Source organism: Ornithodoros turicata, chromosome 7 (assembly GCF_037126465.1).
Source record: "Ornithodoros turicata isolate Travis chromosome 7, ASM3712646v1, whole genome shotgun sequence".
Taxonomy (NCBI): Eukaryota; Metazoa; Arthropoda; class Arachnida; order Ixodida; family Argasidae; genus Ornithodoros; species Ornithodoros turicata.
The window spans coordinates 17780026-17842072 of NC_088207.1; the positions used below are offsets into that span (position 1 = coordinate 17780026).

The window sequence follows — 62047 nt, forward strand, 5'->3', positions numbered from 1 at the left end:
GACTTCCACCTACCCGGCCACCCCTATTGCACTCGACTTTCAGTACATTTTGCTGCTTGGGACACTTATGCTGTTCATAATTGTCACAAAAAAGGCGTACGCCTCCCATGACTTGAAAACCCGAGACGAGGTAGGGACGAAAACAGACATACACAAGCACGGTCTCAAACTCAGCTCGCCTCCCGTTTTTAACAAACCAGGGCAGGTAACGATATCATTCGAGATTATGGTTGCCTAGAAGCGTGCTATGCGGTGAAGTTCATTTCTAAGAGTGTGGTCGTACGGGCCCCTGGGCGCACGCTCCGGCTCTCCCCCCCCCCCCTCACTCGTAGGCCCTGCGTGACAGTACCCTACAGTGACCTGTGTGCAGACTCAACTGTAGTCCACCTTCGAACTCCACGGTCTAGTATAGTTTTCCCTAGGTGTGGTGACCTGAACCTGTTTGCATAACAGCACGAAACTCATTTTGGATAGTTTTGGAAGTGCTTCCTGCACTCGCAGCGAGCGAATAAGAATGGGCCATGCATGAGCAAAGCCACTGCCAAAACTATTCAGAGTGAGCCTGAGATTTCACTTTTGTGCAAACAGGCTTTGTTCACTAACAAGACTTCCTTTTTTTCTTTTTTTATCAGCTTCATATGTGTTAAATTGCTCGACCTTAGTAAGGTATTCATTTCGTGCACTCCTTATATGCCTGTGTATTCTGCGCTTTAATGTACATTCTGTGCTCTAGTTGCTAACTTCATGCATTGTATAGGCGCTGGGAACTTATATACACAAAACCTCTGCTGAAGCTTCACTGCTCTCGTACATATCAGGGCTATAAAGAGAATGCGGGTAATCTTATTTTAAACTAATACGTAAAGGTCGTGGTAAGTAAATTCGTACTTGTACAGCTCCGGTCAACCATAATAATAACACTGGGAAAAAAATTCGGTCTCATTTCCAAGCGCGACAACTGCTACCCTTGTGAAGCACTGGGAGAATGTTAAGTGAACAAAATCCTTGCGTTAAACTAACAGATCTTTTTTTTTTGTCAATTAAAGGAGTACAGAGAGCCATCCAAAAAAAATTCAGATTAAGACATCTGATGAAAGTGTGTGTGTCATTATACCGAATAGCGCGAAAGGTTTTGATGTGTGCAATTTGTTTCCCAGAAAAAAAAAACTCACATAAACATAGCTCGGCGCGTTCACCCTTAACTCGCCACTCCAGCTATAACGAGGATGAGGAGGTATGATGGTCGTCACCGATGACGGCATAAGGAGACTCGTTCTGGTTTGCTGGTCAGTGGGGGTCAGCGCATTGTCCATTTGCCGGAGAAAGGAGAAAGGCTTTATCAGAACCCCGAACAGCCGAGTAGCAGACGACAGCGGAGTAGCAGACAACATTTCCCTAGGCCAATCAGCGAGCGTTCTCCTTATAGCGTCAGCGCGAGGTTCCAGGAGGATCACACAGGCTGGTACTGCTCTTCACCACCGTTGCGCACGGTCGCTTTTTGCGGCGTATTTTGAATTCAATTTCTGCGATAATTAAGACTCTGTGGTGTAAATTACTTCGCATGGTGCATCTTACTGGCAAACTTCACAGTTTTATAGGAAGAAAACTGGGTGTTAAAAATGACTTACTACTTTAAGTCTTCCTCATGGCTCCAGGGGTTGCTGTAATCGCGCTCGGGAACGAGACCACATTTTTTTTTTTTTCAGTGTTATTATTAAGGTTGACCGGAGCTGTACCTGCGGCGTGTATACACCGCACTACCCGCGGGCGCAGTGCGGGCATACCCTTCATATTGCCCAATCCGTATAGCGACGCTGAATTTCTTTCCACAAGTACCAAGCCTGCGCGGGTATGTACACTCTTAAAAATGAACTTCACCACATAGCACGCTCCTATAGCCAACCATCATCCCGAATGGCAACGTTCTCACCCCTGATTTGTTGAAAACGGGAGGAGGAGCCTATTTTGTGTGCCATTATGCACGGCACAAAATAGGCTCCTCCTCGCGTTTTCAACAAATCTAGGGCGAGAACGTTGTCATTCGAGGTGATGGTTGGCTACACTCTTAGAAATGAATTTCACCGCATAGCACGCTCCAAGCGAACCATCATCTTGAATGATATCGTTATCTGCCTTGATTTGTTGAAAACGAGAGGCGCACGCCTTTTTTGTGACACTTATGCTGTTCATAATTGTCACAAAAAAAGGCGTACACCTCCCGTTTTCAACAATTCAGGGCAGAAACGATATCATTCGAGATTATCGTTGGCTTGGAGCGTGCTATGCGGTGAAGTTCATTTTTAAGAGTGTAGGAGCGTGCTATGTGGTGAAGTTCATTTTTAAGAGTGTAGGAGCGTGCTATGTGGTGAAGTTCATTTTTAAGAGTGTAGGTGTAGGCGATCTCCTGTGTAACAGTGAGTCCTATACATTCGTTTTTCTTGTAGCGGTGAAGGTGCCACATCCTCGTCGTCAAGGTCGTGCCTCCTGCGATCCCGCAAAGACAGCGAAGGCCGATCTCACCAAAGGATTCGCTTCCGAATGTCCGCGTCTCCGCGAAACACGTCCCCGCAGCACACGCGCCTATGGAGGCTCGAAGACAGACAGAAGACCACGTTACAGACGAACAGCGTTGCGTCCGATCACCTGGTCACGGCCTGCAAATCGGAGGTGCCTCCGTACATGTACGAACGCAACTTCGTTTCCTGCTACCAGTTCAGCCGGTATCCACCAGATGCACAAGGCGAAGAGCCTTCGGGCCAGCGCCTCAACGCGAGCTCCGAAGACAGCGTTGTCCTAGGAAACCGAGGGTTCATGACGGCGGATAGCTGCTGCAGACTTCTACGCGAGGAACTGTTGCACGAGCGGCGGTCTTCCCGATTCGCCACCTGGGTTCATACGGGGGCCCAGTCAAAAAGACGCGACGTACTTGGGAGAGACAATGCTGTGGACCCGGGCACCCGTGCTTTCTCCGAGTGGGATAATGAGTACCCTGAAGCTTCTGGACCAACAGACATAGGTTGTCAGTCTTCTTCCTCCCGTTCTTCCCCCGAGACGCAGAAGAATCACCGCGTGAATAAGCTTGGGTGGCCATCAGATTCCGTCCGCACAAAACGTAGCGCTTTTACGAAAGGGAACAGCGCTCAGCCCTCTGTCGAAACTGCACTACGCTACGCCACGGGCCACACGCGTGCTACGGCAGTGACGTCTACGGGTGATGTTACCGTAAGCAAGCACTCGACAGCATCCGAATGCCCAAACTTACAGGGTTGCCAGCAGTTAGTCGCCCACGGTGCCAGCCCGGAGGCTTCGGTCGAAGATGAGACCGCAGCTGAAGTCGGGGAGACGGCTTTCGCTGATAGCGCAACGTCGACCGTGATGGTCAAAGTGAAGTCGTCCAAGCCACAGGGGGACACATGCGAAGGTATAATACGCAAAGAACACGTTGTTCCTTCTGATAACCGATTTCTCTTGCACGTGCACTGAACGTAGGACTATACATTTAAGAATCATCGCCCCTATAAGACAGTACTATATGTTTAAACGTAAATGTTACTATGGGAGACTGTCCATTGCCGCGACTGTTTCAAAAGAATTCGTCCTTTCTGTAAAAAAAGAACGACGAGCTGTGCGTTTAGGGCACAACCGTAAACAAAACAAAATAAAAGCAAAATAGATTTTCAGCTGTATCGTTCGCTACAGCGGTTCACCTATGACGCAAACTACTTGAAACATGTGCTTATACGATGTGTACGTGTGTACAATGTGGAGTACGAGCCGTCAGTTGATTTTGACATTGGAGTTGTATTGGACAAACCATATGCAAATTTTATCCAGTGGAACGTCGTAGTTCTGCTACGAGAACGAGCGGCACGCGTTCACACCCGATCTCGATTTGCGCATGCTGCTTCACCTCGTTGAACGTCGAGATGACTGAGCCAACGCCTAAGATAATAGAGAGTTTTAGCTGACTGTGTTGACGTTCCGCTCCCGCTTACGATGATCCGCTCAGCGCGAGGGGAGCAGGGGTAAGAAAATTGGTTTTAGCAGGGCGGTCATCATGTTTTCCGTTTCGCACCGCTAACGGCGCACTCTGTCTTTGTGCACGGGAAGTAGTAGAACAAATGCGAGTGATTGCCTAAGCTTTTTCCAGTAAGAGCAAGGCGCTGTTTATTATTACAGTTTTCATTATATTTGAAAATAATTCCAAGACTGGTGCTTTCATAATAAACTGAATATTAAAAAAGGCCGGTCGGCTTTCGCATAGCCGAGATCCTCGTCGATCCGAAAACGCTTCCGGAGCCGCTGCTGAGACGCATCGCCCTCAGCAGCAGCAAAAGACGACGAGGGCAGCAGCAGGTGCTCATCACTGGTGGGAACCATCCTGATACCCGGTAGTGCGGACCGTCTCGCTCTGCTCAGAGAGCGCGGCAGCGGAGAGGAAGCCCCGCTCCGCTCACCCGTTAACGGCCAAATGTCGCGCGCATGCGCAGTTGTGTGCTCGCTCGCCGGCTGAGCGGAGCGGGAGCTCTGTAACGGTCAGCTAAAACTCTCTCTAATGAACCCCCCCCCCCTTTTTTTCCGCCCTCACTACGGCATATGATTCTGTGCCTACAAGTGGCTGCACATGCGGCACCTTTTCGTACGGGGGATCGGACTCGCTCGAAACGTTACCACAAGGGAACTGCCATCCGTTGGTCACGGAAGGCGTTGCCTTCCGTTGGCTGCTTCATTCCGCTAAACTTGACGTGCTTGTTTTCTAAATTCATCACTTACTATTGAAATTCGGCGTACTATGTGCGTATCTCATATTTATTTGTTAAACAAACAAATAAGCAGCGACTATTTTCCCACCACATCACTCGCTTGTGTGCTGTCGTTCGTTCGTTAGTTCGTCACTTTATTATCATGAAACTCGACAGACCAGAGCATGGAATGGCGGGTGGTTTCGTTTTTGCCATTTCCGGTTCCCGTTAGTTCGCAGAGCAGCATGAAGATAACGGTTAACTGCGTGCATTCATCATTGGACTACTGTTGTCTTCGGGAATACATGCCTACATTCGTTACGATTTATTGATTTTGCTCGCAAAGGGTTGGCAGTGCCGCAGACTGTCCCTCAGATAAAATATGATGCACGTTTGATATGACAACGTTTACCTTGTGATACCGATAGCACTACTCAATTCTGCACGCACCCAAAAGGCCAGTACGTACAAGTCCCGACAAACGTTTACGGAACACGCGAGCGGTGTATTTTCGCCCTGATGCGACGCCCTATAGCGGCATGCGGAAGCGGGCTTGTTCACTCGTTCCGGACATCATTCCCTTCATAGGCTCTTTGCGCAGTTTATTCCACGTGACTGCACAGGGTTAGTAACAAACGGAGCAGCTCCGCTGTAATTGGGGGGGAGAAATTCGTCCACGTAACACTGTTATGACCGACGGATGGCTGCGCCGGGGCAGTCACGCTCGAGGATAGGAGAATACCATTGACGGCGAGCCAAGTCCGTTCTGTATAGGGTCCTCATATATTAAAGGGACTATGAAATTTCCCGAACCCCCATACTTTTTTTCGATGGAAACTATTCTTCCCGCAGAGAAACTAATATACCACAAATTTTTCCGGACGAAATCGCTCCACTCTGCGAGGAGCGCGCGCTGGAAATGTCTCTTCCGCGTTCCTCCTCTCCCGCGCATATTTCCCTGCCGATGGTGTAACTGTCCGGACCGCACTTCGGTTCCCCGTTACGTCACCGGTGTTGCACAATGGCAAGTAATGCCGCGAGCTCGCGCTGTGTCTGCCGACACTGCCGATCGCGCGAAAGTTGCTGTCATGGAGATTTCCACTCCCGATGAACGCATACGCGGGATCCTACGGCGCATGCTCCTGGCGGGATTCCTCGGCTCGGCAACACGTCACGATGACGTGTTGCTGAGCCGGCCGTGGTCGCGTCAAGTTACTCGCTGCGTCTCCGCTCGGCAGCTCGTCACGGCGCGGCGCCAGTTGTCCTCCCTTCGCCGCTCCGTTTAAATTCGCTCCCGAGAAATCCGCTCGCGCGACGAAAGTAAAATTTCGGTTATAGACTCAGAAAAATGTCTTCTTTCGAACGAAACGAAGAAAAAAATCGTTTCATAGTCCCTTTAAGTCTGGTTCTCGTAGCTACGGCTGCCGCAGCACGTTCGTGATTGGCGGAGTCTTATAGACACAATAGTAAGGGTACGAATTTTCATACCCGCACTCATCTCTAGTAATCAGCAAGTATCGTCACCATTCCGTGGCTGGATTGGCCGCCGAAACAAAACTCACTGACGTCACGACAGCGAAAGCGCTGGCTATAAAATTAAACTACAAAGCACTCAAGAAAACACGTGACAACGTTTTCTTAGCTTCCGTTTCAATTCCAACTGTGACAGCTATTTTGGAAAATTAATGTCGAGTGTATTTTATTGTGCTTTTCATTGTAACGTAGGATGAGTTGCAAACAGGAGCAGTGTTACCATGGCAGACGCGGAATGTTTTTGTTCAAAGAACTGCAGATACACTCTTAAAAATGAACTTCACCGCATAGCACGCTCCTAGCCAACCATTATCTCGAATGATATCGTTATCTGCCCTGATTTGCTGAAAACGGGAGGCGTACGCCTTTTTTGTGACACTTATGCTGTTCATAATTGTCACAAAAAAGGCGTACGCCTCCGGTTTTCAGCAAATCAAGGAAGATAACGATATCATCCGAGATGATGGTTGGCTAGGAGCGTGCTATGCGGTGAAGTTCATTTTTAAGAGTGTACGTGACGAGGACAGGGGGCAGTACAGAGACAAGGAGTGCTTTGTGATTATGTTCTTGTCCCGTATCCGCACTACAACCTCTTTGGACAACAACAACAACAAACCGAACAGTTCGCGTTATAATGGGAATATTCCTGCTTTTCTGCGTTTTTCAACTATGCTGGCTGTGCCAAAAGGCAGACGAGTCTGATGCGTACCATTTTATTGAATGACAAGGTTCACCAATGGCAACGCGTCTGCGGCAACACTCTGACAGACATGCCGAAGTGACAGGAAAAGTACAGGAACTTTCGACTGACGGGGAGATGACACACATGAACGAGTCCCTTGCTGCTCTGTGCGTCATCGGCTCCAAGGTCCCCTGCACTACGACCGAGGACTCCGCGGCGCAGCCCACGGTTGACACTGCTCTGGCGTTAGCCACCCGTGAACGACCGCGTGGGCTCTTGTCCATGCCAAATGCCAGGATAGCCAGCGATCGCTACTCCGAGGTGCGGAGTCGGGTCATGGAGACACTACAGCTGGACCTGACGGACGCATTTATGTATAGTACACCCGTGGTAGATCGACTTCGTAGTGTGGACAGTCGACGTGACTACCTAAGCACAAAGTCAATGCGGCTACGCAGCGACGAGCAATGGCCAGACTTCCCCACGCTCTTAGGATACCTGTCCAGTGCATCGCGCTGTGTCCGCTTGTCTTACATGTCACAGAAGACAGTTCAAAATGAAGATGAAAACAAAGCGGAGGAAACGTCCAAATTTGGCGAGCCTTAGGTCATGCTTTGTCTCGCTGTCAATCTTTCACTCGAGAGGACGAGGTGTAGTGCTCTAGCTCCAAGTGCTCGCTCTAGTGCCCCAAGCTCTAGTGCGCCCCAAGCTCTAGTGTGCTTGCGAACTGCGGTAGAGTAGGGCCACAGAACACAATCGTCGAAATAAAGTTGTATCTGGCTTTCAAGAGCTAAGCATGTGTGTAATATATTGAGCGCGCTTACTTTAAATCCTAGTATAGCGGCAAGTAACGGCCAGTCAAAGGGAACATGGTTGAGAGGCGCCCCAAGGGAAAAACAACGGGAAGGGACAACGTCGGCGCAAAGTCGGCCCATGCAATGTACGGTGTCAGACTAAAGGGCGAAACACATGTACGACAAAATGCACGACCCGTCGTGCGACGAGTCGCACAGTTTCGTGTCACGAGTTGTCGCGTGCTGCATCAGCAGATACATGGGCGGCGACATCCTTACGACATGTCGCTCTGAACCGCCGTGTTGCTGGTGGTGCTAGAACAGCGCGGCCAGAGATACACTCGCTTACACTTTATTTAACATAACGAAATGTGCTCACAGTAAACGAGAACAATTCATTCCTTATTTCACGTGTCTTTCAAGGCGCAACACGACGAAATCAGCCACTGTTTGCATTCAGAACACACACTGTCCGCCATTTTTTCTCGGATCCATCGCATCTACCAGAGAGGCAGCATCATTGGCTGCTTCGCTCATGACGTCACTACATCCGCACGACGACCCGCCGACGGGAGCGGAGATATCTGAGCAGTTTTCTCGCGCTGCGACTTGTCGCAGAGCGCTGCTGCGACGACCTATTTCTCCAGAATCAGTCCCACTCCCAGGTTGCTTTGCGCTGCGACGCGTCGCACGACGGGTCGCACATTTCGTTGTACATGTGTCTCAGCCTTAAAAGTTGTCCACCCGACCTACGTAAAAGTGACCGGGCCAAGGTCGGGGATTGACATTGGCCTAACGCGGCCCAACTTAATATGCTGGAGGTTTTGCCAAACGTACATGCCAGACCTAAACGACACAGGGCCAAGGTAGGGCCAGCATGAAATCGAGATTGGTTGCAGCTCGGAGTCTCCCTGGCTTCACCCTATAGCCAGCAATCTATTTTTATTGATGGGCCGACCATGGGCCCCACAGCTATAGAGCAGTAGACCTGACGTTGGATGGACGTTATTCGTACTAAATTGTCTCGCGGCATAGGGTGACGATTTATCAGTATTTGTTGCTCGTATTTCCCACAACGGACAGTTTTAAAGCACATAAATTTCCCACAATGGACACGGCGTTTCAAAGTGGATAAAGTAGAGAGAGGGAGAATCATAAAAGCTCGCAATATGCCCGAGACCACTAGGACCAAACAGCTAACAAAGAAAAGCAATTGCATTTCTCGTATTGCCAACTCTCAAGACGGGACAAGCATAAGAATTTCTTTCCTGAGGAAGGCAGGGAAGGGTAACGGGTGTATTTTCGTTACCGTTTCCATTTTCGTTACTGCTATATTTTCGTTTCCGTTAACCGTTTCTGATACCAGCCTTTCAATTTCGTTTCCGTTACTGTTTCCGTTACTGTTTCCGGTAATGGAACGGCTGTTACAGAGCTGCGGGAGGACAGCCAGTCCGGCTGTGTCAGCACCCTGTTTTGCCCAAGTGCTGCTTTGGTGTCACGCGTACACACTACACAAGTAATTTTACGTCGTCGGGATGCACACATCTTGCAAGGTTTTTTTAAAAAAATTAGGAACATGTCTTCAGTCTTCAGTCACTCTGAGTTCAGCAACTCAAGATTGACGTAACCTTCATCCAATGTCGCATTCATAAGCGGGCGCTCTCAGTAGTAAATAATGCTGCCACGGCCACGGTGAAGTGGAAAAAAAAAGTAATATATAAATAACTAAAAGTCGTATGCTGTCATCCTCGTGCTATGGTGGAGTATAGTAAGGCGTTGATGTCATGGAGTTATGAGGAGCGGGACGAGGTAAGTGAGGGATGCACCCTCGAGATCCATTTTGCGCTTTGTTTCCATGCTCACGTGTAGTATTTAGAGCATTACAGGGAATGGAGTTATCAAAATACCGAAATAAAACGAAACGTCACGCAAATGACATCGCACAACAGGAAAAGCCATTACCCGAATTCAATACCGGACGATAATTTTCGTTTCCGTTTGTTTCCGGTAATGGAGGACCGTGGTATGCGTTTCCGTTATCGTTACCATATCCAATTTCGGTAATATACCGTTTCTGTTTCTGTTACCATTACCGTTAACCCTTCCCTGGAGGAAGGACAGATACAATACATAGGTAGGGCCTGACTTTTTCGGGTTTTATTTTTGGCCAAATTCGGGGGGTAAATATCGGGTGATATTTTTCATTTGAAAATTCGGGTGTATTCGGGTTAAATCCCGTTACGGCATATTCTGTCGTCAGGAATTCGGGTGCATTCGGGTGATTTTTTTTAAATAAAAATTTGTCGTAACATGGAACTAATGTTTAGCAATGTTAACAAACTTTATTTTAATGCACGCTTATCAGTGTGCCACGCGACCGGGATGTTTTCGGGTAGATTCGGGTTAAACCCGAATTTTAGATTTCGTTCGGGGGGTAAATATCGGGCGGATACGGGTTTAACCCTAAAAAGTCAGGCCCTATACATAGGTTGTCTCGCGAGCTTCCACAAATTCGATAGTCATCCATCAACCCATCAACGCTCTGCCCTCAAGGGTATCTTCACCTTTCTGGACACCATAGGACTTCGATCCTTATTGCGAAGGGGCTCATTATTTCATTCCCCGCATCACCACCAGCAATGGGGTAGAGTATCGCCCCTGGCGGTGAAACTCCTCATTCATCATCGCGTAATAAAGTTTTTTTTTTTTTTTTTTTCGCTGGTCCTGTTGGCGTGTGAGTCAAAATGAAGAGAAGGGTAGTCGACGCGTGCACAAACAACAATGAAATGAGGAATTGCTGGTCGTATTTGCTCACCGTGACGACAACGTCTCTGTCTCTTACTGCTTTTGGTTTGAGACAATCACTTGGCCACTCGAAAGTGCTACACTCTTAGAAATGAACTTCACCGCACAGCACGCTCCTAGCCAACCATCATTGCGAATGATATCGTTATCTGCCCTGATTGGTTGAAAACGGGAGGCGTACGCCTTTTCTGTGACAATTATGAACAGCATAAGTGTCACAAAAAAGGCGTACGCCTCCCGTTTTCAGCAAATCAGGCCAGATAACGATATCACTCGAGATCATGGTTGGCTAGGAGCGTGCTATGCGGTGAAGTTTATTTTTAAGAGTGTACACCATTCCGCGTTACCCTCTCCCCCAAGGAAACATACCGAAATTGGACCAAGCTTTGCAAGGGTATGGTTGCCCAACCTATAGCCGTGCTTTGCAAGCGCTTGGCCAACGAGCTCGTTCTTTGTATAGATCTGCCCCCATGCCGACGGCTTGCAAAACCTCGCTCTGCCTATATCACTATGCAACATTGCGCCAACGTTAGCTTGCCGAAAGAGTCGTTGGCCAACTGTCGATCATCCGACTTTTTGTCAAAGAGTCTTTTTTGTTTGTTTGTTTGTTTCGAGGACACTCTTAAAAATGAGGGGGGGGGGGGTGTCGAGGTAGCTTGCCGTTGTTGGCCGCACTCAAGTGGGCATCGTCACGACTATAGCAAAAAAAAAAAAAAAAAAACGAAAACAATGCAGGTGCTACGCTCTTAAAAATGAACTTCACCACATAGCACGCTCCTAGCCAACCACCATCCCGAATGACAACGTTCTCGCCCCTGATTTGTTGAAAACGGGAGGAGGAGCCTATTTTGTGCCGTGCATAATGGGAACAAAATAGGCTCCTCCTCCCGTTTTCAACAAATCAGGGGCGAGAACGTTGTCATTCGGGATGGTGGTTTGCTAGGAGTGTGCTATGTGGTGAAGTTCATTTTTAAGAGTGTAGCACCTGCATTGTTTTCGGGTTTGTTTGCATGCAAGGCCGACATGGGCACGCCTATATTATACAAAACTCTGAATAGCCGACGACAATAGACGACGTCGTTCGCCAACAACTGAGAGTGACATCATACTGACGTTGGTCCAAGGTGCAGTGGCCGACTATATTATACTGAACTTCCCATTTACCCTATATGGGACCAATGTGAGGCCAATATTGAGATGATACCTGGGCAATATGGGGTGTGCATTGGCAATACTGGAGCTCGATATCGGCTGACCGTATTAGGCCTTGCTTGTGCGGGGTTGTAATTGTAAAATTGCTCCAACATTGGGAATCCGAGGTAGCCTATATTTGTCCACAAGAAAAAAAGAAAAGAAAAGAAAGCGTAATTTTCCACCTTTTGGGGCAGAAGTGTGTTGTTACAGATTCTCTACCTTTTCGTGGTAGAAAAGAAGGGGTAGAAACATAGTTCTACCCGGACACTTTAACCTTGGGGTTGAACAGTTGTGTCCCTCTATCGGCAGGAAGTTGCACCCAATGGGCGCAAACGTTCCACTCGCAGGTGTCGAAGTATTCTACCTTTTTGGGTATGCAGTTTCTGCCAATGGGGAGGAAGACACGTTCACCCCCAGAAAGGGACCCACATTAGGGTGCTGCCTGGGGTATACCGCTAGTTCCGTAGTCCACCGAGAGCGTGGTGTGGTGACCTCCTTTCCTGGAGACGGACGCTGCGGGTGTTTACCGATACATGTTATTATGACATCTGCGAGAAATCATGACCTATGAATAAAGTGTGAACAACATTCACAAGTGACCTTGCCCCCCCTCTCGGTACGCCCTTGCCTGCGTCACCATGATCTTCCAAGACACAAGCCATGCATCCGCGTCTGAAGCCATTACGACGATGATGAAAATAAATGCCATGTTTCAAAAGCAGCACGTGTCTTTGAGAGCAGAGCTTTCTTTGTGCACGAAAAAGGTCTAGAACTCGCAGGGAAGCAGAGCTCGCAAGATGGCAAGAAAAACAGGCGAGATGGTGATGACGGACATAGTTAAAACTCAGAGACACATATAGGAGACGTCGTGTTGTGACCGTGTCGTGTGTCCCTCGGGAAGCGTTCAACCTTAGAAAGCTAAAAAAAGAAGAGAAATAAAATCCCATCACATAAAAACCCGAAATAAAATCACATATAAGTCCGGTGAAAGAGGCGGTGAGCAATTGTCCTTGTACTTCATACCAGTGAGTTATCCAGACCCCTACACCCCCCTAACACCCCCAAGTGTTTAGTGACACCCCCTAACCTTTTCACCTGTGTCCCCCCTACAGGGGGTGCCATTGCGATTTCAGCTTTAGACACATGTCGGTAATGATATGTCAAGCTGTAATGACGTAACTATATAATAATGACCCCCCCCCCCCATTTTTTCCAACACCCCTCCGTGCTTGTGATTCTGGATAAACCGCTGCTTCATATAGAGCGCGGTCCATTCGGGCAAGGGCGAAGAGGCCCTCCCCTATATAGAACCGATATTTCGAACAGAGTCTGTTCTTCTTCTGTGCATCGTCTTCATCATTGGCATGGTAGGGATGACCGGTGGCAATCTTAAGGCCGAAACTCATACGGCGGAATTATCGGAAGGCCGAAAATCAAAAGGCCGAAAAATCAAAACACCGAACAATCACAAGGCCGAAAATCAGAAGACCGAAAAATCAAAACACTGAACAATCAGAAGGCCGAAAATTCAGAAAACCGAACTATCAGAAGGCCGAAAAGTCAGAAAACCGAATTATCGAAAGGCCGAAATATAAGGAACCCAGGATACGAAAACTTTTATTCCAACTGCGATAAAAAATTATCTCTACAAATTAAGTAGGATAGACTTGCTGTGAATGAATACAGCAAATAAATTATTTCACCGAACTTCGCGTTAATAACGTACTTTCGATCACTTAGGGGAAAACAAAAAAAAAAAGGAAAAGTAGGCGTATGAACCACTGTGTTATTGTATGTGTTTATTTTACACAATGGCAATAAGTTAAAATGAAAAATTACGAGCTATGCGATGATACTTCCCATTCTAATCCCATTTTCAACAAAGGCTTCAACCTCGGTCATTCCTAAAACCACTTCCCTATCATCAGCTCTGACTCAAACCCGCGCCTAATTGTTCGGCCTTTCGATAAGTAGGGTGAGTAGTCGAGTGAATGACCTGGGACAACTGATGACTATTCTGGAAGAAGTCATATACTGTGCTCCTGTGTCAGGGGACAAGCGTGGTCATTATACAGTTCTTGAAATAGAACGGTACAGAAAGTTGCAGGCCAAGCAAAGGGGAAAAAAAAAAAAAATCCTACAGATCTTGTCATAGATATCCTATGTAGGGGTAAATTCACGATGGTCATTAACTGGGTTTAAGTTATTTCTGTATAGCAAACGATTCAGACGGTTGCTTGTTCAGATCACGTTCAGGTCACCAAATGTAGGGAAACACCATCTCCTCTACAATCCATTCAGTGGGTGATACAAGTCATTCACTGGTATTCACCCACGAGTCACTTTCTTTTTGTAGTAAACATGTTGTAATTTTTTTTTTCTCCAGCCAGTTTATTTCTGAGCACTAAATGCTACACACTTCAATTATTCGATTGCTGATACAAGAGCCAGGAAACGTTTTTATAATCTTATGACAAGAACAGTCCCATTCAGGGTCTTCTGTCGCTTTGGCCTTTCCATTTTCGGCCTTCTGATTTTCGGCCTTTTGACTTTCGGCCTTCTGACAGTTCGGCGTTATGATTTTCGGCCTCTTGGCTTTCGGCCTTATGATAGTTCGGCGTTATGATTTTTAGCCTTTTGGCATTCGGCCTTCTGATAGTTCGGCGTTATGGTTTTCGGCCTTCTGATAGGCTTCCCTCCAGTCCTACCACGGTCCTACCATGCCGTCATCCCTGGAAGCCTATCAGAAGGCCGTAGGGCATGGTAGGGATGGCATGGATGTTAAAGGATCATGCGAATTATGGGTCGACAGCCCCGGGGGAAGAAAAAGGTTCATTCAAGCTTCTACGACCGAGGTCAATGGGCCGCTTTGTTAGAGTGTAGAGGGGATCACGTGAATGAAGGCAACTTTGCACCAGACCGGTATACAAAAATGCGAAGTTCACAATGAAGTGGAGGAACAACGGGACGAAACGGGACGACAGGCAGGCATGGGCGAACATTCCGAAAGATAAGGAGGTTAGTGGTTACGTGGGGGGATTTTCAAAGCACACTCTTTTTTTTAGATATATATTTGCGACACGTAGGTGTGCCATGCAATAAAGAAAGTATAGTAGCCACGGAAAACATAACTGTGTCGATAGACGATGAAGGGGACAGAATATTAGGAGGAAAAGGGTCTGGGCGTATTTTAGAACACTTCAGTAAGTCTTAAACACTTCATAAATATCTATTTTGCCTCTTTAAAAATGCCTATTTTTGAGAGATCCGGAATGGTGAATCTGGGTGAAAACTTTTTCGGTCCTCCTCTGTACTGCTGTCTTCATGAGCTAAGATAAAGAGCCAAAACCTAGCCAAAAGCCGGATCCAGGACAATTGCTCACCGGACAGTTGCTCACCGGACAATTGCTCACCGGACAATTGCTCACCACAGAACCGCTGAAGCCGGACAATTGCTCACCGCCTCTTTCACCGCACTTATATGTAATTTTATTTTGCGGTTTTATGTGATGTGATTTTAGTTATCGTTTATGGTGCTCATATACTTGACTTTTTATTTGTTAGCTGAACTTGGGTGTACCTCGAAATAAAGTGATCGAAATCCCCATTTCAAAACAAACTACTGTGAATAAATGTTATCTGGCTATACAATGCACAGTTGCGCGCGGGAAACTGCCAACAGCGAACTTAGACTAACCTGGACATAGCGGTGCAAGCACTGAACTTGGACCAACATAATAATAAACTAACCACCGTACTGTTCAGTCGTCTCCGCCCTACTATGCATAACGGGAGCTAAAATGTGGCTTTCGTTCGCTAAACCGACTTGGACAGATATAGAAAATTCGTTAATTTTAGTGGTTAAATAATGATGTGATTTTAAGTCTTCCCCGTCTCGTGTGTTGGAAGATCCTGGTGACGCAGGCATGAGCGTATCGAGAGGGGGACAAGGTCACTTTGTAAAATTGCGCACTCTTTATTCATAGGTCATGATTATTTTCTCAGAGTCATCATAATATGAACCTGTGAACACCCGCACAGTCCGCAGCGTCCGTCTCCAGGTAAGGAGGTGACGTGGTTGCACGCTTTGCCCCCCTGGAAGCATTTTGCTGCCCCCCCCCCCCTTGGGAAATAATCCTCTAGGAACGCCCCATGGACGCAGGTCCTGACAAAGACGCTTCAGGTGTGCCTTCAAGTGGATGACCTCTCGCCTCCCCCTCTTCACTGGTGGATTCCTAGATCTATTTGAAGCAACTTACACAGCTAAAAAAGAAGTTCAGCTAACATAAAAAAGTCAAGCGCCAGAAACGCGAAATGAAATCCCAATATAAGTGTGGTGAAAGAGGCGGTGAGCAATTGTCCCGCCTCAGCAGTTTTTGGTGAGCGATTGTCCGGTGAGCAATTGTCCGCGCACCCCAAAAGCCAATGGGAACGAGCCCAGACAGTCCTAGCGTTTTCTTCCTTTTCTTTCTTTTTTTTTTGTTTTTTACTGAGTCACCACTGGCGTTTTCCTATTTTATTCTCGCCCGCCGGACGTCTGAGGGACATTTTAGGGACATTCCTGGGATCCCTGAGGTGACGCTTCTTGGCCCGCCCTGCTACAGTCCCGAGCCCTCATCCCGAATGACATCGTTCACTCCACCTATTCCTTGATAGCGGGATGCCTTAAAACCCGTTAAAAACCCCCGTACCGAGGAAACAAAAAGGACAAAGGAGGGAGGGTTTAACGGTTATAGGAAATATAATCAACCAACCTGTCCGCCCGCATTACCTTATTCAAATGTGTACCGCTGGCGCGTTCCAGAAATCAGAAGCGATTACGCTATCATCAGTGGCGTATGGCCAGGTCTCTAAGGTAGCAGGCCTCAATACGACCCCCCCCCCCCCGAAGACCGTGGGTGCGCCCACACACAGGTACCTGGGCATACAGCCAGATGAGAGATGAACATATAGAAAATAATTTGAACGTTTAATGATGCGACTACACATACACTCTTAAAAATGAACTTCACCACATAGCACGCTCCTAGCCAACCATCATCCCGAATGACAACGTTCTCACCCCTGATTTGTTGAAAACGGGAGGAGGAGCCTATTTTGTCCCATTATGCACGGCACAAAATAGGCTCCTCCTCGCGTTTTCAACAAATCTAGGGCGAGAACGTTGTCATTCGGGATGATGGTTGGCTAGGAGCGTGCTATGTGGTGAAGTTCATTTTTAAGAGTGTAGGGTGTCATGGCAGGTGAGGCTGCGTCACGAGATTCCGCCCACTCATCCGTGGAAGGCTCCTGCGATTGGCTACCAGCGTTTGCACGACGCCTCCGCTTCGCGATGTAGCGCCAGCTCTCTCTCTTCCCTCAGTCCCCACTTGGCGCGCCGCACTATATTCGTGCTCGCGGAGCGATTCTTGTGTGAGGGCGGGGCCAAGTGTATGACTTATGTTGTCACTGAGAGACTTACACAGTCGCCGGAAACTGCAAGAACTTTCGCCATCCTCACACTAGACCCCCCCCTCCCCCCAATTATAATTTATAGAATTTTTTGTACTCGGATTTGTACATCTGCGTGGGTAGACCCGGGGCACGTAGGGGTGTCTCACCCCTCCCCCCCCCGCCACACACCCACCCAAGCATCCCGTTTCCTACGCCACTGAGTACCATTATGTAAAGTGATTTCAACTTGTTACGTGGTGACGTTCTCCTTTTTTACGTGTAAATCTACACTCTTAGAAATGATCTTCACCGCATAGCACGCTCCTACCCAACCATCATCTCTAATGATATCGTTATCTGCCCTGATTTGTTGAAAACGGGAGGCGTACGCCTTTTTTGTGACAATTATGAACAGCGCAAGAGTCACAAAAAAAAAAAAAAAGGCGTACGCCTCCAGTTTTCAACAAATCAGGGGCAGATAACGTTATCATTCGAGATGATGGTTGGCTAGGAGCGTGCTATGCTGTGAAGTTCATTTTTAAGAGTGAAGAACTTCACTGCATAAGACATTCCTACCGAGCTGTCATTCAGTGGCACCGTTCTCTCCCGTAATTTGTTGAAAATGGGGTAAATCCGCCCATGTTGTGCACTGTGGACATTCATTAATCCTAAAAAAAAAAGGAGAAAAGAAAATAGGCGTACTCCTCCCGTTTTTAACTAATCGGGAGACAAAACGACATCACTCTGAAGGACGCTCTTATGTTGTGAAGTTCTATTATACAATGGCAGTGATTCTAATTTTCGGCGTTTTTACGGAATTTTGGCCTTTATCGGCAACTATTGCGCAGAATGATGTACCGTCATCATTATCCCGATTTGTAGAAAGTGCGAGAGGCGTACAGCTTTTTCGCGACAGTTAGCGGAACTGATAAAGTGTCACAAAATGTGTACGCCTCCCGCTTTTCAAGAAATCGGGTGCGAGAAGAACGTTATTCGGGATCGTGGTTTGGCTAGAAGCATGCTATGCAGTGAAGTTCTGTTTGAAGTGTGACGAATCGCCGCGCATCAGAACTATATAAGGACATTTCCTCGTGCAAAGCCGGGATTTCATTTTTTTTTGTTTTGTTTTTCCTTTTAGACGAGGAGAGGAGTGATCGTCGACACTTTTCCAGCACCCCTTCCCTCCAGAGCCGTCCTCCAAATGTCCTGCAACACCACCCCTCGTTAATAATAAATAAATAATAATAAAAAAAAGGAAACACGGGAAAAGCTATCAGATATCACCCGCTCCCCGACTTACTTACGGAATTCCACCCCCACCCCTCCAACACGAAAGTCCTGCAAAATCCCTGGCTATACCGATCATACCGATACTTTTCTAGATCACTGTAACACCGATATGACGGGGCGACGCAAGCGGCAACTGTTGAACAACTGTTCCAGACTCAGAACATCAATTCCCACCATATACCGATATGTTTGGATTTTTTTTTCCCCGGAAAATTTCGTGTTTGCAAAAAGACATTTGGCGGGTCTCTTTCGGCAGATGCTTCACCCCCAGCGCAGTTCAGTAATCATTACTACGTATGTCATACAGGACGATAGTTGCTTCCGAGGAAATGCCACAAAAATTTGAATCTAAAACTGACGTATGTGAAAGACAGTTTGAAAAGTTACGATGTGTTCTTGAAATCTGGTCTTTATGTTTTAGGAAACGGTACGCGAAATCTGTGATCGCTTGCTGAAACCCCGAGTTTAATAAATTTTCCCATTTCACAAGCCAAAAAAGAAACACAGAAAGAAAGCTCTCTTCCATTTTCCATATTATTTTCAGGAAAAGAAAAAAAATAGAAAGACAGCCTGCAGCATAGCTTAGCACTTCGTGGCGAAGTATTCGGCAACGAAAAAAAGAAAGAAAAGAAACCAACGTGCTGCACAACATGCAACATGCACGCGCACCGGTTGCGATCCACCTGTACCTGCAACACCTCCACACCACAACAATCGCGCCCCGACTGTCCGTGACTCACAAAGTACATACGAGATGTCACCAGCTGTCCAGCCACCAAGAAGGCGCAGACGCCAATGCCTCGCTGACTTCGACCGGAGTCATGCGCAAAAATAACGCAACATTTACATCGAGGCCCCTTTTCATGACAACTTCCCCCAAACTCATATCTTGCAACATTTTTTTTTTTTTAACCCGACGCCCAGAATTTAGCCTGCAAGTCTGCAGGAAACAACCGGGCAATGACACACGTAATCTCTCCGTGAATCTCTGAGCCACGATGATACACAGTACTTACAGGAGGATGACCTCCTTTGCAAAGGCGTCCTGAAACAGATAAAATAGTCATGATGCTTATAACTATTACAGCGGTACAGCGCATAAATATGGCGGCGAGAACGCCCTCCTCTCTTCCCCTTCGACAAACTGCCCGTCACCACCGTCACTCGGCGCGTGCGGCGGGGTTTCCTATGACGTCACCGCTCAAGGTTGTTTGTAAATCCGTGGTGTTTTTCGGGAGACGACGAGGGTTACCCTGTCGTTGGCTGCGTGTGTGTTGTGTATCTGTGCTATGGATTACCCCTTTCGTACGAACAATGTTATTTTTCCTGGTCTCGGCATCACTGGCGAAAGACGTGAACGGTCTGGATTACCCGCGAGCCCGTGTGAAGTGGGAATAAACGCGTCTGTTGACGATGCCACGTCGAGAAGGCCAGCCCACAAGTCGTAAGTAAGTACGAGCAGCGTTTACTACGACTAATTCGTTTCTCTATTTAAATCACGCTCTGCGCAGATTGATCGTGTTCTTCAATGTTGCAGTATTATGGTAGTGCATTGTTTTTAAAGTCTCGCTGCGTTTCCATGAGTCACGAGGTGCCAGTCGTTGGGAAATACCTTATTTACCATGCATGCCATTGGAGTCACTGGAAGGAGAAGGAAGTGGGAGAGGGCTTTGCTCCCCCTCCCCTTGTTCTTTTACCTTGAGACAGGAATTTGCCTAACACTGTGATATTTTTAAATGGCTCTTTGGAATTTGTGCAAGGGGTTGGCAATGAGAACTAGTGGTGTCTGGTTTCGTCACATCCAGCGATGACTTTTGTCGGAAAGAGCATAACGCGTGAGAACAAACAGTTGGTAAAGGTGTGCCGTTCGGCGAATCGTGTCAAAAGCTGCGGTCGGGAAAAATAATGGTCGGAATGCGTTCGCTGTTCGCCAGACGTGGTTATATAGCGATCGCGCCTGATTTCGATACGCGCTTCCTGTGCGCAGCTGTTTTTGTATTCCAACCGCGAGGGGGGTTTTATTTCACATATTGAGCCGTGTACCACTTCTGGCGTATGCAGCCGACGGCAAGCGATTCTTGAGCAATCGGTGGAGGCTTCCGATAGGAATGAAATTCTGTTCATCGTTTCGTTTTATGCGCTTAGTAGGACAAAAAGGAAAAGAAAAAAACTTACGCAATTCCGACGATTGCACCAGTAATACGCCAGAGCAGAGATCACGTTTTTTTTTGTTTGTTTGTTTACCGTGGCCGTTTCCAAAGTTTTGGCACAGCGATCTTCGTTCTCTGGCACTGCAATTTTTTTTTTTATTGGCTCATTCCCCCTTTTATTTGTGTGTTACCTGTACGTGATAAAAGCTAAATATAAATAAACACTGTCTTTCCCTGTTCTGTATCTATTTCTACTGCTTCATCAATCTTGTTCTAAGTTCAGTGTCCTCGATACCGCGACTGGCGCGAATTAAATTTGTGGACAGCCGGGTAGCCCAGGTTGTTCGGGTACAAACAGTGAACCCACAGATTTGAGGCAAAATTAATTGATTGGTTTCAGCAGTTTGCAAAACAGTCCTCTGTTGCAACTCGGATGCCGGCTGGTAATGCTTGTGTCACACAGAAGCAGCATGTGCATTTTTAAATAAATCCATATTGTAAACTATCGGAATTAACTAAATTAAAAACTCAACTATTAAAAAGTGCCGTTGCTCAGTTCGGTTGGTGTAGGCACCTGGCAAAGTGTTAAAATTTTCATAGAAATTATGTAGTATTTTCTAGCAGTCTTTTCTCTTTTTTTTTTTTTTACACAAACAAGCAAAAGTGTACATACATACAGCTTTGTACGGGCTGTGTTGTTTGTGATGAGATAATATGTCGGTCGGCACATTATATGCGGCAGCGAAAGAACGTGTGCGGTACGATTTCCATGCAGCCCAGCAATTCAGTTTCAATTCAGCTTATTAACACCCAAAAATCCCTGTAGAGGGCGTTCAACGCGTTCAAGTGCAAGCACTCAAGAACTGTATAAATCAATATGTTGCCTAACATATCTTTTATACGCAATTATTTTCCTGTTAGCTATATCTTACATTGATTATTACATTTGCATACACATTGATCGAGCAGTGGTCAGCTTTAGCAAAACCAGCAAGCAAAGCCACAGTAACCTTCAGGTTGATGAACCATGCATGCACGACTCTCAGTCTCCGGTCATTACTGGTGGCGCACTCTTGAAACAGAAGTTCACCGAACAGCATGCTCTTAGCCAACCATAATCCCGAATGACAACGTTCTGCCACCTGATTTGTTGAAAACGGGAGGCGTATGCTTTTTTTTTTTTGTGACACTTATGCAGTTACGTTAATTGTCACAGAAAGGCATACACCCCGTGCTTTCCACAAGTGAAGGGTGATCACAGCGTCACTCTGTACAGTACAGGGCCTCAAGAGTGTGTGTCATGTAATATAGAACATTGCCGTTCAGAAGAAGACCCACATTTAACAGTGCTTGACTCCTGACGCCTGCATACATTTGTGCGAAGTCCTCTTAAAGTAGCACAGAAGTCATTTTTAACACCCAGTTTTCTTCCTATAAAACTGTTAAGTAGGCCAGTAAGATGCACCATGCGAAGTAATTTACACCACAGAGTCATAATTATCGCAGAAATTGAATTTAAAATACGCCGCAAAAAGCGACCGTGCGCAACGGTGGTGAAGAGCAGTACCAGCCTGTGATCTGCCTGGAACCTCGCGCTGACGCTATAAGGAGAACGCTCGCTGATTGGCCTGGAGAAATGTTGTCTGCTACTCCGCTGTCGTCTGCTACTCCGCTGTTCGGGGTTCTGATAAAGCCTTTCTCCTTACTCGGTAATGCTTCGGCCGCTCCTTCTGTCCCCAATTCTCCGGGAAAACTGGCAAAACAGGTTTACGGCGGCAAAGGGACAAGGCGCTGACCCCCACTGACCGGCAAATCAGAACGAGTCTCCTTATGCCGTCATCGGTGACGTGCCATCATACCTCCTCATCCTCGTTATAGCTGGAGTGGCGAGTTGAGGGTGAAGGCGCGGAGCTACGTTTATGTGAGTTTTTTTCTGGGAAACAAATTACACAGATCAAAACCTTTCGCGCTATTCGGTATAATGACACACACACTTTCATCAGATGTCTTAATTTGAAATTTTTTTGGATGGCCCTCTGTACTCCTTTAAAAATTTGACCTGAACTCCCGTTCATGTGGGTTCCTTTACATGCATACGAACGTACGTAGTACTGTTTGACCTAGCTGCCAGTGTTCGCCAGTGTTGCAATCGCCTTCGAAGAAGCTGTCATCTCACAGTGGCAACAAAAAGTGTGGAGTCTGTGTAGAGGCGGTGAAAAGGAGTGACGTCACATTTTCCTCTACATGGCAGGTGATTGTTTCCAAACATCCCCCCGTGACGCATGTTCTACGTTGTATTTCACCTGCTGTCTGTTCTGCTGCCATGTCAGTATCTGGAAGGGGCTGCCAAGTTTTCCAGAGACAATTAACTGGAATATATGTCAGTGAAGTAGACTAGACAGTCAGGAGGTAGACAGCTCAACTGAGGGATCACGCGAGTTGCTAGGAAATGATTAAAGTTTCCTCATTAATTTACACAAAGCTTCAGAATTCTTGCGATGAAACGTATTCCTTCTGCTGTTCCACGTGCAGATTGACGCATATTTTCAGGAAGAAAACAATCATGAGGGAGACAGAAGGGTCATGATGTTGCTAGGCAGCACATTGTCTTTGAAATTTTGAGCAGTAACCTGACTCGGGACAGTAATGCATCCAGAAAGCGAAATCCAGCAGAAAGCCTAAAAACAAAACACTTAACAGGAGTGGAGAGGACAACACAAGCACAGCTGTCCAGCCATTTACCGAACAAGATTTTGCGAGACATTTATACGCACGTAAGAGGGTGATGTGACTGTCAGTTTGCAGATAGTCTGGACGTAAACGATAGCAACACAAATAGTATCAAATAGTGTCAGATGCTTCCTTATGGTGCTCACAGTCACCCTACCAAATACAGTCAACCCTCGATTTATGAACGTTTGATTTATGAATTCCCTCGTTTTATGAACACGAGCACGGGGAACCAAACTTTTTCCATTCATTTTTCCCTCGTTTTATGAACCTCGATATTCGAATAATGAACGGAATTTCTGGGAACCAACTAGGAGTTGCCCAGCGTTTTTGCCCTCAATTTACGAACGGATCGTTCCGATGTCAACAGAAACCTTCAAAGGGATAATTCCGTGGTCTTATGAATGACGCCTGGACGGACAAAACGTTTTCCAGGTATTGCACCCTCGGTTCTTAACCCCTCGAAATCCGAACAACAAATGGGTTTTCCGGGGTCGCACATGGTGCGACCAAGTGTTCCTGACCTCAGTTGATGAATAAGGTGGTCGCTGTCACCCGGAGATTAATAAACGGAGGTTAAAAATCCCGGAGGAAATCCGAGACCAGTCCAGTGCGAATGTGGTGACATCTCTTATTTCCAAGGCTGACAAGGCGGAAGACATGGTCCAAAGCAAAATTAAACAGTTTAGTATTGCATAATAAACAGAGTGTGAATGCGCTAACGTCTGTTCTTTGTGAGATTGATACAGCAGAAGGCATGGTCAAAAGCAAAATTACACAATATATGGCATTATAAACACAATCCCAACTCCGAAATACTGTTGCATTTGCTCGATAGTACTCAGTTAACTGAATTTTCGATTTATGAATCCCTCGATTTATGAACGATTTTTCGGGGAACCGAGGGTGTTCATAAATCGAGGGTTGACTGTATTTCAGCGTCCATGTCGTGTGTAGTAAATAAGCAAGCAGTCATCTGTAAATGTAATGTACAACGTCCAGTAAAAGCGCTCAATGATTCATATTTTGCTCAGCTTTGTCAACGCCACCTATATACAGAAGGCCTGCTTATTACCTCCTCTCCCTCCTTCGCCACGTGGACATATGTGAGTCAGAATTCGTCTGCTACCGCGATTCACCGTTCCGCGAATTCAAGAACCCGCAGATGATTGCAGCTCGCCTGGAACCTGCAGACCTAAATATTTCGACAAAAAGTGCCTTATGCCTTCCAGAAAATCAGTTTTGAGAAAGATCGAGACCGTTTTGCGCTTTATTTTCAAGTTTTTCCCATTTAGTACGCGGGGACGTTCAATCACAACTCGCAGACGACGGTGGTTCTCCTCCGTGGCCACGACCGCTGAAAGCACGTTCGTGATTGGCTACGACCGTTGAAAACACGATCCGGATTGGCCGACTCTTGATTGTTACGTCACGTCGACGAGTGCGCAGTCTTTCTGTATCCATCTGGTGTTGGCTTTGTGCACCGTTTTTCTCTTTGCTCATTATGCTCGAAAGGAGTTGCGGGTGCGCTGAGGAGTAAGCTTCCCTTCACCAACTGAGTCCCATTAAAATTTTGTTCTAGATCTACCGAACGGTCCACATACGAGAAGCTTTGTGCACAGTGCCAGTGTTTGGTGCCACCTAGTGGAGATAAACGGTGGCCCATAAAACAGTATAATTAATATAAAAATAATATACTATAACTATAACTATACTATAACTATAATAACTATAAAAATAATTTGCATGCATTCTATCGTTTTATGCACCTGAGGAGAAACATAGCAAAAAAAAACACATTCCACGATGGTCGAGAAACTGACTTCGGTGATCCTGTAACAGAATTTTTTAGCTGGAGCCTCTCTTTTTTTTTTTGCGTTGTCATGACATCACTGTTAGCAATTTCCAGTTTCTGTTCCGCCAAGCAATCGAGCTACTGATTCCAGATGCAACTTGCTGATTACATTTTACTGTGTCGTTAGGTTGCCCTCAGTTGCATCTGCCTCGATCACGTCTGCTTTGTGGCGTCTGCCAAGGAACCCGGAACAGAACCCGGGTGTGAATTTGCTGCTCATTTTTCTTGTTTATCTAAAAAAAGCTCTGATGTTCTTCTGGGTGTAATTTGCATCTCTGGCAAATTTTGCAAATTTGGCATCTGCACGTAACTCGCAGTCGAATACAACTGAAATCTCAAAGTCAGTTTACAGATCGAGGATCTGTAAACTGACTATGTATGTCCCTTTAACCCCAATGTCAATGTCCCTTTAACCCCCATGGCAAGCTTCCGTCCCTGATATTCTCTGCGTTTCTGCCACCTCTTGTTGAGCACACAACATTGGACACCGAGCAGCACATTACATCCTCACAGAGGAATGTGCCAATGTTAACCTGTGTTTTAACGTGTTGTGTTACCTCGTAAACGCGCAGCACGTTGAAGAGAAATGCCATGCTTACGCATAAAAAGGTGAGGGAGATGGGCACGTTGGAAAGTTCTCTTTTTGTGAAAAATGGTAAACCAGTGTCCAAGTACAGAAAATTTTCTGGACACACTGCCATTTCACATCTTCATATGTACCGTAATTTCACGCGTATTAGCCGCGGCTTATGCGCGATTTTTTTTTCTCACGGGCGCTCTGCGGCTTATCCACCGGTGCGGCTTATCTGATGACTGTTTTTTCCCGGTATTTTCCCCATACGCCGATTTTAACGAAAGGGCCGACAGTGTCTCTGGAACAGCACTGCCCTGCCGATGCACGAACAGTGCGTAACAGGGACGGGTCCACACTCGAGTAGATCGATCTTCCTGGTGCATCCCCCCAAGCAGCTTTAATGAATGTTGTGACAGTGATTCACGTCTTCTGGAAGATCACTGACCCCTCAATCCACGAAAAACGCCCAACAAGGGCACAATTCGATCTTGGTAGAACTCTAGAACTGACCTCCTCTGTTGTACACTATGCCGATCCCGGAGTATGGACCCCAGGGTTTATGTCCTTCTCTGTGGTCTCCTTTGTCGCACAAATCAGTCGTCTCGTATTACCCGCGGCTTATCTGCCAGAAAATTTTCAAAACGTCCCTAAAAACACGTCCTGCTGCTTATCTGCGGTGCGGCTTATACGTGTGAAATTACGGTAACTGCTTGCATTGCATATGGTCTCTTCGTGTTCCCAGTTAACGATTGTCGAGAGCTCCATCTTTTTTGAAAATCTTGACACACGTTGGCTGAGACACCATGTAGAAGAACGAGAGGCTTCACATTTGTACTCCTGTTACACAAGTGCTCTGAACCATGGTTGAGTTCAACTGTGGTTGACTCTCAGCCAAGCTCACAGACAGCGGTCGAGGAGAGATACTGTTGTGCATTGCTCTCACCAGTTCTAATCTGGCCTGAAACCATGCTGAGGGTTTATTCTGAGGCACGATGCTTCATCTTCTGTTGTTAGCTGGCAGTGAAGAAAAAGGAAAACCTCGTTGACCTCAGATTGCACTGCAAAAGATTCTTGCTACCTTGGATGGTGGCAAACGGCCAATCAGGAACTTGTCCCAGCTTAGCTGGGGAGATTGAGAAACAAAAAATGAAGAGGCGAGGAAGGAAGCCTTGAATAAGAAATGGAGCATGATACTTTTTCTCGTTTCTCTTTGGCAGCCTTGGCTTTGTCTGGATGTCTTTGATGATGGCGGGTTTCCTCTTTATTGCTTTCTACCTGCAGTATAACAGTGGCGTAACAACCGTGCCTCTGCTTTTGTGTGTTCCTTTGGTGCTTTATGGTTGGAGGTCTTTGCCACACCTTTTACTCTTTATTTTTATTTACATGTAGACAATAAATCTTTTTTTAGTTATTATGGTTTGCGTTACCTCTTCCAGCTTTACTCGGCTGTAGTAGGCATAGATCATTTTTAATGGTTAGAAGAAAAAAATATGTACAACTACCCTAAAGCTCGTAATGTTTGTGCATCCCTAATTTTAACGAATCGAGAATTCGGCAAAATTTAGGAGAACGCAAATATTTTGAGCAAGAGCTAACCCTTCAAAAGTTTCACCCAAAGTTTCAACCCAAAGAAATTTAGTTTCGTGTACAGTCGTGCAGGTTGCTAATATGCATTTGAACTACTTCGCAGCACAAGCGTGCACAATAATGCTTTTATCAAATGCTGTGTGGGCAATCTCAGGTGTACACGAAGTCAAGCCCGGAGTACCAGGTGTTATACTGGGTGTCATGCACAGGTTATGCAACAAAATTAAACGTGCTAAGGTACTTGCGCACAGTGATTGCAAGGTGCACTCTCACTTCAGTTTTTTTTTCTATTTTGTGCACTTTCTCTTTTGGCCGAAGAAACAAACACACACACGCACACACAAATCATACCTCTCACACTGCAACTTCGCAGTTAAACCAATATTTTCAAAGATAGCTAATGAGTTTTACCTAATTAATTGATTAGGCGCAACAAAAAAATACTGGCGACTAGGATACATGCTCATAACGCTCGGTTGATTCCATTCGTGCCGAGCGCTCTGTCTTTTCTAAATTAATCTATTCTAATCTCGCTAACTTAGCCCTAAGTATAAGAGAAATAAACAAATAAATCACGGTGCACGTTGATTGGGACACCCTGAGTAGTGGGATATCGTAAGCACAATTGTTTTATAACACAGCCTTTTTTGAACCTACCGCATATTTTCTGCGACATGCACGTGGACAGTGGCGTTGCATACATCTATGCTTTGCACTGATTTCATGTCAGTGCATTTGTAGCATCTCATGTCGTACACAAGCTTCTACCTCAGTGCCTACCGTTTACATTCGACGTGACAAGCCCGTACACATTCATTAGCACTCACATTATGCACTGCAGTCAACGTGAGACAGCATACACTAGCGACCCCCGTTTCTCCTTGCATGGAAGATTAGGGGAAGCTTGGTGCTGACCATCCGTTTTTTTATCAGGAAGGCGTCCGAGATAAAAGTGTAGAGAGTCATGTCGCACTGCACTTTGGCTAGCGAGAGGCCACACACCACATTTACTTTGTGATTATAATTTTTTGCTTGCGCGTGCGATGACGACACAGACTGTTTACGCCGCCATGGTAATTTGGAGTGCACTTGGACTCTCGTAAGCCGTTAGCAGAGATTAATGGACGCTTACCAGTGCCTCATGCGTTCCAAATGGAGAAGAGGCAATGTGTGCCGTTCTTCAAGAAGAGGTTCCCACTGAGGTGTTGAGATGTCTTGTGACAGTGTGCGTGCCATTGTGTAATCTGTGTGCTCGTCGTGGAACACGTTTGGTGGTCAACGTGTGAGGAAAAGCTGTGTCGCAATCATTGTTGATGAACTATAAGTCGCTGTAAGGAAAAGGTTGAGATGGAATTATTGGCATTCCTCCTCAAGGTCTAGTAAAGTATTAGATGTGAAAATGCGCAAAGTGTCACAGATTACTTGAAATTAAGTTGGTGAGGGTCAAGATACTCGGTGTCCAGCTCCACCTTCGAATTCATACTACTCTGCTTTAGCGCTGATGGCAGTTTCTTACGGAATTGCTCCGGTTCTTCCTTTTTCTTTTTTTAAGCCTCTGCCTTAAATTTCAAGATCTGCCAGTTGGTGGCCTCTGTTAAACTAATCCAGTGTACAGTGTGTGGCAGTTAGTCATTATGCACGTAATGAAAGCCCTGCACACTTATGATTCTGGAGCTCTGCATAGCTAGAAATAAAGGTCGGTGATGTGTAGAAGGGACCATAAAAGGTCAGACCAAGGAGTGTGAGAGTTACTTAAAGTGACTGTGCCCAATGCAACAATGGCAACGAACGTACTGGGATTTGCAACAGTGTCAGCGTTTTGTGGCAGCAGAAGTACTACAAAGCTCTAACTGTTGTTTTTGTGTTGCGCCACTCGGAGTTCTTTGAACTGTGTTTTTTTTTCTTCTTACTTTAGTTGCGATTTTTTTTACAAATGGTACTTTTTGTTTCACAGCAGTTGTTTGTTTTACAAATTTCAGTTTTACAATTTGCATCATGCATACTGCCCACACGTTTGAGTTTAAGAATTACGAAGAGTTTGTGGAACATTCAAGACCTACGAAATGTGTGATTCTTATAAGCGTCCCGCCGTGTAGGGAACAAATGCCGTCGACCCACCATTTATCCGGATCTTGCCATTCCAGGCGAAAACGTCCGGATAGTGCGGGACCCGGATAAAGGAAACTTAAGAGGGGATGGGTTATCGCTTGTCAAAAAAGCATGTGTTTGTTTTGAAGGACACAAGGAACTGTCCACCATCACTCGTGTAGAATGACTGGAGGCCATTCAGCTCCTGTAAACCACTATCTATGTCATTAACTGTGTATTCACACGAGCGACCTCCTAACGGAAGATTCTAGTGGAAGAAAAAGTGAAAACACTGCTCACAGAGACGAAGTTCCGTCCCGTGTTACGTTGAGCATTCACACGATGCGGAATATCGGGGAGTGGTGTACTACGCACTTAGCATACGACTCCGTCAACGTCTTTCCCGTCGTCTGCTACGGAATATCTTGTGTCTGCAACGCAGGATATTTCCCACGGGTAACAGTGTACGTGAACACTGGACGTTCTATGACTTTTTTGTAGCGTCTCCCGCTTCTGCGGCGAATGTCGCTCGCGTGAATACACGGTAACTTGAGAAACACTATTCTTTCGCTTAAAGAATGCTAAAGCCGTTTTCTGTACACTTTGTGCATCCTCAAGTGCCACATCACTGGATTCCCCACTTCTGGATCCGGAATCTTCATGTGTGTGCTTAATTTCTTCTTGCACACTGGAGAGTTGCTTGCCGTGGTAATTGGTAATCTTCAGTGCTTTCGCTGACAAAGAGCATGCATGGCTGAAGGCGTCATTGAAAGCTTTAGAATAGTCTTTCCTAACGGCGTCAAATGGCTGAACTGGTCAACGGGAAAGGGGAAATATTTCGAGAATGTTGCCCTCTCTTGATGAAATGTACACTGCCTCTGTCTCAATATCGGACACAGGTGTGGCACACTTTGTGCCACAAAAGCAAACAAAAAGACCCGCCAGGGGTCCCCTAATCCATCCATTCAACCATCCATATAAGTGAAGGCAGTTGTTGGGTATCTTCCTCCGCGGTTCCTGGAAATCCTTTTCTGGATCTGCAATCTGAAACCCGGATAAGTGAAGGCAAAGGCCCAGGTTTCTTGCCTGGATAGTGTGGGATCTGGATAAGTGAAGTCCGGATAAATGGGGGTCAGCTGTATTTTGTAAAGTGAGGGTGCAGGTGATGTCCTTGTGCTGCTTATGAAACATTGACATGCTAACGCCCTCCCTGTCGTTGGACTGTTTGACCCAAAATGTGACTGAGGTCTGGTTCGTAAGCAGTGTACCGTGCTTTACGGCAGTAAAAATGACATTTGATTCAAATTTAGTTGTATTTCAGTGAAGTGTACCTAAAAATAATTTCTCTACGCGCAGGCTGAAAGCGCTGTGGGCTACAACAGAGGCATCACGCGTTGTCCCGTCCTGGTGAACCAGAGATGAGCAGCCTGTCGGTGGACGGCAGACCTCTCAACATCCAGGACATGCCCTTTCGACCGCTCGAGGGCACGACTGATGTGGCAACCAGACCACCTCAACGATGCAATCCACTTCCCACCGTTTCGGAACCTTGCTTTGTCCAGCCTTTGTTACATCCGAGGGATTCTCGCCCCTCTCATGGGCCAGTCAATCATGTGGCCAAACGCAAGATCTCTGTCGTCCACGGCCCCCTCGTGCCCCCTCCCCCCAACGCTACACTGCACGGTGTGGCACCTTCGCGGATGAACCTCTCTGGGAAAGCGGAGCAGCTGCCCAGTATTACAAATGCAACACAGGGACTAGAAGCCTTCACGAGGAGGATAGGTACTGGGAGCAGTAGTGTCATCTGCTCAACAGAAGCCAAAGATGGAGAAAGGCACGATGAGCAAGACAGGCTCTCCTTCGTCGAGACCATACTGGGGAGTCAGAGTACGGACATTAACATGCCAAGTTCCATCTATGGCACCCAGGTTGCGAGCGTTGAGCGCAAGTTACAGGGATTGGTTTTGGGTGGAGCTGCGGCGGCGAGGGAGAGCGTAGTGGTTAACGTGCAGGAGCGGACGCTGCCGCCGCAGGACGACTCTGCAAAGGTCTGTGAGGCACCGGTGAAGAACGAGCCTGGTGAGGTGCTACAAAAGCCCAAGATCACCAGTCCTCAAATCCTGGAGCAGCACATCAGCAAGATCATTTCGCAGAACGCTGCCATTGTGGAGACATTGGATCCGCTATGGGCCAAGCGCTACATGCGCCACAGCAGTGGCACAGGGTTTCCGTGCAGCGAGTCCAACAGCAGGCAGAATGGGGCTCTCCGCTCGAGGAAGTTCAGCATGGACCCAAGCTGTCTGTCGCGCTCCAAGCTGCAGTCTGCGCTGATGGGTGCCGCTAAGGATCGCAGAAAAACTTCAGAGGGTCACCTAGGAGTGGACCTTGCTAGGACAACACCAGGGAGACACCCTGGTCCTGCTGTTGCTTCTAGCAGCAAGGAAGTGCTCACGAGGTGCAATGTGCCGACAGTAGTGATAACCACGGACGACTCGGATGCACAGAGCTCCAGTGACGACATGGCTTCCCAGAACCCGGAGGGCAGCATAATTAAGGACCTGCTGCTAAAGAGACGAAGTTCGAAATTCTACCAGGGTGTGGTGAGTGGTGGTGAAGGTTCTGACCATCATTTTGCTGAGGAACCAATGCATACATGTCCACGATGCAAGATCAGCTTCCGCAGTCGGGACACACTGGATGTCCACTGCCAACATTACTGTAAGGGTGAAGTGCCCCTGGCCTGCCCTCCTCCGTGGAGTCCCGAGGACGTGTCACCACGAAAGTTGCTGCCGACGCCCGCCTCCAATCCGCCCCCGAAGAAGCGCAAGATTTCGGAACCTGTGCTGTCTCTCAGTAAAGACCCCCCTTTGGTACCCAAGAGGGCAGCTGATGACATGCTTACGGATACAGCCCGCTTTGTTTCTCGTGCTTCGGTGTTGCGTTGCAGTGAGACAGCTCGCCCACTCGAGGTGCACGTCAGACCTCAGACTGAAAGGGTTGAACAGAAGTCCACCGCCTCATCCACGACCACCTCGCTTCAAATGATACCTTCGTACGTGTGCGCCCCTGCTACCAGCTCAGACGCACTGAGACGTCCAAACACACTAGCATTGCAACCGGCAAGTCTAGTTGGGTCGACGCTAGTGAGCCCCGAAACCCCGCGCCCAAAGAAGCAGTGCCTTCAGCTGTACATCAACGGACATGCTTACACTTACCTCGGTCTCAAGTGCTCCACACGGTCCACGTACTGTTGCATATACCGCCCGCAGCCGATGTATGTGCCGCAGGATGCAAATCCCAAGCTGTCCATGTACTCCAACTGGAGAGTGGTACCTGCCCCGCCTCCAGTGCCAGGTGTGAAGCCCGAGACATTGCTCTCTCTCTATGACTCTCGCCAGTGGTTGCACGAGGGGAAGCAACACAATGCAGTGAGCACATGCAGCTCTGCTTCTTTGGTGACCCATTCCAGCTACTGGCTGTACAGGAGTCGAGACAAGACAGCCAGCTCTTCTGAATCTTCAGAGTCCTCCGAAAGTGATAGCTCACGGAAGGTAAGCCTTCAAACTGGGAAGTGTCCCCGGGGCACCTATACGTATGACGCATGCACATCCCACTTTTTCAGAGTCACTCGTTTTGTACACAGTGCGGTTGCGAGTAGCTCACAGGGGAATACAAACACTGCAGGACATTGGCTCCACCACTAGAGAGACATACACTGACCTTGTTTTTGTGTGGAGCACAGGATTGGGTGATCTCTGTCTTGGTTTGGCACCTGGAAGCAGGATGCAGGTCTTGCGCGTTTACCCCATGCTGTTAAGATGTTTTTTCTTATTCTACTTGTTGTCTAGTGCCAATACTGGATATTTTAACATTTTCTTACCACAATAAGCAGCTTAAAGCTCAGCTCCGCCGATTTTCGACTGCGACAGAATGGAGCCATGCTTGGGCTGTGCGTTCGTTTCCGCACAGGGAGCATACATGTGAAAAATTTTCACCCATTTGTTTGTAGTTTTTAAGAAAACAATTTTTTTAATTTCCCTGGCACGGCGGTCCTGTGGTCGGCAAACCCTGACCAATCCCGGCTTCGCCCTGGCTTAGCCGCGCTCGTGGCTTGGCTAACGCCAAATCGTCGATGCGATGGCGGAGATCTATGGGCGAAGGTGAATGTTTTGGGTGTGTTCCGTGATAATTGCTGTCGTTAATAGCCTCAAAGATAGTTTTGCCGGTCTTCTTTAACAAGCCTTACAGGATGGCCTCGTTGTGCAACGACGGCCGTCGTGAGCGGACATTCTGTGCCCGCACTGTGCTTCATGCTACCAACAAGACCTAACACCTAACGTGTGACGTACACTTACGCATTCTCAATAGCTTTGGCAGCGCACTATGCGCGGACTTGCTGCGCGTGCAGAAAGCACCACCAAAGCTATTGAGAACGAGAACGTGCTCGAAGACGAAGTATTCCTTATAAGAAACATGATAAAACGGTGCGGTGGTCCCCGATAGCTCGTGACAGCTATTTCAGCACGATACAGCGGCCATGACGGAGTGTAAACACAAACTGGTTGCCAGGCAGAGCTGGCTAGGTGTGGCTATCCAATCCGCGCAGTTCCAAGTATGACGTCACAAGTGGAACCGCCGCCCGGTAGTTTTTCTCAAATTTCTCACGAAGGAGTATGGAAATTTGGAAAGCAATGTGCGTTTATGAATGAAGTTGGGACCACGGTTCTGAATATCACAACGTCTTCATACTTTCGGAATAGCAGCGGAGCTGCACTTTAAAGGGACTATTGCATCCGGGAACGTATGTACGATACCGATAGGGTAATGTTCGTCACCGTTTCAGAGTCAATTTGGCCAAATTTCTCTTCCAAAAACAGCTTACATATAAACAAGTTTTAAGGGTTCGCATTCCATCTGCAGCCATCATGATGATGACATAAGTAGGGTTGCCACCTTTCGTAGTGAAAAATACCGGCTGATGGAGAGGAGGTGGAATAGAGGGAAAGGGAAAGTGGGCCAGGGGTGGACGAGTACACACAGAGAGGGAGAAAGTGCGAGCGTGTTCGCTCACGATAATTTATTCGAGGAAACATATATTCTCGTGTGTGGCTGGACCATTGATGTTAGAAATCGCTATATAAACAGGCATGAACGCTACACTGGATCGTATTGGAGCAACCTGACTGGACTGCCGCTTACTCTGAAAAGCGCTTCGACACAGACAAACCCTTCTCTGCAGATGGAGATCTCATGATGGTCATATACGGCCCGAGTTCTAGCTGGCTCGACACAACTACCAACAGCTTTGCACAACCACTGCTCTTGTCCCTTCTAAACACAGCACTGTAATGAATAACTAAGGCCCTTCTTTTTCTGCGATTCCGCGATTCTGCAAAAATTTGCGGAATTGTAGGTCTGCCGCGGAATATCAGGTTCTGTGCAGAATTTTGCAGAAACAGCACGCTTAACTCAGTTTATGCGCGAGATGACCGAACTTTGCCGAGAACTACCAAGTCAGCTTGCCTAACAGTGTAGATGTGCCAACCCCATCTGTGTACTGCAACAACCCTCTGGCTCCTCTCTCTAACCTTCAACCCTCTGGGATTCTGGAATGGAAATAAAAATGCTGACCCCTACTTTGGTGTCCATAGTTGTCAAGTACCTCTTTGTGACAGTAAACTCTGTGCATGCAAACAGGTCACTTATTGGTGACAAACGTCACACCCTCTCAGAAGAAAGCACAATGCATCTTGTTACGCCAAGTCACAAAAGTTTTTGGAGTTGTAACCGTGTTCTTCCACACTAAGAGTTAACAGAGAGAGTAGTTTCTATCTGAACTACGGCAGTTTGCCTTTTACCGCGGAAAAATGCAGAATTCATAGTTCCCCGTTGCGGAATTCAGGATTTGCCGCAGCAGAAAAAGAAGGGCCTTATGAATAACTAAGAAAACGACTGGTGACTGCGGAGTTGGGTCTGTGCTCCAGATTTGTTCAAGCTATGGTGAAATGTTGAAGGGAAAACCCAGCAAAAACCCCTATGAAAGGGCCTGAGCCACAAATATCGGCAAAAGGCTGCAGGTATCACCTTCCCACCGGCAACCGGCAGAGCGAGGAAATAACCGGCCGTGCCGGTATAATACCGGCCTGGTGGCAACCCTAAGGTAAGCCAGGCACATGAATGGGAGCGCAGCTCAGGGGATTGTCCTCTGAGGTCGTCTGCTTGGTGTTCGCATCGCAGTATACCTAGGGAGTGACTTTTTCGGGTTAAATGCCTTTCTCAAATTCGGGGGGTAAAAATTGAGTGCTATTTTTAAATCTGTAATTCGGTGGAGAAATCTGGGATAATTGTGCCTTAGGGTGTTATCGGGTGTTTTTGTTTCTCCTCTTGTCTATTTGTTGTTCTATTATGCTTGTCATTTCCTAATTTCTCTTTTTTTGTTTTTTTTTGTGGGATTGTGACCTTTCAGCAGTAATCCCCGAAGGCATAGACGGTGTTGATACACATGGGCGTATTCAGGTGCGGTTCTGGGAGGGTTCCAGGGGTCCGGACCCCACCTCTCAATTCCTGACTTGAACATAGTAGGATGGCAACTTATGTGCCCGAACATGGAATGTACAGGGTGTGTGCAGAAAAACGTGACCCGCATTTAGGCACATAGCTTGTTGCCTACCTAACTAACGAACTTCCGGTGGCGCACGATGGCGCATTTATGCGTGCGAAATCTGTAGAAAAATTGTGGAAGCCATACCCAGCTTAAAAAATGAACGGAACAACGAAAACTTCGGCTTCCGTGCATCAGAATAGGGCAACATGGTGGACAACAGGGTGTATGTGAAAGGGCAACACGGTGCACGTAGGAGAGTTGTGTTCAAGTACCGTTAGGGGAGCTATCGGTGCATAAATCGAAACGATGTCCCACATGGATGCTAATCGGCACTACCCCTAGCGGTGCCTGCAGATAACTCTCATGAGACCGAAATGCACTACCATGCACTGTCATGACCGCCCTATTCTAATGCATGGAAGCCCATGTTATCGCGCTCTGTTTATTTTTTTTACACTGAGTATGGCTTCCAGGATTTTTTTGTAGCTTTCGCACGCATAAATACGCCGTCGTGTGCCACCGGAAGTTCCTCGGCTAAGTAGACAACGAGTTACATGTAAAAATGCGGGTCATGTTTTTCTGCACACACCCTGTATATGTTTAAAAGTTCGTACCAGTCATCAAGGAAGAATACAGTACCATAACATTCACTTACAGATGCTAGAATTTGGATGTGCATACATTAACTGTCAAAACTGCCCTCCACGTCCTCCTCGCATAACCGCAAGGGTGGTGCAATTGTAAAAGCCATATTCATAAACGATCCTCGACTGAGCACCCCGCCTCGACATCTGTGAGTATCCACTTAAGGAGACAGTGGGCTTTGAGGAAGCGCCATCAGCAGAAAGCACGGAAGGCACTGCATCGTGGTACTTGAGAAAAGCACTGAGAAGTCCTCCGCCCGCGGAGTGTTTCGAGTCGAGGTCAATATACTGTAGAAGTGTTTTTTTCCGCGTGGAAAATATTTTCGCGTTTTCGAGCAGAGCTGCTTTGAGGATTGATTCGCGAGAACTTAAATTCGCGACACAGGTTTCCGGGAGTGCTTTGCTCTTGCATATCGTGCCGCCGTCAATACTCGGGCATACTTCGGCACATACTAAGACATCCGTTGTTCACGTGGATTGCGGCATTCTAGGTCTATTCCTTTCTTCTCCTCACAGAGATAGCAGGAAAGGTCCTGTCAAATGGCCTTTAGGGACCCTGTAGGAGGCCATAGTACTGGCCGTGTGCAAGTTAGCCAGTCTATTTTAGCAGTTCTTATTAATTATCACTCGGGGCACTGATAAGTTCGGTTGAGATGTGGTACTATCATTCAAGCTGGTTTTGAGAATGCGGGGAAAGGCATGTTCTGGCTTCGTGGTATAGTGGTATATTGCATGTATAGTGCAAAGCGTTTATAGGAGTAACAAAAGCATGATGAGTTTTCATTTCTTTTCATCTTGCCTGATGGGATAAAACAATCTTCTGCGCTTGCTTAAACTGCCTATGCTACATGGAGTAGAAAGTATCAGGTAGTCGCGGTATAGCGTCGAACGCCGAACGATTTTCACCCTCATATGGCCAGAGTTATTCGCGGGAACTTAAATTCGCGTTTTTGGAGGTGTGCGCGAAAAACGCGAAAAATAATTCCGCGCGAAAAAAACCACTTCTACAGTATATGAATCGCAAAGCCAGTTTCAAGGAGCTGCTCAGGTGGAGGGTCGAGTCGAGGATTGTTTTGAGAATATGGCACTGAAACTCACGCGCAGTCCACGTTAGAACATCAAGACCAACAATTACTTTTACATACCTGCCAAGTCTCCCGGATTATCCGGGGGACTTCCGAATTTCGTTCGGTCCCCCGATTGTATGGACGCGCCCTACAATCTCTCGGAAAAATGGGGTCTTTGACATTTTTTCTCTCTCATTTTCTTTTAAAAGCTGCGTAAACGTATTCCTGAAGAGACAGCCCGTAATACGTGTTTAGTGGCATGACCATCCATGGCTGGAGGTTCTGGCAGATCGTGTGTTTCATTGTGTCTGTGGGCAGCCTTCCCAATCGTGAGGTTGGCAGGTATGGTTATAAAATATGGATAAATTTGGACTCCATTAAATTTTTCAAAATTTGGACCGAAGGCTTCACTTGACAAGGTCACATGCAGTTTTTCCAGCCAAATGCATAATTGATGTCGAACTTGTTTGTTCCTTGGACCTTATGGTTGAAGCCTTCCCATACTTTAAGGTTTAGCCTTGTGGTTCTTGTTTGCTCAATGTTTGCTGTCGTGTGCGCTTCAATATTTCATTTTGTTATTACAGCAATCTACGGTGAGCGAGCCAGAAACAGATGTTTCCACGATGAGCCCCAGAAGTAGTGCTGTGGAAGGAACAGCTGTGTCTGAGGAAAACACTGCTAATATAATTCATACACGGGATGACTCCGCATCGGTAAGCACAAAATTATGTGAACAGTTCATTTCCATCCTTTATTTTTTTCATCAAAACATCGCAATTTTGAATGAGTGTTTGTTAAAAATACAAATAATTTCTCAACAGATATTGATATCAATACTGCATCAGTATTTGTAAGAAAAATATTGATATTTTGTCACTACTTATCGATATTTGTGTAAAAAGATGCTCACGTTCTGCCAATACACATCAAATCGGTCACTAGCATTTGCACAATATACGATACACAGAAAGAGGTAAAATGTGCATATTTACACCGACCCACACGTCGTTGTGGCATCGATAACAACCAATAACACTGACCAGGGAAAATATTGTGCCATCCCTAGTTTGATTCGGGATTTAAAGGACAACGGAAACGAAATTTGTCCATTGCAAAAAGGGGACCGAACAAGGTGTAAATATTATGTAAAATTATGGTGCCACTAGTATTTTGCAAGTACGCTGTGCGGATGGCCATATTTCTGACGATTACGAGAGCGCTGGGCCGCCCACCCGACACGATCGCCCATGGAGCGCGCCAAGCATTGCGGGAAAATCTGAGGAGCGCGTGACGTCAAATATCTCTCGCGCTCCATGTGCGGCTGCCCGGCACAAACACGGCGAATTCTGAATAACGCCTGAAGATGTTTGATTCGGAGATCTCGTGGAAGTCTGTGAAGACAATATATCCTATGAGAGAGGGGTTCGTACATGCTTCTTCGTCTCCGTTCTTTCCCCGTAGCAGCAATTAGACGTACGCCGAAACACCAAATGAAATGAAGCGAAACGAAAGTCAGGAACTCCAACAGGAGAGCCAACGTGCGTCACTTCCGTGGTCTGCTACGGCGGCGCGGCGACGCTCACCAGGGGCTCAGATTGCTCCACGGCCGAATTTTATATCGCGATTGTTGCGGCGTTTCAACTAATATACGCAAATCTAAGTCGAATTCCGGATTGTTTTGGTACACATCGCAATATGAGGCAAATAGCTTTGCAGCCTATTTTCGTTTCCGTCGTCCTTTAAACAACCACTGAGGCCATAATTCACGGAAGGCACTTGGAACACATATTCTTTTCCCGCATGATATGGACATACAACCTTGAGGAACCGTCACGCAAAATGTTTCCTTTGGGAAGCGTAAATTTCTCTCGCCCATGCCGCTCCCGCCATGTGGTGACATCAAATCTGTTAGTACTTTTTATTGGCTGCCAAGAATCATCTGCTAGCCAAAGCGACCAGTCGAGTCACGGAACGGGTGGTGCAAAATACAGCTGCAAAGAGGAAGAAAAAAGAAAGCACGTGCATCACTATTTGATGATGCGACTATCACTGTGGGGTGATCGCGCAGGGATCGATACGGGGCCCGCCGAAATAAACTTTGGGGTTTGTAACGGAGATAAACAGAAACAGTGTCGGGAAGCTAAGGTAGATGTTAGAGGATGTATTACGCCCCAAAATTTTATGTCGATGCTGCAACTTAGTCCGTTTCTTTGCGGATGAATCGTGAAAAAAAAAAAAAAAAAAAACGTCGCTGCCTAACATTTTCAGTCGGCTATACCTGTGTTTCAGCTCCTTCCGTCAGATGGGGGCACGGCTGAATGCGGCGTTGCAGACTACTTCGCATAGTAGTCCTCTACATTCAGTTTCACCTGTTCACTTGGTTTCGATGTCGTCTGCAACGCCGCGTTCGATCGTTTCGCCATCTGACGGAAGGCGCTGAAACACAGGTATAGCAGATTGGAAATGTCAGGCAGCGGCGTTTTTCTAATTTTCACAGTTTATCCGCAGAGAAACGGACCAAGTTGCAGCATCGACGTAAAATTTTGGGGCATAATACGTCCTCTAACATCTACTTTAGCTTCCTAACACTGCTTCTATTTGTATTATCTTTGTTACAAACCCTGAAGTTTATCTTGGTGAACTGACAGAATGGCGTAAATGCAGGCCAGCTTGAGCTATTTGAGCCTTCGTGTTTGTGTCTGTTTACGTGTCCTGCCCATCGCTCAGGCTTGCCTATCACGGATCTTGGTGAACCCTGTATATCCCAGAGCTTCTGGTAGTAATTTCTACTTCTCTACTTATTTTTTCCCCCCAAGTTCTTTCATGCTCCTTTAAAACATATAAACTAACTAAAACTAAACTAAACGTATAAAAGGTATATGCATTGCTGAGTAATGCTCTTTATAGCGGAGGAATTTGCCACTTTTTGAGAAGGACACTCGTTAATTAATTCTGTTTTATTTGCTCGTAGGGACTGCATCAAGATAGCCAAGATGAAGATGACTGTTCTGGTGAGGCCCCAAAGCGAGTGAAGATCTTTGAAGGGGGATTCAAGTCAAATGAGGACTACACCTACGTCAGGGGCCGTGGCAGGGGAAAGTACGTCTGCGAAGAATGTGGCATCAGGTGCGCAATCAGTCTTCTTTTCTCAATTAGTGTCGACAGTATTCTTAAGACCCCAGGGTATCTGTATACGGGTGCAGTGCGTTACGATAGGATCCTTCTGTTTTTGGGTTTTATGCTTTTTCCAAATCGGGAGTAAAAATCGTATTTTAGGCTAGAGGCAGTAAAAGAGGGTGAAATGTGCTGATATCACGTGAAAGAGTGGTATTTGGGGTGGAAAAGAAGAAAAGTGAGAAGAAAAACATGCAAGATGGGGGAGGAAGTGCAGACTGCAAAGTATTTGCTGTTTTCCCTCATATCAGTGGCCAGATCAATTCTCAGGTTTTTCCGGGTTCTACTCAAAACGACGACGATGTAGATTGGTGGGTACATATAGGCATCATATATTACAGGTGACATAAATTTGTGGGTACAGGTGGGTATAGGTTCTGCAAGGTTTAACCCTAATACCCCTGTCACACGAGCTGTCTACAATGACCGTTGATGTCAATGGTCATTGAACTTGCGTGTAGTGCTACCAAGCGTGTATCGTGTCAACCCGTCGGGGAGCATTGGATCCAGTGCTATTTGAGAAGTTGATGGGTTATACGCTTGGTGGCGCCACATGCATGTTCAATGACCATTGGCATCAATGGTCATTGTAGACTGCCCGTGTGACAGGGGTATTAGGGTTAAACCGTGCAAAACCTATATGTATCCACAAATTTATGTCACCTGTAATATACGATGCCTATATGTACCCACAAATTTACATCGTCGTCGTTTTGAGCAGCAAACAGCAAATACTTTGCAGTCTGCACTGCCCCCATGCATTGCCACTGAAGCATTGACCTCACTTCCCAACACCGCAACAAATGTGTAAGCATCTCGTATTGTGACTGAATGATGAGGTGGAACGTAAAAATGACGTGCGGGTATTATTGACCTGATGCACATCACGGGGCCGCGTATGAGTGCGAAAGAGCGTGGTGAATATTTTGTCAGTTTGCAAGCATTGTGGAATTTTTAGCACTAGTAATTTTTGGACAACATTCATCATTGGTAACTAGGGCCTGACTTTTTCGGGTTTTATTTTTGGCCAAATTCGGGTGGTAAATATAGGGTGATATTTTTCATTTGAAAATTCAGGTGTATTCGGGTTAAGTCCCGTTACGGCATATTCTGTCGTCAGGAATACGGGTGTATTCGGGTGATTTTTTTTTTGTTTAATAAAAATTTGTCTTAACATGGAACTAATGTTTAGCAATGTTATCAAACTTTATTTTAATGCACGCTTATGAGTGTGCCACGCGACCGGATGTTTTCGGGTAGGTTCGGGTTAAACCCGAATTTTACAGATTTCGTTCAGGGGGTAAATATCGGGCAGATACGGGTTTAACCCTAAAAAGTCAGGCCCTATATATGATGCCTATATGTACCCACAAATTTACATCGTCGTCGTTTTGAGCAGCAAACAGCAAATACTTTGCAGTCTGCACTGCTCCATGCATTGCCACTGAAGCGTTGACCTCACTTCCCAATACCGCAACAAATATGTAAGCATCTTGTATTGTGACTGAATGATGAGGTGCAACGTAAAAATGACGTGCGGGTATTATAGACATGATGCACATCACGGGGCCGCGTATGAGTGCGAAAGAGCGTAGTGAATATTTTGTCAGTTTGCAAGCATTGTGGAATTTTTAGCGCTAATAATTTTTGGACAACATTCATCATTGGTAACATAGCACAGTGCAGAAAAAAAGAAATCACCTTTTATACCTGCTTAGTGCCCCTCTATGAGCTGAAGAGCTAGGAACTTACATTATGCTTTTCGTGGGCTTCAGGTGCAAGAAGCCAAGCATGCTGAAGAAGCACATCCGCACCCACACTGACCTTCGTCCGTATTCATGCCGCCACTGCAGTTTTGCCTTCAAAACAAAAGGCAATCTCACAAAGCACATGAAGTCTAAGGCACATCACAAGAAATGCGTCGAGCTTGGCATTGTACCTGTGCCAACTACCATAGACGACTCTCAGATTGATGCTGAAACACTCGCTAAGCAGGTGAGAAGACTTACTGGCACTGTTTGTGACGTAAATCTGCATTGAAGTTTGTGAAATGCAGCGCTGATTCTCACTTTAAGATGCAACGAGGCAAAGGGAAACCTTCACCACGTGTACGATATCTTTGTCATATCAATTAACGAACCAAAACCTTATACATAGATCCTGAAGTTTTTGGGAAATCTTTTTTTTCGAAATTCGGAGGTAAAAATCGGGTAAATAAACGTGTGCTCTAAGTTCGTGCAGATTACAGCAAAAAATTTTCAGTATGCTAAATTTGGAGAGAAATCTGGCTCAGTTGCTCAAATGAATTGTACTGCGAAAGATTAAAGTCATTGAAAAGGTTAGCCAGGCTGTAGGACTCGAACCCACATCTTCTGGGTTACCGCACTGTACTGGTTTGTACTGGTTTGTACTGGTTTGGTACAAATAGTGATGTAACTGCATTTGCTGCCAAACAAGTTAGTGTGCATTCCTACAGACATCTCGGTGAGGGTAATTTGCCGGTAAAAATCGGGTTTTACACTAAAGAGGCAGCCTTCAATTTAGGGAAAAATTGGGTTAAACCCTAAAACTCCAGGCTCCGAACTGTATTTCCTGTAGCTGGAGCATCGAACCGAAACGTTTTTCGGTTTGTTTCGGGTTTAGGTTCGGCCATAAAGATTCGGTTCCGGTTCAGCTCCGGAGTTCACGGTTATATATATATACATATATCGGTTTGATTAGCCGGTTCTGAACCGGTTCGAAGTTCTAATATGCTACAAAATTATAGGTAACACTAAAAATGATACAAGATCTCTTAGTTACGATTTTTATGCATTTATTTCTGTCGTTCGACCAACAGGACCCCCTTTCTTCCCTTCCTCGAGCAACGTGCCGCCAATCTAGGCAGGCAGTCCGCTCGATCCCCATGCCACCACCCCTGGATATGATTTAAATTGTGAAAAAAAAATCCAAATAAAACAATATGCCTAGGTTATAGCAATAACATGTCATCTGGAAGTGGAACGTATTTTTGATATAGCATCTTCGTATGGCAAATGAACTAGTCACTATTGCTCAAATGAACAACTTCCAACGCCTCATTGAAGTCTCAAGACTTACCTTCACTTTAAAAATAAAATTTGTAAAAATTCCGCTTTGGCTCCACCTGCTTGACTGTCGCAGAAAAGAGCGCAAGGAAGGTGTGGGGAGAGGAGGAAGCGTTCCCACCTCTTGTTTCGCCTTTTCTTCTCCACTTTGACCTTGATGCTGGTGACAACCGTCTTACCACAAAGAAGGCAAAACAAGTGAAGGTGGGGTCACTTTCTCTTTCAGGCGCACAATTCCCATGTGCTTCTTTGCAACAATCAAGCAGGTGGGGCCAAAGCGGAATTTTCACTAATTTTTTTCCGACTATTTCTGTTGTGATTTTGTGCATAGTTGTTGTGTGGTCTGTGGTTATCCATGGAGGACTTCGTATTTCTGTAAAAAAAAAGACAGGCTCGCTTGGCAGTTTTCAAAGTTCAATTTAAAAAAAATTCTCGCAATTAAAAATTTTCCAAAGCCTTCCTCGATGGCGGCAAAAGATTCCAGAAGGTAATTGCCGAAAGTCCCACATTCCTCCGGAGAGTGCATTCCCTGTCAGAATTTTTTTATCACCTTCGGTGAAACACCCTGTATAGTGTTTCAAACACTAGGTTGGCTTCTGGGGACTAAATATTAAATATATACAAGGAGAAAAGAGGTGCCGGCAATGCCATTCTCGGGCATGACTAGGGGGCTTTAACTGGTCCAGCTCTATGAACATGAATGTGTGCTTGCTTCCATCTGCTGCCAGGATGTAGCTAAGTGGGGAGGGATGACAGGACTCCTGTGTTCCGGAACCTTTCTGTCCAGCGTTTTGATGGGAACTATAAGAAGTGCCGTTATAACTTATATAGCATGAGAAATGTGACGTTTACAAGTACACGAACGAGTCATTTTTGCAAACCATAGGAACAGCAACGAAGGGACCATCCCTGCTCGGATGAAGATGACGACGATGATGAAGACATTGATGATGAGGACAGTGATGGTGTCGACGAGGACTATGATGTGGAGAACGACGGCGTTCCTATCCCTTCTCCAGTCCCACAACTGTAAGAAACTGCTACCACTAACTTTTCGAATATCACTAACTTATCGGGAACTTTTTTTTGCTCTCTTGTTCCGTGATTGACTGCATGTTCTATGTTGCATGTTTCACAATCGTAAACCAAGGGCTGTAGAAGGTAGTACATTTAATTCATATACAAACACAGGCACCCCTCCAGTTGCGAGGGTGTGCGCCTGTTGGATGAACACCGTGATCTTGAAGAAAGCAGTGTAAGGAATGATAGAATTCAGTTGGTTCAAAGTTAAAGAACTGGTTGGCATCTTTCCTGTTTTTGCAAAATGGGGAATGTTTCTCTAACAACGGAGCCTCACTTTTTGGTTCGTTGCAGCGAACTGCATTGTCTTGTAGGAACGACGAATGTTCTTGTTATATCCAATTTCCATTTTAATTGTATACGTACCTCCCCAAAATAGGTAACTCTACGCACAAGTTACGCTATATGATGCAATGTACATACAGTGAAGCCTCTTTAATACGTACCCGCTTAAGCCGTAATTCCGCTTAACCAGTAGTTGCGCTGAATCCCCGTCGCGACTCCCATTGAAACCAATGTATTTGCTACCCGCTTAAGCCGCAGCTGCTTGCAGCCTCAGTATCGGTTAATGCGTACTTTTTGTCCTGAAACAGTCCCTGCAGAACAAAAAAACTAGCTCTTCCCGTACCAGAAACAGATTTGGAAGCACATGGCTCCTCCAGAGACTGGGTGATGCCAATACGTCACTCCTGCGAGGAGGAGAGGTCATTCTCCCGCAGAGTGGAGAGGGCAAGTAGGCTCCGAACTTCCTCCCCCTCCTATAGTTTCGTTTCTCACTTCTTTGTCACTTGTGTTGGCTTGTGGGACAGCGCCATGCCACCGTGTCCTGAACACCAAGGGGAAACTGGACACCATCCATACCATCGATCAGTTTGCCAGAAAACGAGGACTTCTTGAACAGCTCGACAGGAATGCACTACAGTCGCCGACCCATTTTTCGGACCTCGATTTTTCGGACATGCTCGATTATTCGGACTCATTCGCGTAACGGCCGCGGGTCTCATAGAGTTGATGTATAGGAACGTCCAAAATTTCGGATGCCGTGCAGCCCCGTCGCTCGATATTTCGAACTCTGTTTGCCCGACCAGCGAATTTCCCTCTTGGGGTGACGGAAAATATTTGTATCGTCCGAAATTCGTATCAAAAGAAATCGACTAAACTACACTAACAACACTGCAACTAAACTATACTAAAATATTGAGGCAACAAACTAGGCAGTGATGATCGTTCATTTTCCATTCCTCTGAGTAGAAGAGGTCGGTCGTAACGCTTTTGCGTCATCGTTTTTGGCCAACGGCCCGCGAGTCGCGCGACAGCGCTGTAAAGCGAGCTTCACCTAAAGCATGCATGCATTATGTGAAGCCGACTTGCGGACTTGATGACGGCGGTGCCTCTGACAGTGTACATTGACGAAATGTTGCTTCGGGAAATAGAAGCTAATGTTATCAGGCAGAGCTGGAAGCGCGTTAGCATCGAAAAATTTTTCCAGCCTACTAGGGCTTAGTGAAGGTTATTTTGAAGCGAAATTCGTTTTTTCGGACTGCTCGATTATTCTGACTTTTGCGCGGTCCCCGCCGAGTCCGAAAAATCGGACGGCGACTGTATGTGGATTTGAAGCCGCGATCATTGCGGCAAGGCCGCCTCGGTACGAAGCGAAAATAACGGACTATCTCGTTGCAAAGTCAACAAACGGCGATATCTATCCTCATTTTGTCGAACATGTTCCATTTTTCTTCCATTAGACAGTTACGTGGACTCGTACTTTGAGTTTTTGGTTAAGCCGTACTACCGCTTAGTACGTAGTTTTTTCGCATCCCAGCCAGGTACGCATTAACAGGGCTTCACTGTATTACCATACGGTGTTTCATGATTGCCTTTGCTGAAAGTTTTCTAAAAAGAGCGTATTTGTCTGGTTTGTGTCTTGTCTTCAGTCCATGTTAGCACTCAGTTGTGAGTGGTTCTAGAGGTAGTTTTCATGCTCAGATGCTTACGGAGGCTGTACAAATAATCTAAATTCTCTTCATTTTGCCACGTACAGGCCTGTGAGCTGCACCTTGACCAGCGTAATCACAGCTGTTGGAACAGCTAAGGACATCGTTCCCATCATGGTGACAGCGGAGAACGCCATGGTAGTAACGGCTGTGGCCTCCCCACAACCGCAGACATCCATGGAAGACGAACAGGAAGCAGCAAGGAGCTTGCTCCACTTGTCAAACTTCGCAGCTACCGAATCTGGCTGGCATCCCCAGCTTGCTCCTCCAGGTGTGTGGCTTAGACTAGTAGCAGAACATGCGCTTGCAAATGCCTGTTAGCCGCTGCAGCTGTTGCAGCTGTTAGGCAAAGTATTTTATGTATTTCTTTAATTCTTCAATTGCTGGATGAACTCACTATTGCTCTTGTATGTCACCGGAGGTCACCACTGGTTGCGTGGAATCGGAGCACTATGCAGTAGAGAGTTTGGCCATCAGGAGGATCATAGCTTGAAGAGTGTAATACTGACGTCATGGCGGAATGACCTGCAGTGAAGGAGGTCATTCAGCCATGACAGGCATTAGTGGGCTTATTATACATTAGAGGGCACTTCACTGTGCAGTATTGTTGTTCCTTTTCCAGTTGGTTGCTTCTGCCATGTTGATGCAGAGTGTTCTAGATAGTCTTGTGTTTTAGGGGTAAGCCCACTAATGCCTGTGTTTAACCATGATTTCCATCATCCTCATTCTGAGTAAAACTAAAATAAAAAAGAAGAAGAAGAAGGGCTGAACATGTCAAAGTGCAAAGTGCCACTTTTGCAGGTGTTGTAGCTTTTTTTTTTTTTTTTTTTTTGTCGATTCCACCTGAAAATCTGCTCTATTACATGACATCAGAGAGCAGATGCTTATTTATTTGTACATACTGTCAGTCCCTTATGGGACCTAAACAGGAGAGGAAGTAATCACAAAGACAAGTGATATATACAAGTGCTTACAGTATATCGCACTGTGACAAAGCACTCAAAAATTCAGTGACAGTGTTACATTCAACTACATCAGAAGGCAGTGAATTCCATTTGTCTGTGGTTTCTGAAAAAAGAAAAATGAATATTTAAAACAGTCGACTCGTGCTGTTAAGGGTCTTACCGCTTGGGACGTGACCATGTTAACCTAGCACGGCAGCATATTTTTACCGAGGAGCGGAATGTGGATGGATTCAGATTTCTTGGGTGGCACAGGGTTGATCCTGACGTCAAAGTGAGCTCCAGCCACAAAGTGACAAACTCTCCCCATGCACAGACCCGTGTAGGATGCATGAATCTTAGGTGTACTTTTCATGCACTACCTTTACGTAATTTCAAAGGAACACTGAGATGGCTCCCGATTTTTTTCTTTTTTCTCTTCGGCATGTTCTGCAACAAATAAAATGAGCTCCCACGAAAGAACGATAGGTGCAGGTGACCTGCAGCATGCGAGAGGCCTCAGCTCCGCACAAATTTTATAAAAAAATCCTCCTCTTTTAGAAAAAGCGCGTCGGAGGAAGGGGGAAGGAAGAGGGTACGTCCTGACGTAGCAATGTTTTGTAGTGAAATTGCGGGTTAAACCGAGCTTTTTTACTCTTCCACAGTTATTCAAACAGCTGCACCAACAGCCCCCACCATCTCTGAAACCGTTGCTCCACTGCCTCAGCACCAAGTGCCCATCAGCTTCAGTCAACCGGACACCCTGCCACGTGCCCCCGAAAGTCCTCCCATGTGGCCGCACCACGACGACACCAGCAACTCTTCGGGCTCCCTCTCCCCGTGGGCCCACATGGGGGGACGCAGGCCGCGCTCGTTTTCCGTGGACATGTCTCAAGAGCAGCGCCACCTAATTCAGCAGACGGCGGGCAGCCCAAACGAAGAGCCCGGAGAGTACGTCACCCGCCGCTACTCCATGTCGTCGCTCTGCGAGAGCAGACATTTCCCGCGGAGCATGTTGCACGGACAGCTGCAGGACGGCCCCATGGACCTGAGCACAGCGAGGCAGCGCCGCGTGGAGATACTTCCGGGAGGGATCGTCTCCGGGCGCAACGTGATGTCCTACGCCCGCAATCCGCCGTCCCTGGACAACAAGAAGGAGCCCGAGAGCCTCCTCGGGGCGTGCCTCCAGTACGGGAGCGCGACGACCTACTGCCGCTCCCAGAACGACGCCCCTGCCGCGGAAGCTGGGGACGGAGGAGCCGAGCACCGGTCGTCCTCGCCGGAAGCCCTGTGGGCCAACGACCTGCTCCGTTCCGCGGAGATGTCGCACGGCGAGGGCAAGTGCACGTGCGGCATCTGCCACAAGACGTTTCCCAAGGCCAGTCAGCTGCGGATGCACGTCAACATCCACTACTTCGAGCGCCCCTTCCGCTGCGACAACTGCGCGGTGTCGTTCCGCACCAAGGGTCACCTGCAGAAGCACCGGCGCTCGGTGAGCCACTACAATCGGGTCAACATGAACCTGACGTTTGGCACGGCCACCGCGGAGAACCCGCGGCCTTTCAAGTGCGCCGACTGCAAGATAGCGTTTCGGATCCACGGGCACCTGGCCAAGCACCTGCGTTCCAAGATGCATATTCTGAAGCTGGAGTGCCTTGGGAAGCTGCCGTTTGGGATGTACGCTGAAATGGAGAGGTCGGGCATCAGTTTGAATGAGATAGACACTTCGGATTGTGACAACTCCTTGGAGAGCTTGCAGGTGAGAGAGAATATTGTGCAGTGATCTTTTGCATTGTGTCTCAAGAGCAGTGATGGGCAAAGTACCTCAGAATTGTACTTACCGTATTTATTCGATTCTAAGGCGAGGTTTTTTTCGCAAAATTGGAGTCCAAAAGCCGCCCCCCGCCTTACATTCGTGACCGGAGCCTTCCGTTACGCGCCATCATGCAACCGCAGGCACCCTCGCCTCGCCTGTCCTCTCCCCTTTCGCCCACGTGACCGTGGGCGCGCAGCGTCTGGTGTCTTCCTGTAAAGTTTCGTTTTGTCGTCGCGATATTGCGGCCATCGGCACTCGGCAGTTCAGTGGTTCTAGTTGCGACTGATTTCCACCGTGATTCGCAAAACGATTACCGATGGCAACCCGTTGTGTGCACTACGATGCGGCTTTCAAGAGGAAGGTTATCCTTGACGCTGAAGCCTTAGGCAACTGTGCAGCGGGAAGAAAGCATAACGTTCCGGAGAACAATGTGCTCGCGGGTACCGCCGCCGTCCGAAAGTTGCCCCCATACATCGCGTTTAAACGCAAGACAATTCCAGCGAATGAACCGTTTCCGAAGGGTGTCATCGTGCGATGTCAAGAGAAGGGGTGGATAACAGAAAAACTCGTGTGAACAAAGAAAACACGGACTACTCGCACGCCGATGACTTGTCAGTGTTCTGTATGCAATAAATGTTGTTCTAGTCTTCCTTACGGGTGAGTCTAAATTTTTCCCTAATTTTAATAGCTAAAGTGCACCCCCGCCTTAGAATCGTGACCGCCTTAGAATCGAACAAATACGGTAAAGTAAGGTACCAAGTACCTAGCACCTGTTGTACTTTAAGTACAGTACAAAGTACCATACTGCAAATGTACTTAAAGTAAAGTACAAAGTCCTTGGCAAAGTGCTTTAAAGTGCTCATCGAGTACATTACAAATTTAGATTGTGTCGCTCGACGTTGTAACGCTTGGTAGTGATAAAAAGTGAGGTAATTATGTTTCGACTGTTATGTTTAAAAAGCTTTTAGCAAGCATGTTTGCCGTGTGCTAGTTACAAAACATGGATAGTTTACAGCCGATTCACTAATATGAACTGAAAGAATTCATTTCGCAACCAAGTTTTGCATTTGTTTTGCCAATTAGGTACTCGAGTACTTGAAAGGAAAGTACCAAAGAAAAGTACTTAAACTGCAGTACGAAGCACACAAATTTAAATGTACTTTAAGTAAAGTACAAGTACTGAGAAATGTACTTAAACTTACTTACACTACTTAAGTACTTGGTACCTCAAGTATTTCCCATCACTGCTCAAGAGTAATACACCAGTCACACGGCAAATTGAATGCTATTCCCAGTGAATGACATTCGTTTCGTGTCGCACTGTGAAATCAAATGGCAATGCACGCAAATGAATTCCCTCTTGCACCGACAGCGTACCCTCGCGGTAGAGAGATACCAAAAACAACAACGATAAACCATTTGAAGAAATGAAAGACAAATCAGAAGTTGTACTCTTATATTTTACCACAAACTTGACAACCTTTGACACGAAGGAAGGAAGGCTAAACACTGTTTTTCGGAGAGCTACCCTTGTTCCCTGTCGCATATGTTGCCAAGTACGGTGCAGATAGGCTTCTTAGCTGTCTTTGCTTGTGGTACTTGGCCAATTAGGTGTCTTTGAAAAGGCAACGATTTTGTGAAAGAATCTCATGTTTCGCTAGTTTCGAGAAAAACAAATAAAAATATAACTAATGTAGCTGTATAATGCTTCATATGTTTGGCCCTGGTGTCTTAATCATCGACACTGGCATCATTTGCGAATGACATTCTGTTTCTTCGCGTAGCCCGATACAAGGCAAACGAATGATATTCGGTGTGACCTGCATTCGCTGGGAATGCCATTCGGTTTGCTGTGTGACGGGAATATAACATGACATTCTGATGTTGTGCTACAGAATTGCGGGGGAACGTGTATTATCAGCAAGTTGACGAGGTGCAATAGTAGGGCAAAGTAGGAAAGGTGGTAGGGATTACAAAGGTAGTAGGGTACTGACAATAAAAGCGGTGAAAACAGAGAAAGGGACAGACAGAGAGCAGACAGACGTAGTGCTCTGTCCGTCCCTTTTTCTGTTTTTTAGCGCTTTTATTATGAGTTCAAACCAGCGGGCCCAAAAAATTGCTCTACGTAGTAGCAGGGTAATTGGGAAAAGTAGGGCAACATTACCCACAAGAGTAAGGTAGGCCATTGGCATTGCCATTGTAGCTTTCATAGCAAAAAGGAACCATGCCTGAGGAATGTACTGCTGGAGATTTAGTAAATTTTGCAGAACATGTGCTATTACAAAAGCAGGATATCAGCCTGATGAGCGTGACCTTCTGTAAGATTCCCCATTTTAGCCCCACAGCTAATGTCCAAAGAACAACAGTTGTGGAAAACGCAAGTTTTCTCTTGGTATCTTTGTCTTCTACATACAGGGTGTCCACGCTAAGTGTGAACACATTTTTAAAAAATATATCAATCACTTTTTCCGAGATGAAATCAATTGCAATATAGCATACGCTGAAGGGCACTCCCTAGGGGGGCATTAACAGACTCCTAATTCAATGTCTTAATTAACTTGTAATAATTAACTTTTTAATTATAGAAGCTACGAAGTTGCTCCAATGAGAACATCTGATCTATTCGGTCACCAGATACCAAAACCGTTTTCAGAACAAAAAATCCGTTTGGTAGATCGTCCTCAAAAAATTCGTGAAAGAACGCCATTTTTTTCTTTATTTGGTTTATTGCGCATCTTCAAAATCTCATGCGTCGAAGATTAGCTTTAACTTGCGGAAACACAACAAAAACACAAATCTACCGGGTGACTCTATCGCGACTGCCCTTATCTTGGGCTGCATTTTCTGTTTTCTTTTAATCTTTTTCCAGGACGCAAGAGGCGATAGTGTGCTCTTTCATCCTCTCGTATTGGGGGCAAAGGAAAGACGCGTCTCTAGGGCTGCGCAATGAATAAAATAAAGAAAAAAATGGCGTTCTTTCACGTATTTTTTGCGGACGATCTACCGAACGGATTTTTGCTCTGAAAACGGCTTTGGTATCTGGTGACCGAAGAGATCAGATGTTCTCATTGGAGCAATTTCGTAGCTTTTATAATTAAAAAGTTAGTTATTGAAAGTTAATTAAGACCTTGCCTTAGGAGTCTGTTAATGCCCTCCTAGGGAGTACCCTTCAGCATATGCTATATTGCAATTGATTTCATCTCGGAAAAAATGATTGATATATTTTTAAAAAATCTGTTCACACTTAGCGTACACACCCTGTATAATGCCAGTGAAGGATATAACCTGGGATTTTCTAATGCTAATGCCCCCCATCCCAAATACCTGCCAGCCAGAAAAGCAAAAAATGCCACAAAAGCAGCAAATATGTTTGGGCGTCACACCCAACATCCACCCAAGCTGATAATCCTGGGGATGTCCCTGGATATATAACAATCAACAAATGATGACGGGGGTGGATGGCCTGTGAACTTGTATCACACTGATCTATGCAGTGCTAATCAGGAGATCAGTCTCCGGTTGATGTAATATGGAAACATTGAAGGAAAACATTTGACTGGGAATGGCATCCCCATAATGAAGTTGGTCTTTTCTCAACTAATTATGGTGGTGTGGTGCACCAATTCTCAGTGATGGCCACTAACTACTTCTACAGTAGTTTAACTATAACTACTAACTACTTTGTGATTGAGTAGTTTAACTAGTAGTTCAACTACTTTTCAGGGGAGTAGTTAAAACTACTTTTTTAACTACTGCAATGTAGTTTAACTACATCTATAACTACTTAACGTTGTCCACCAACACCAATCCCTTGTAGTGTTCCTGGACACAAGCAATAATAAACTTTGGCTCAAGCCATTGCTACGATCATCAAATACAAAGCTTGCGGCGGGATTCTTTCTGTGCCTAGGCGATAAACTAAGTTGCAGAATTATTTCACAGCAAATGAGGCTTCACTAGACAAGCATTAAAAGTGAAGATTTAGTACACATGCACGACACAATTGCTCGGCACCTCCGTTCTCATCAAACAAGTAGCTCAAGGCAAAAGTCGGAAGCACAATCATGCCGTAAAGCTTGCGGCAAAATCGGAAGTAGTTGGCGCCTTCAGTAACCTAACTACTGTAGTTAACTACTTAAAATAGTAGTTTAACTAGTAGTTGCCACTACATTTCTGCAAGTAGTTGATAACTACTTTTTAACTACAATCAGGTAGTTTAACTAGTAGTTTAACTACATGTAGTTAACTACTGGCCATCACTGCTAATTCTGTGCCTAAAGCTTGTCAGAACATACTGTTAAGCTAATGTATTTCTCTGACTCTTCTTTATTGATGTATGTGTGCATTGGTCTGTGGACAAAGGTAAAGAAACTCCTCCACATAGCTCACCTGTTCTCACGAGAGAAACACTAGGTGGTAACACTAGGTGGAAACACTAGGTGATGAGAGGTCACTAGCCCTGCTAGGTCACAGCAGCAGATCAGACAGGGCTTCCAAGGTCACACCTCTTAATGCAATTTTTATTTTCAGCACTTCCTTTTTTTTCGCACAAATTGAACTGTGCAGTGATGAGACATGTGAGATGTTTTTGCATGCTCGCTCAAGACAGAAGCATGGTTTCGGCCGATCCTAAATGACATTTCATTGGCCCTATAAAGTATCCCAAAGACGGGATTACCCGATACGTCTGCACTACAAGAAAACATTCCGAGATAGTGCAAGGAATGACTAGTCTCCGTTAAACCCAGGTGATGGCACAAAAGCTCTACCACCAGTCTCCGGAGGCAAGGCTCAGTACAAACGGAGAAGACGCACCGTGTCAGCGGCCAGGGGACATGACGCCGTTGCTCACCTGCGTTCCCGCGAATACTGTGACCGAGGCGCCCCCTGCCTCCGTGCTCCGGACAGAACTGGGCACCCACACCATCATTGCACCCAGTGAGGCGTGGGAGGCACCACCCGGTGCTCGCACCTGTCCTCTGTGCAGCCGTTTGCTCAAGAGTGCAAAGTCACTGCAAGTGCATCTCCACTGTGAGCACGGAGGTGGTAGCCTCACCTCGAGTCCAGAGCCTGTTGCCTCCTGGACCTGCTCAATATGCAACAGGCGATTTCCTTCAGACTCTCTACTGCAGCAGGTAAGGATCCAGACGTTTGTTACGCCACAGAACGGTACTGCGACAGTCCTAACACGACCGTCTTGAATCTAACCAAGGCTTAAACTAATGGCGACTTTGGGTGGTCGTTTCGTGGCAACCTTTTTTTTTTGCCAGATCCCGAGCCGTCGTGTTCGCTTGGTCAAAGCGCGGCAGTCTCTCGTGTTCGCGTGGCGCTTTCCCGAGCGGCCGGAATTTGTCAGCTAGCACTTTTTTCCATCGATCGAGAAGTTACTCATGAAAAAGAACGCGTTAAGAGTTAAGTTACCGCGTGAAAAATGTAACTAAGCTAATAACGAAGTTCTTCAGCCTGAAATGTAACTCAGGAAATTAGAATGTTGAGCACGCAGAAGCGGACGCGCGATTACCGTAGCAGACGACGGCAGCAGTTCCTATGAAAATGCGTAGAATGATGACGATAATCAACTTTAGAAGGAAGCATCTCTCGTGAGACATCCACCGCTTTTACAAAAATACTAAAGTAAGCACTACTAAGTAAAGTAAAGTACAGAGTACTGTAAAAATTGAGGAAGCAATAACCGGCCGACGAGTAGCGCCGCCACTAGCCTCCAAATGCGGTGCTCGGAAGGGGTCCATACGACACGGTCGCTATCATCTAGTATGTCGCGATTTGAACTCTCACCAGGCATCCATATCAGTTGTACCCTGTACAAGCCACACTGCCTCTTAGCATTCTTTACTGGCGCCAGATGCGTCGTTGCAGGTACTCGAGGCTGAACTGACGTTCTTCTCTTTCAGCATTTTGTGTCGCACACGCAACCTCGGCCGTACGTGTGCGACCGCTGTGATGCTGGTTTCACTTCTGCCTTGCTGCTGACCAACCACATGGCAACGCACGACCAACAGCAAAGCACCCTTTCACATCCCTTCACCGAGGAACACTCTCTTCACACTGGGCAAGCCCTCCCCACGGTTTGAGACCACATCCACGCCTATCGCCTGGCACGTGCTGCTGCGTGACTCCAGTTACAGTGAGCAATGGGACAATTGGATCATTTGCCATGCTCCATACTTTACCACTCCCCCATCATCTTTGAAACATTGCAGGATGTCTCAGTTTTTGCTTTACCGATTTGTGTGTCATCGACGGCTCCATTCAGTGTTTACCCAATAGCTGTCACCGAAGGCCTTTTGTGTACTTTGATGTGAAGCATGCCCGGAGGAATCAAGACCAGTCATGATGCAAGATATTATGGGTTGCGTTCATCTCGTAACATTTACTGCCTCAGGAGAGTGTCAAGTGAGAGGGTGCTTGCTCCGAAATGCTGTCTTACAGGGAGAATCTGGATGCGATTCGTTGTCAAGACGGAAGTAATGGGTGCCTGCATGCAGAAATGCATGCCCTTATCTTCAGGACTAACTAAATTTGGCAGTACGGGGCACGTGCAGACAAAATAAACCCACGCTGCACACGTAATGGGTTACCCGCTTACAGGAATGAAGTTCCGGTGGCGCACGACGACGCATCCGTGCGATAAAAGAACCGCAAGAAATAATTGGGGCGACCAGACTGCGTTAGAAAAAAATATAGTCACGAAAACTTTGCTCTCCCTGTAGAACACCCTGCGCTTTAGTTTTAAAGTGAAAAGAAAGGCTGCGACGAGGGATAGCGCCACCTAGTGTCTGAGGCCCTTTGGGGGAATTTCCGAGGCATATCCTCATTACGTGAGTTGGCATATCCATCACTTATATACGGCTTTGTTTCCTGCTCAGGGCCACTATGTTATGTCACACACATGTATGTTATGTTTTGACACACCTTTTTAACTGTTAAGGTGGGAAAGCGGTAGTCTGTGATAGAAACTGATAACACCATGCACGAGGTTGTACAGGGTGGGTGCTCTAAAAGGTCAGTCACATCTTCGTGCATGACGTGATGCTTCCTTGACCTGATACCTTGTTGACGCACTGACGTCCACTGCCTCAGAGTAAATAATTTATGCCAGAGAAACCTACGCAAAAAATTGTGGTTAGTCTCAATCCGTAGTAATAGTAGTAGTACGCAATAGTGCGTAGGAAATGCACAAAGATGAAAGTTTGCGCGGTCATATTTATTTTTTTACGCTGTGCATGGCAACCACGATTTTTTTTTTTTTCGGACTTTCCTCTGGCACAAATTATTTACTGTGTGGCAGCGGAAGCCTGTCTCTCAAGTAGATATAGCGTCACGCGCGAAAACGTGACTGACCTTCTATAGCACGCATCCAGTATATCTCGTGTCATATTTTGCGATTCAAAATTTAGTACCAACTTTGAATTCTGAGGTGTTATACATCACAAAGCTTAGTGCGTGTTAACCTGTGCTGCAAAAATATGAACAACTTGTGAACAGGTTTAATAGCGGTACACCTTCTTCATGATAACCTGGTGCATGAGCGAGGCAGCTCTCTTGCCCACGTGATCTGAGCATTGCTGTAGCTTCATCCACAGACCAACAAGGGGGGCAGCACGTGCAGCGGCACATGACAGTTTGAATGTTCAGAGAACCAATTTAATGTTTATTCCTGGTCGGGCGAAGTTTCAGGCGCTGGCTTAGAAGTCTCTTCTCGAAGCAGACGGTGCTATGTTCCAGCACCCCCCACTCACCCCACCTAGTAATTTAATTATAACTCGAGGTGCTTCCCCCCCCAAGCGATTTCTTGTGGGTACGGAGCCTCCCTCCCGGGTGTGTCCACATTGTTTTCTGCACATCTCTACTGCATTCACATTGTTTGTGCACATGGCTTGGAATTTATATGGATACGTTTGTTATCTCTCAACGTGGAGTTCACCATTATCATGGTGCGAAGTGTGTTTTTAACTTTGCTATTTTAGATTATCTGCCCATCATCATTAGATGTCGTTGGAGTTGACGTGACATGTTACTGTGTATAGTGGAGGAAAACAAGGGAAAGTGCAGTGTAGTTGTATATGGATCTTCTCTGTTTCTTATTATTATGATTTTTTTTTTCCTGACTCTCGTTACTGTTTTTGTTTGTGAGCGGCATATTTTGCAGAGAGGACAAACAGTTTGTACATATTTTGCATTCATTTGTAGTGTGCATACAGCAATTCATGTGCAACTAATGTGCAGAGGAACACCCACGTGTGCTATACGTATTTATCGGTGCTGGTTCTGGAGAGGGAATTGCCAGGACAGTCAGTGGCCAGGTTTGCAATGAGATATCTGATGCAAAAGACACTGATAAATTTCAGATGTCAAGTATATAGTAGTGGGCTTTTGCAGAATACAGCTTCTTAGCGACTCTAATATAAAACACTGATTAATTAGGGCCTGACTTTTTAGGGTTAAACCCGTATCCGCCCAATATTTACCCCCCGAACGAAATCTGTAAAATTCGGGTTTAACCCGAACCTACCCGAAAACATCCCGGTCGCGTGGCACACTCATAAGTGTGCATTAAGATAAAGTTTGATAACATCGCTAAACATTAGTTCCATGTTAAGACAAATTTTTATTAAACAAAAAAAATCGCCCGAATACACCCGAATTCCTGACGACAGGATATGCTGTCACGGGATTTAACCCGAATACACCCGAATTTTCGAATGAAAAATATCACCCGATATTACCCCCCCGAATTTGGCCAAAAATAAAACCCGAAAAAGTCAGGCCCTATGATTAATGCGTTAAAAGGAGAGATCTTAGGTCTTGAGAAAAAGGATAGCTACTGCTTTTAACCATATCTACTACTTCACACAGTAAGCGTGGGAGTCTTTTTGTGGGGGGGTGGGGGGAGGCAAGCAGTGCAATAGCGTCATGACAACATGTGCTCCGCAAAATTGATTTTTCTTGTGCCGTACGACTGGGAACAGAAGAATGAACCCTGATTTTCTTTCATTCACTGAAGGCTGGGCTGCAGCTATGCTTATGAACATTTCCAGCATCGAAAATATGTGTAATTACATGTGCACATTAATTACGAGAGTAAATATGGTAGGAATCTTAAGTTATGAATTATAGTTCAAATGTGACTGCAGACTTTGAAAATAATCTAGTCCAGAGCACTGCCATGTGATGGGTGCAGAGATGAGAATGGATGGGAACCAATCAGCGTGGAAATCAGTCTTCTTCTTCCTTTTTTTTTTTTTTTTTTTGCAATGCTTTGATGTATTAAGTAGTGTCCTTTGAACACGTGAGTGGTATGTTATGAATTTCTGTTCAGTAATGCGCTTTTTGTGCAACAGTCAATACACGTATGGTCAATCAAAGAGCAGAGAGTAGAAAAGCAATTATCAATGTGCATGGTGATATTGCTTTGTCAACATGATGTGCAATGTTTTAGCAAGAGCCCCAAATCAAAATATTACGGTATTATGCATTGTTGTTTTTAAATAATATCCTAGCTGCAAATGAAAAGCACAAAGGTGACTAACAGCACGCCATCATTGCAAGGTTCAAATCCCTGAAGCTCGGTAGCGATTACGTACCTTGTGAAGTCTTTAAATATGATGACACCTTTGACCTTACAATTATTTGCGGGTCAATTTTATTTCCTTAGGCACGGAGGGAGAAGTTCATGGTGGCAGCGCGCCCATGCCACTCATGTTGCTTCGTGTAGTACATATCTTGAAATGTGCCAACATGTGTGTTGTATATTGTTAAAGGGGACAAAGAGAAAGCAAGTGTTTGTATGACTCCAAAGTCTGCTTCTAAAATTGCCTTACATTTTTGCGACTGCAACTCTTTTAAGTAAGTAATAGCATTGCAGAGCAGATCTTTGGTTTTTGTTTTTTTTTTTTTTGTTCTTCTTAGGTATCATCTCGATGTCCATGACTGAATCTATGTGGTGTTGGATGGTGTTTTCAAGGGATAAGTGTTCTATTTCATTCTCCTATTTGACAGTTGGACCAGTGATATTGCACTTTCCACTTTCAGCACCTGTGTAAAACATCCTGTGTACATAACCATTGAGCACGAGTTGATTCTGCACCTGGAGGTATTGTCGACCTTGCACACCTGTACATATAATAAATGAAATTTGGTGCAGCGACATTTTACATATTGTACATAGAACTGTGAAAAAAAAAAACGTTCTCTTACTGTCGCAAGCATAAGTTTGTACGTGCTTGTGTTCACATGTTTTGTTAGGCTCTTAGAGTGGTCAATAAATTTGTTACACATTCTAAACTGGCTGAAAACATTGCTGCTTGAAAGTAGATAAGAACATTTTTGTGTTTAGGTAAACGTTGGAACGTTCTTTCTAAAAGAAAATGGGCTGCAGATCAGATAACTATCTGCAATAAATTTTTGACTGGAGAACACAACACTTTTATAGTGCACAACTTTCCTCTGACTTTACACCTGTTATTGCGTGCATAGCTTTCATGCTTTCAAAGGGTGGAGACTTACGGTGCAGATAAGTTTTATGTCAGAGGACAAAGATCTTGAAACTGTCTGTGATCTGGAATTATTTTCAAGACGTCGCTCACTGGTGCGCGACAATCGCGCTGGAAATTTGTAATCTTGATGTAGGTTTAAAAGTTCTGCCTGTAGTATTTCAGTAGCATTTTTACAGTATCATTGCACATTTCATAATTTTTAAAACTCTTAAGAAGAAATCACCTCATCGGGACCACCACCACCCTCTTTGTCATCTTCATCTTCACCCGCTTTCCTTGCGGATTCATTTTGTGGTGGACATTCATCTGATCTGTTCCTCAACTTCGCCTGTCTCAACCGAATATTTACCTGAAAACTTGACTGCTGGAACAAAGTACCAGTCGCAATGCGTTTGGAGATGTTGCGGAATAGGTGACCAGCACCGCCAACTTTGCACTTACCCATTCTACTGCCTGCCTATCAACTGTGTGCCCAGTCATTGTTCATTCCCATGATCCCATTATTGACATGGTTGTATTGATGAAGGTATCATCATCATCTGCTGCTGCACATGACATGCACCTAAAATTTTGTTCGATTGGCATCATCCTAGGCCCTGAGCACAGGATAAAAAGCTCCCCACACATCCTCCTCTAGAAGACAAGGATAGCACCTCCTCTACAAGCTCCCCTTAATCCCTTTACTTGTGCGACAGTGTCGGGAAGTTCTCTGTACATTACTTTCTGCGATTTTGTAATGCAATGAATGAATAAGTTCATTGAAAGATAAATTACCGTGTCTGTGAGTAAGAGAAGAAACGAGATACAGTCAGCCCTCGATTTGTGAACCCTCAATTTATGAATTATTGAAAATACATACGAAATATAAAAATATAAATAAAATAAATATATACAAATATATATATATATATATATATATAATTATATGAAAGTTACGAATGGTATGCTGCAGAACGAAACATCCGCCGTGTGACAGATATATGGGGCCGGTTGGTACATAGCTGGTAAAAACCGACAACAAAGGACAGAGATGGGATGGGTCACGCTTGCAACCTTTACTGTGTAAATGCAGACACGCAAAAATGATTTGCCACGTATTTCCCCCCTCGTTTTACGAACCCTCGGTTTTCGAACGGTGAACACGCTTTGTGGGTATGAATTGGAAAACCCAAGGATTTTTTGTTTTTTGCCTCGATTTATTTGATTAATTATTAAACGGATTGGCATTTGGTGTTCGGATTGCAAAATGAACACGTCTGAAACACCAAAGCGGAAAGGCTCGGCGGGGTGCAAGAGCGGGGTGAAAAAGATGCTGATAGTGAGCAAAGTAATTGTAAAAGTGCTACTGTGACTGGTAGACGCGCTCGGGACCACACTGAAGCAGCTATAATGTATTTAGAAGAGAACAACAACAAGCGAAGTATGCGGTAACTGTCATCCCTTCTCAGCACGGTAGGCACAAATGAAGGTAATGTGCAAAGCACAATAACCCAGTATATTTAGGAAATAAGCATCACTGGAAAGTTCCATTGCTCGCATGCGGCACCGATGCGGCAGGAACGGCAGGAAGTGCTCCAAGTGTTGGAATGCATCACGCCATCTGGCAATGATATGTTTGCACTACGTTAGTAGCTAAATCTACACATCCATCCTCAAGGCCATCAAGAGTT

At 46.0% G+C, this 62047-nt stretch overlaps 2 protein-coding genes across 3 annotated transcripts in view; both read left to right on the plus strand.

Annotated features, from left to right (window-relative positions):
- The window catches only part of LOC135400508 (uncharacterized), an 8662-nt gene extending 1074 nt beyond the window's left edge, over positions 1-7588 (plus strand). Inside the window, exons 4-5 of the mRNA XM_064632340.1 lie at positions 2445-3421; positions 7004-7588. Coding sequence (XP_064488410.1) covers positions 2445-3421; positions 7004-7563 — 1537 coding nt within the window. The 3' untranslated portion in view covers positions 7564-7588. The remainder of the gene's footprint in view (positions 1-2444; positions 3422-7003) is intronic.
- A 12106-nt stretch (positions 7589-19694) lies between these two features.
- LOC135400263 (uncharacterized) lies at positions 19695-56740 on the plus strand. 2 transcript variants are annotated; one of them, XM_064632044.1, is made up of 10 exons: positions 19695-19921; positions 30814-33008; positions 38357-38485; positions 40744-40898; positions 42722-42941; positions 44919-45061; positions 47151-47374; positions 48710-49803; positions 54609-54995; positions 55773-56740. In XM_064632044.1, exons 2-10 carry the CDS (start codon positions 30876-30878, stop codon positions 55950-55952), a joined length of 4665 nt encoding a protein of 1554 aa, XP_064488114.1. In that variant the 5' UTR covers positions 19695-19921; positions 30814-30875; the 3' UTR covers positions 55953-56740. The 2 variants fall into 2 exon arrangements, with proteins under 2 accessions (XP_064488114.1, XP_064488115.1); XM_064632045.1 differs by lacking the exon at positions 19695-19921 and adding an exon at positions 28344-28594.
- Positions 56741-62047: the final 5307 nt, after the last annotated feature.

What these genes read in the sequence shown, in the direction of transcription:
- LOC135400263 (XM_064632044.1), top strand. Translation starts at nt 30,876, where the DNA reads ATGAGCAGCCTGTCGGTGGACGGCAGACCTCTCAACATCCAGGACATG. An exon ending in CACGGGATGACTCCGCATCG is followed by an intron (nt 38,486 to 40,743) that starts GTAAGCACAAAA and finishes ATTTGCTCGTAG; the next exon opens with GGACTGCATCAAGATAGCCA. An exon ending in TGCGAAGAATGTGGCATCAG is followed by an intron (nt 40,899 to 42,721) that starts GTGCGCAATCAG and finishes CGTGGGCTTCAG; the next exon opens with GTGCAAGAAGCCAAGCATGC.